This window comes from Phodopus roborovskii, unplaced genomic scaffold (assembly GCF_943737965.1).
Source record: "Phodopus roborovskii unplaced genomic scaffold, PHOROB, whole genome shotgun sequence".
Lineage (NCBI taxonomy): Eukaryota > Metazoa > Chordata > Mammalia > Rodentia > Cricetidae > Phodopus > Phodopus roborovskii.
In genome coordinates this window covers 66203-138291 of record NW_026125475.1, presented here as the reverse complement: position 1 = coordinate 138291, position 72089 = coordinate 66203, and the positions used below count along the sequence as shown (strand labels likewise).

Here is a 72089-nt window from a genome sequence, read left to right as displayed (position 1 = left end):
ATCTATTGGAAATGTCCCAAGAAAAGGGCAAAACAGGGTAGGAGTAATAAATGAAATTGGTAAATGGACTGAATGGTGTTAGCATTTTCATTATGATTTAAGTTATAGAATTGCAGTTTTGAAAGATTTGTTATTTGTTCTTGTGTGCATGTGTATGTCCATGCCCTGCCCCCCCTCCCACTGTGTGTGTGTGCGCGTGCGCGAGCGCGAGCGCGAGTGAGCCTGAAGAAGCCAGAAGAGGGCATGTTGGCTGGGATCTGGGAACTGATCAGGAAATCTGCAAGAGCAGGAAGTACTCTTAAATGCTACGCCATCTCTCCACTTCCTGTGTTTATTTCTTCATTATTTTATCTATGTTTTTATGTGTATGGCTATTTTGCCTGCATGTATGTCTATATACCACATGCATTTCTGGTGCCTACAGAAACTAGAGGAGGACATCTAATCTTAGGAAACTGAAGTTATAAACAATGTGAGCCACTCTGTGGGTTCTGGGAATTGAATCTGGGTTCTTCAAAGAACATTCAGTGCTCTCTCTAGCTGCCTGAGGTGAGGTCTTGGTCATGCTAGATAGGCACTGAACTCTTTCTGTATCTGAGAAGGATCTTGAGGTCCTGACTGTGGGTGCTGTACCCACAAATGGTGTACCACCATTTGTTTTATTATTGTTTTGTATCCTTGATAAGCCTGGAACTTGCTATGTAGACAAGGCTGGCCTTGAACTCACAGAGATCCCCCTGCTCTGATTCTCCAGGGCTGAGAGCAAAGGTATGCACCACTATGTCCAGCCTGTACCACCATTCCGTTTTATGTGGTGACAGGACTTGAACCCAGGGCCCTGTGCACAGTAGGCAAGTACTGTACCAACTAAGGTACATCTCCAGGCTAGCATATAAATTTTGTAAAGCTTTTTTGGAGAAAGAGTGGGTTAACAGATACTTTTGGGTAGGAGTCATCAAGACTGTTAGGAGGGATAGGAAGGAAGGGTGAGGTTGGTGCAGAAAATAGTATCAAATTCCTTGATAGGTTAGGCAAGTCTACTGAAAAAAAAAAAAAAAGGCTGTGGTTTTATCTCCCCTGGACACAAAGGTCTGATTAAAGCTGTTGCTGAAAGACATCCTGTTTTGCAAATTGTAAGTTATTTTCCATTTTTCAATGCTGAGAGATATGAAAAGAGATTGTGTTCTTAAAAGAATGGGAGGTTATTTTAGTAAAAAGATAAGCATCCAAAACAAACAAACAAAAATGAAAAAATATATACAACCAGAAATGTTCATTATTTTTTGTTTCTTTTGAAATAGGGTCTCCTATGCATTCATGGCTGGCTTCCAATTTACAGAAAACCTCTCTATCTATTCGGCCCAGCTAGACTTCTGTTCCACTCTAATCTTTCTTGTCTCTGAAAACAGGGTGTCTTCTTTAGATGGACCAGTTGAAATTGGCAGAATAGAAGATGTCTTCCAGAATGATGCTGTTTACTCTAACTTCACTATAATGAGTCCCTGTGCATGCTAAATGACAGACCAGTGCCATGACAGTTGACAATAGCCATGATGGCTACTGAAAAGGAGTAAAAAGAAGCATTTGAATCCCCATTAAATATCCTCTTGTTCCCCTACTCCCTGAAAATAGAAAAAAAGGAAATGTGTGCACACTCTTCCCATCTATCAGCTATTCCTTTAATCTCTTTTATTTAAGTCTATAACCTCTCCAGCTCCAGTGTATTGAGAAGTTGATTCATGAGAGTGTTTCCCATTTGTGTTACTGACCAAAGATAAAAATCTCCTTTACTGAACAATTAGTACTCAGTTTTGTTACTTTTTCTGTAAAGCAGAGGAAGGAAAACCGCCCAGGTAGAGGTCAAGACATAGCATAAATTCCTTGAAAGCAGAGATTATGTAGTGTTCAAATTTTGAACTCTAAAGGCTCCTGTAGTTCTTTCTCTCTTCCTTTTTTTTTTTTTTTTTTTTAGTTTTTTTTTTCGAGACAGGGTTTCTCTGTATTGCTTTGGAGGCTGTCCTAGAACTTCCTCTGTAGACCAGGCTGGCCTCAAACTCACACAGATCCCCCTGCCTCTGCCTTCTGAGTGCTGGGATTATAGGTGTGCACCACCAACACCCGGTTATTTCTACACAGCAAATATTCAATGAGCTCTGGATAAATGAATAGTGAGTGAGTGCGTGAGTGAAAAATGATCTTAAGATTACTTCCAATTACATGTCAAGAGCAAGAGCCATACTAATATAACTTTCTATTATAGTTTACTATCATAAGTGTTCTATTTTATTATTATTTTTATGTTGTTATCTTATTTCCATAATTTATAAATAAAACTTTATCACAGATATATATGCATAGAAACACAAAACAAATAGAGGACACAGTCTTTGCAGTAGCATGAACTCTGATTGGTATTAATAATAAACACCCAAAAACAGATATTGGGGTTAAAGCTGAAGATCAGAAAAGCAAAGGAGCCAAAGCCACTAGAGAGTTCTCACCTCTACCAATGCTCAGACCAAAAGGGTGATCCTGTCCTCAGATTGCATCTCCAGACTGCACTGAAATCCTGTCACCTCCCACCTTATATTCCTCCTAATGTGGGGATTAAAAGGGGGGGGGGGTATTCCATGTGCTGAGGTCACCTTTGTGTGAATTCTGTTTCTCTTTTACACTGGATAAACTTTGTGTAGCTCAGGGTAGCCTTGAACTAACAGAGATCCATCTGCCTCTGTCTCCTGAGTGCTGGGATTAAAAGTGTGTACCACTACTGCCTGGCCTCTATGGCTAACTAGTGTGGCTAGCTTTGTACTCTGATCTTCAGGCAAGCTTTATTATTATTATTATTATTAGATCATAAACAAAATATCACACTTTCTACAGTTTCTGGCACTCGTTGAGGGACTTGGCATGTGGCCAAATTTAATTACAGAAATCCTGTGTGTGTGTGTGTGTGTGTGTGTGTGTGTGTGTGTGTGTGTGTGTGTGTAGTAACACACATGTAGCAGTCAAAGGATAATCATCAGAGTAGATCCTCACCTTCCACTTTGTTTGAGACAGGTTCTATTTGTTGTTTTCCTTAACATACACCATGATAATTGGTTCCTGAGCTTCCTAATAATTTTCCTGTCTCTACTTCCCATTTCCCAGTAGGAGTATTGGAATATTTATACTAAATATCCACCTTTTATGTGTGTTCTAGAGATTTGAACTTAGGTCCTCATGCTTTTGCAGGAAGAATGTTAACCCACTAAGCCATCTGCCCAACCCATGGGAGGTGTGGTGGTTTGAAAGAAAATGGCCCCCAAAAGTATAGGCTTATAGAAGTAGGTGTGGTCTTATTGGAGGAAATATGTCACTGTGAGGGTAGGCTTTGAGGTCTCTTTTTCTCAAGTTCCCTCAGTAATCCATTTCCTGTTGCTTGCAAGTTGTGGTTCTCAGCTCCAGCCCCATGTCTACCTTCAAGCTGTCTTGCTCCCTGCCATTGTTGGAAGCCAGCCTTGAGTCACATCCTCTTGCAGAATTACTTACACCTTAAAACTCTAATTGAGCCTTATCTTGGAAAACAGAAAACTGCTTAAACAAGCAGTCTGTTCCACTCACCCCAGGAACTGAGATGAACCAGACGCCAGGAACTGTGATAAGCAGCCGTTTATGGTCTGATGTTTATGGCCTGGGGCATTACCAGAGCCCCCAGAGTCCGCACAGTTGCCCCTCCCTACTTCCTCCCCACTTTGCTTTAAAAACCCCTCTTTGTGCCTAATAAAATTGAGACCTTGACAACCACTGCTTGGTCTCCTTCCTTCTTTCTTGCCCATTTATTTTCAGGTTCTTGTCCACCTCCACCCATGAATAACTTGGTTCTGCTGGTTGGGGCATGCCATGATGATAATGGAATGAACCTCTGAAACTATAAGTGAGCCACCCTCAATTAAATGTTTCCTTTATAAGACTTGCCATGATCATGGTGTCTCTTCACAGTAATAAAACTAAGACAGGAGATGGTATCAAGGATTAGGGTATTGTTGTGATAGGCCTGACCATGCTTTTGTTTGGAGAAATTTGGATTTTGGTACTTTGGGTTAGGAAAGCAGTGGAATGCTTTCTTCTCCTCCTCCTCCTCTTCCTCCTCCTCCTCCTTCTTCTATTTTCCAGACAGGGCTTCTCTGTGTAACAGCTCTAGCTATCCTGGAACTAGTTCTATAGACCAGGCTAGCTTTGAACTCATAGAGATCCACCTGCCTCGACCTCCCAAGTACTGGGACTATAGGCATGCACCACTACTGCCAGCCTGCAGTGGAATGCTTTAAGCATTGTTTAATGGGTCATACTAGTAGGAGCATGGGAGACAGTGGTGCTGAACATGATTTGAAATGTTGGAAGCTTTTCAAAGTATATGTTACAGTTGGCAGGTATAAGCTTTTGTGGTCAGGTTGCTAAAGGCAATAACCTATTGATTTACCTACTTCTCTTTTCTACCTGTCTTAGAGCCCCTTTCCAGGTCATTCTGTTCCAGGGAACAAGGTAAAGTTATGATTGGCAATAAGCAGTATAAGTAGTGCTTATATAATAAATCGGTGTATTAGTCAGGGTTTTCTAGAAAAACAAATCTGATAGAAATATATATATACAATTACTATTATTATTATTAGAGTGGCTTACAGGTTATGGTTCCACTATTCCAAAAACAGCTGTCCCCTGATGGAAAATCCAAGAATCCAGTAGCTGTCCAGTCCACAGCTGTCTTATCTGGTCTTCAGTATACACCGGACTCTCAGAAAAGTAGCCTCTCATACAAGTCAGTAAAGGAATGAACTTGCCAGCTACAGTGAGGACAAGCAGGCAGACAAAGAGCAAATGCTTCCTTGTTCTAAGTCAGTGGCTCTTCCTACCTCAAGAGCTCCAGATTTAGGGTGGGTCTTCCCACTTCAAATAATTCAGTCAAGAAAAATCCCTCACAGGGATATACCCAGTAGCTTGGGTTTTAGTTCATTCCAGATGTAGTCAAGCTGACAAGCAAGGACAGCCATCACAATCGGCATCTAATAACTGGTCTTTTCTACATTATTCTACTACAGCTTTGTACATTCATCTAATGCTACCTTTGCTTCTGTTTATATGGCTTTGTCAAGGGTGGAATTACCATTCAGTGTCTGAAACTAAAAAGATGAGTTTGGAATTTGCTAAGTAAGAACTCAACTCATCAGGCACGGAATTCTAAAGGAAAGCAAACCGCTGTCTTGCAAGGTTTCAGGACTTGCTTGTTGAGTGGCTGTGCTGATTGTGGAGGTGCAAGTAGATCCACACGAGCTTTCAGATCGTGGCTGTATCTCTGACACGATTGTTTCCGGATGTTGACGTTCAGATACTGGGGGATCTAAGCAGTTTGTTTTAGAGGCTCTTTCTGTCTGTCTTCCTTCCTTCCTCTTTGTTTCTATCTTTTTCTTATGGCACCAAACTGGCCTTTAGTCTATAATCCTCATGCCTCAGTCTCATGAATATTGTGTTATAGATGCATACTACTATGCTTGTCTTAGACCTGAACTTTTAAACAAAACTAATTCTTTTGGGCAACAAATTTCTGTCACATTTTATTTGAATAATCCTCTACTTTTTTGGTATTAATTCAGTGAACTGGCAATACCTAAGTGTTTTGTTTTGTTTTTGTGAAATCATAGTAAGGTAAGATGGCTTAATTGCAAACTCGTCACATAAAAAGAGCCCCTAACAAGTGAACTTGATAAATCCCAGGGGAGGGTCAGAAACATGAGGACCCAGGTGTAGCTTTACTTAAAAAGTTATTGGTGAACTTAGCAGACAAAAGTAAATGTAATTAGTATGCTTATTCCAGGGGAGTTGCTACAGGTGCATAAATCCCCAAGATATATCTAGGATACCCTAGGGGTAATCAAATCAAAGCTGAGGATACCTGGGGTAGAAGCTAAGCAGGAACTGAAACAGAAGCCATGGAGGAATGCTACCTAATAGCTTGCTCTCACTGGCTTCCTCAGCTAGCTTTCTTTCACAACCCTCACAACCCAGGCCCACATGCCTAGGGATGACCCTGCCCCGACTAGGCTCTCCTCCATCAATTAGCAATTAAGAAAATGCCTCATAGGTGTCAATCAGAAGGAGGAAAGCAATTTAATCAAAGGTCTCCCTTCTTCGGTGTGTCAAGTTGACTCCCAAGATTAGCCAACACACAGGGCACATGTTAAAATGAGACAAATGGTAAGAAACACATGCTTGGAAGAGTGTCTTAGTGTTATATTGCTGTGAACAAACAGTCATAACTACAGCAACTATTTTTTGTTTTTGTTTTTCAAGACAGGGTTTGGAGCCTGTCCTGGAACTAACTTTGTAGACCACAGCAATGTATCTTTCTTTAGAAACAAAAGGCATGTTCAGGTCTTAGAATTCTATTTCCCAGTTCCAGCTGTTTTATTGTTTGTTTGTTTGTTTGTTTTTTCCCTAGAGAAAAGAACAAACAGTATCTCAAGGAGAAATACCCTCCTATGGTGGTCTGAATAAGAATGGTCCCATTGGCTCATATATTTGAATGGTTGTTCTTCAGGGAGTGACACCTGCTTGACAGGGATTAGGAAGTATGGTCTCACTGAAGGAGGTGTAAGCTTATTAGAGAAAGTGTGTCCCTGGGGGTTGGCTTTGGAGTTTTCAAAGCTCAAGCCAAGTCCAATGTCTCTCTCTTCCTGTTATCTGTGGATCTGGGTGTAGAACTCTCACCAGTTAAATGCTTTATTTTATGAGTTGCTGTAGTCAGCCAGGTGGTGGCTTTAATCCCAGTACTTGGGAGGCAGAGGCAGGCAGATCTCTGTGAGTTTGAGGCCAGCCTGGTCTACAAAGTTAGTTCCAGGACAGGCTCCAAAGATACAGACAAACCCTGGTGAATTTCTTCTTCCCCATAATTGTTACTGCTTATAGAACTTCAGGGAGGGCCTGGTGAATCTGGTAACTTTCAAAATCTTCCTGAACTTGTGTACATGCGTGCACTTTCATACCATGGTGCACATGCGGAGGTCAGAGGACAACTTGTAAGAGTCAGTTCTCTCCTTCTACCATATGGGTCCCCAGGATTGAACTCAGGTTGTCAGGCTTGGTAGCAAGCACCTTTTCCTGTTGAGCCCATATTATTGACCATAGCTAGTTTTATGACTTTTCTGAGTCTTATGGGCCTTTTTCTTTCCTTTGGAGGGAATGCTTCAGTTTGGAGGAAGGAGCTATACAACAGTAAGGAGACCCTGTCTCAATAAATTAATAAATGAAGAAAGAATATAGAACATCATGAACCAAAGGTGGTTGGTTAAAAGATTAAGGGGAAAAATGAGGAAGAAGACAAAAGTAACACTCTGCCCACTTTGCTGGACTTAGGTTTCATCAGTCTTTTAGAGCAGATCACAAAGCCCAGGGAAAGACCTAAATTCCGTTTTTCTGTTTTGTTTTGTTTTATTGTAAAGGATACATATAAAGAGGTACAGAGGGCAAGTTATACACCAATATACCATTACTAGACACACCACCTTCCAAGAACTTCCATGTGTACTGCCACTTAGTATTTCCTGGAATTCCAGTTGTTGTGTGTTTTTATGGAAACCTTATTATATAGATAATACTAATATACTGCATAGATAACACTAGTACTCTCTCTTCTTTTGGGAGGCTAAGAAGAAGATCAGAAAGATCCCTGTTTTAGTCTTTCTTGTGACCAGCTCATCCTGTGGCTCTGTGGGGTCTGTCAGCCATCAGCCCAATGAATAGCACTGTGGTGGCTATTTTCATACCAGACATCCATTTTAGTGGTCCTCTGACCTAAATCCCTGAAAGATAAGCTCCCAGCAACTGGACCCCCTCCCCAGAATGGTGTAACTGTTATGAAGTGATTAACTGCTTACTCTGGCTTTTGAAAACCTGTTTGTCACTGTGGGCAGTGGGAGTAAATCAGTCCTTCATATAGCTGTAAATTCCCCAGAAATGAAATAGTTGTGGATTTTGGTTTTAAAATCCCTCCCTCAGCATCTTCTGGGAAATGCCTTCAATTTCCCATAAGGCTGTTGTCCTGCTACCAATATTAATAAATTCATCTGATTATATTTGGATTTATATTGGTCTTTTTCCCCAATGCTCTTGAACACTTTATCAGCACACACACACAAAGATATGCATCATTGTGAAAAATTCAAAGATTTGGGGAATTACATGTGTGGAAACAGGGAGAAGGCCCAAATATATATTATACAAAACCACAGTAGACAAGTGTCTTAGTCAGTTTTCTATTGCTGTGAAGAAACACTATGACCCCAACAGCTCTTATAAAAGTAAGCACTTAAGCAGGGCTTGCTTACAGTTTCAGAGGTTTAGTTCATTCTCATCATGTCAGGGAGCATGGCAGAATACAGACAGACATGGTGCTGTAGAAATAGCTGAGATTTGTACATCCAAATCCACATGCAGCAGGAAGAGAGTAAAACTGGGCCTGGGTTGTGTTTGGATACCTCAAAGCCTACCCCCAGTGACACTTACTCCAACAAGGCCATACCTCATAATCCCTCTCAAGTAGTGCTGAAAGACAAAAAAGTAAAGTTAAAGAAACCACCCCCACGTGAAATGAAGGACAGATTAACCTGGAAAGCTAACCTAGACCCATATCTGTTCCTTGGAATTTGCTAACTTCCCCTCTCAAGGCCCTGAGATAACAAGATACCAAGAATTCACACTGCCCCTCCTTTCTTGTGAGTCAGCAGGTGGTGAATAGGGTCCTTAAGAAACAAAGAGATAACTGTACCTCCGGTTTGCCCAGACAAGATTAATTAGCACACCCTGAGGCCCTAAGGTCTGTCGACCCTAATAGTGAGACCATCCGGCCTCAAAGGGTCACATACTCAATGGACAGAGGGTCCCACCCCTTCCTAAGCTTGTGGGTTTTGCCTTTAAAAACACCTGTGGGGGGTGCTTCTCTCTAGCCTGTGTGCTGGAGGAGCCCGTTTGCACAAACGTTTCCTGTTCATTAAAGCCTCTTGTGTGTTGCAGCAACTGGACTGGACATTGAGTTCTTGGGGGTACCGACCGAAACTGGGAGACTCCTCATTCTGAGGGTCTTACAGTGCCACTCACTGATGACCAAACATTCAAATATATGACCCTATGGGGACCATTCTTATCCAAACCACCACAACATGTGTGGAGTCTACGCAAGAAAGCTATGAACGTATGAACTATGGATGGGGCAGAGTGCAAAATGTTCTTCCTTTTTCTAGAAAGAATTGCATCAACTATGACAATTAAATGCACTTGAAAGCAAGGAAATGAAAGGGAATGACCCGACAGACTCACATTATTTCAATGGGAAAGGTAAAGTCTTGGGAAGAGTGTTATTAGCTCTTTCACATGACCGAAGATAATATCATAAGGCATAATACCAGGTGTATTCCTTCACTGTGCTTGTATTCCCTAAGCTAACTGTAAATATCACCTCACATACTGTTTGCCTTAATAAAAAAAAAATGAGAATTGTTCTATTTGAGCTTCTTTTGTGTTCAAATGCCTTAGGCACACTGATACCCTGTTCCTGTTCAGATCATAGATTCCGTGGCAGGGTGGGTAGACAGACAAGGAATTAAAAAAAAGAAGGAACAAAGAGTTTAGCCAAGGGTGGGGCCATATAATTTCAGTCTCAACACTCAAGAGTGCAGAAGGATGCCACAAATTCCATCTTAGCCTGGACTGTTAGGTGAGACCCTGTCCTATATCCCACCTCCAAACATAGAACCAGACACACTGAGCCTGATAGAAGAGGAAGCAAGGGATAGCCTTGAACTTACTGACACAGGAGACAACTTCCTAAATGAAACCCTGATAGTTCCGGCACTACAATAGATAGTAATAGGGCCTCGTGAGACTGAAAAGTTTCTGTAAGGCAAAGGACACTGTCAAAAGGACAAAATGACAGCCTACAGAATGGGGAAAGATTTTTACCAACTCTACATCTGACAGAGGGCTAATATCAAAATACATAAAGATTTCAAGGAACTAGACATCAACAAAACAAATAATACTATTTAAAAATGGGGTACAGATTTAAACAGAATTTTCTATAGAGGAATCTCAAATGGCTAAGAAGCACTTAAAGAAATATTCAACACCTTAGTCATCAGGGAAATGCATATCAAAACCACTCTGACATTCCATCTAACACCTGTCCGATGGCCAAGATCAATAACACAAGTGACAGCTCATAGTTGCTGTTCTACAAGAAGCTACATTTCTTTCTCTCCCAACCCTGCCCTCTCAGAGAATCTCCATTGGAAAAGGGCTGCCAAAAACCCCAGCGCCAGATTCTTGGTAGCTAGCAGCTCCTCCCCTGAAGTTACCAGCACCCCAAGACACCACCTAAAAGCGTATCATACTTGGACACAAACCCAACTCATCACTCCTTGCCTACAGGGTACATAGCATCCCAACTTAGATGGTGCATTTGATTTTTCCTGTCCTCATCCCTGGGGGCTGGAGGGATCACCCAGGAGTTGCTTTGCTCAAACTATACTTGTTCTTTTACTTTTCCCATTCTGCTTTATCTGGCTTACTGTGTCACCTGAGAAACCTATTATTGGGGCACAAAAAAGCTATTGAAATTCAACTCAGGGTACATATCATTTCTTCCAAGAAGATGGTTTCTAGAGATAGGCTACCTATATTAGCTGAAGGGCCTAAGGTCCTAAGGGTCTGGTCTAGTCTCAGTCATACAGATAACACAGTGATCATTTGGGCTGTTAGCCACTCCTGGTCCTGGTTATGGGAGCTTGGGTGAGCCTCTGGTTATAAGTGTCATTTAGATTACTAGTTACCTCCAGTCTCGGTTGTAAGAGCTTGATATGGCCTGGCCAAAAGATAACACAGATCACCAAGCAGTCAATGATTCCCAATTCTCAGCTTTCTGGATGGAAGAACAGGTTTTTCTTCTTTCTCACTGGAAAGACTATGCTGTGTGTTTAACAGTCTTGGTTTCTCTGGAGATCTGTATGCACAAGCACCTTTGTGCTATGCTCCCAATACTTGCTCAAATATGTTCATGACAGTTTTATTCATAGTAGAGAGAATCTAGATATCCCTCAACCAAAGAATAGATAAAGAAAACATGGTACATTTTTCACATTGGATTATTACTCCACTATAACAAATAAATAAATAAATAAAATAGCCGGGCATCGGTGGCACATGCCTTTAATCCCAGCACTCAGGACACAGAGGCAAGTGGATCTCTGTGAGTTCGAGGCCAGCCTGGTCTACAGAGCAGGCTCCAAAGCAATACAGAGAAACCCTGTCTAGAAAAACAAAACAAACAAACAAATGACATCATGAAATTTGCAGGCAAATAGATGGAACTAGATAAAAAACAAATTATCCTGAGTAAGGTAACCCAGACCTAGAAAAACAAACATAATATGTACTCACTTATAAGTAGATATTAGCTGTGAAGTGAAGGATAATCAAGATACAGTTCCCAAACCAGAGAGGGTAAGTAACAAGGAGGGCTGGAAGGAGAGGGGGTGCATCTCCCTGGGAAGGGGAAATAGTATAGATTTTGTGGGTGGACAGGGACTCTGTGGGGATGGGAACAGGAGGGATCAAGTGGGGGATGGAGGGAGGGAGAAAGTATGGGGAGAGATGATTGGAATGGGAGAATCTAGGGGATGCTATGGAAACTTAGTGCAGAGGAAACTTCCTAGAACATACTAGAGTATGGACTAGCAAGAACTCCTACTCATGGAGTCTGTACCAGCCATCTTCTGTAACCAGGCAAGGTTTCCATTGGTATGACTGGAGCACCAATCCAGCCACAAAACCTTTGGTCCACAATCCGTCCTGCTCAGATTGTGGCTCAGAGGTTGTGGAAGTGGCCAACCAATAATTGGTCTAATGAGGCCCAAGCCACAAGGGGGAGCCCATGTCTGATCCTGCTCTGATGACCAGGAACCAGAGGGAAACTGGTTAGCCCAGAGGCCTATGCTAGAACCAAATAGGACTGACAAAAAACAAAAACAAAACAAACAAAAAAGACAAAAACCAACAACAACAACAAAAATGGGATGTCTCCTAATGATGCCCTGCTATACTCATAGGTCAGTGCCTCGCCCAATTGCTTCAGAAAGGCTTCCTCGAGCAGCTGATGGGAGCAGGTGTAGAGACCATAGCCTGTTAATCCTAAATTTTCCAGAGAAAAACAAATCCCACCATTTTTGAACCATATTTGAAGCAAGCTTTATTAAAATAATTAAAAATTGACCATGGACTCAGGACCACTCCCTGGAATTTCCCAGCTGAGTGGCCCTGAAACATGTGCTACAGAGTTACTTAAGGAAAAACCCACACAACCACTGTGCTTTGTAATTATTTTCCAAGAATTACAACTCCCAAAATCCCAGAAAGTTATCTGCTTCTTGGACAGGTGGGACTTACAGGTTAACTTGTGGTCTTACAAGTCAAACATTAGGCAGAGCTCAGGGAATCCCAAGAAAGGAAAGGAGGGAGGATTGTGGTGAAAGACCCCAGCAGACCCCAAGAGTTTGGAGCCTGTCAGGGGGGAAGGCCCCCAAGAGACGAGACCGGACCACTGGATGCAAGTGCAAGAGGTTATTTATTGTTTAGACACAGGTACCTATGGACACTTCAGTCTTTCGGGAGACTGAGTGAGCATGCCTGGTTAAAGCATATGCAGTTTATATAAGGTTGATGTGGCAAGAAGCAGGCTTACAGAAGCAGAAGCATGGTTACAGGGATTTCATTGTTTCATCTAAATGTAGCAGTTGTAGTTAACCAAGGACAGTTGGTTATTCGGGTTGGGCACAAAGAATACAAAGAATTCAGTTATGACTATCTCAGCATCCTGGATACTGTCCCGCTGACCTTGCTTTAGTCCAAGCTGCAGACCACAGACATCTGGTTGGCGTCGGATGAGAGCAGCACCTGGTTCCCTCCTGTACTTTTCTCATAAGTTGACCTTGGCAATTAGAGAGAGCAGCTCAAACAGGCAATAAGCATAGTGGGGGTCTTTCAGTGGGAGCCAGAGGGGTAAGGATGCCATGAGAGAACACAGCTGGTGGAATCAACTAAGTAGGGCTCATAGGGTTCCCAGAGACTTAGGCAATCAGAGCCTGCATGGGTTTGTTTAGCTTTTTGTATTATTTTGTGTGTGTGTGTGTGTGTGTGTGTGTGTGTGTGTGTGTGTGTTTGTGTGTGTGTGTGTGTCACTGTCTTTTCTGCTTGCTTTCAGGACCCTTTTCCTTCTGCTGGGTTGCCTTGCCCTGCCTTGATCTCAGGGTTTGTGTCTGGTCTGACTGCATCTTGTTATGCTGAGCTCCATTGATAACCCCAGGGAGGATTGCTCTTTTCTGAAGGGAAATGGAGGAGCAGTGAATCTGTGGCAAAGGGGTGGTAATGAGGGAGGTTAGGAGGGGTGGATGGAGGGGAGGCTGTGGCTGGCATGTATTAAATGAGAGAAGAATAAGAAAAAAGAAACCTAAGTGAAACTATTTTATGTAAAACTGTTCTGTGTTGCTTGAAATAATGTAATGCTTGCAAGATTATTAATGGGCCAGCGTCAAGGTGGCTCTGATATGTTTGATATGTTAATGAGCCAACCCCAACCCCTACACTGTGAACATAGAGATCACAAAACTAATGCCCACTGGACAACACAATAGGCAGGCTCTGCTGTGCTCCCAAGATATAGCATCTGAAGCCTCTTACTGAGTTCATACATGCCTTCCTGTCCGTACCAGCAGCTAGCTGCCTGATGCCCTCAAGAACCTTCTGGAACTCCCAAAGGAAACTCTTAATTCCCCACACTTCAAAAGGCACTGAATATGTCCAGAAATGACAGTGTTGGCATAGTTAAAGCTACACTGTAGTGTAGCACCCGCGCTACGATCTGTTCCACGAATTGGGCGAAGGCCTAGAGATTGAAATAAAGACAAGACAGCGGGTCATTCCTTCAATGGCAATGCCGGAACGTGGAACGTGGAATGCCGTTTATTGAGGGGATGAAACCGGCTTAAAGCACAGTGGAAAATTACAGGAATTTTTAGGCTTAGCTCCTCCTCATGAGGTAGGTGTGTGTGTGTGTATGTGTGTGTGTGTCGTCACGAGATGTGTTGTCATCAAAACGGGAAGAGCACCAACAACAGTTTAGGGCAAGGAGTTCAAGCCAACAGCTTCAGGCTTGCTCAAGGTGCCTCGGGGGTCCATGCAGGGTCCTACACTGTAGAAGGACTGCTAAAAGCCAACAGCCAGCATTTCTGCAAAATGGGCTTCTGCCTGGCAGAGGGAGCCACTTCCCTTGGCATTTATCTGTGGTTGCATATCAAAGCTCATGCCAGCCTCTAGGTCCCTTCAGGCCCTGTTCACACACATAATGGTCATACATTACAAAGTTCATGCTAGCTCCTGGCCCTTCTCTTCTCCGGAACTCACCTTGCACTATGCTAGCTCCAAGGCTGTTGCAGTTCACAGGCTCCCCCACCACACCCCCTCCTAGATGCCCTTTTATTCTCTATGTAACATCAAGGGTTTACCACCACCACCACCACACTCTGATATTTTCACTTCTCTCATAAGTAGTCCCAACCATGTCCAGTCTGCTTCCCCCCACCCCTTACTGGACTCTTCCAGATGCCTCTGGATATTCTCTCTCTTATCTACAATCAAAGCCCTTGGAGCTAGACCTCCATGATTTCTTACTGTACCCTCATTTACACCCCCAGCCTGCCACAGATGAAGACCTTATACTGGATGCACATTGCTCCCAAAGCATCACTACAGAGGGAAACCTGCACCATTTCCTGCTTCCCTGCTCTGGTGAGATGACTGTTTAGATGAGATTACCAAAACCTTTAGAATAGTATGGCATTGTAAGGAACTTTTTTGTGTGTGTGAATAAACCAAGAATATTCAGAAGGCAGATATCATGTGGACATCCTAGTTGCCAAGCCCCTCAAAGCCCACCAGCCAAGCTCACTAAATCTAACATATATAAAACCCAAAGTTGGATCCTTGGCAAGCATGGTGGTGAGGAACCAAGTAGCCTAGAAATAAAAAGGCATACTGCTTTAGGCACTGTTCTATTGCTATTAAAAGATACATGGCCATAGCAACTCAAAAAGAGAGCACTTAACTGGGGTTTGTTTATAGTTTCAGAAGTTTAGTCCCTTATCCCCATGGCAGAGAGCATGGCACACAGGCAGAGGTGGTGCTGGAGAAGCAGCCCAGAGTTCAACAGCCAGGCCCACAGGCAGCAGGAAGCGATACCGGGTCTGGCTTGGGCTTTTGAAACTTCAAAGCCCATCCCCAATGACATATTGCCTTCAATAAGACCACACCTCAAACCAGTGCCTCACCCTGATGACTAATCATTCAGATGTATGAACCTACGGAGGCTAAATTAGTCAGCATTCCCTTATAATTTTGGTTGTGAGCCTAGCCTTTTACGGCTGAGCCATCTCTCCAGCCCTGGTCAGCATTCTCTAGAGTCGCAGAATTTATGAAATAATTATCTCTATATGTACATATGAATTTATTGGAATGACCTACTGGGAACGGAAAATCCAAGAATCTAGTAGTCGCTCAGTTCCATGAGGCTGGTGTCTCAGCTGGTCTTCTGTATATGCTATTTCAAAGAAATAAACAAGGTGAGGGCAAAGAACCCTTCCTTCTTCCACGTAGGCTTCCAGCAGAAGGTGTGGCCCAGATTAAAGGTGTGCCTTTCTGCCTCAAGATCTGGGTCACAGATGTGTCCTCCATCTCTGGATTGTAGTTCGCTCCAGATACAGCCAGCTTGACAACCAAGAAGACCCCTCACAGGGGCCTTTCTTATTCAAACCACCACACATATCAAGTGACTTGACAGTAGAAAAGAAGATAGGAGTCTGTGTCTCCTTTGAATTTTTAAAATTAACTATATAATGCTATGGTTTTTCTTACTGAACTTGGGGTCATAGTCTGTACCCCAAGAAGCCACATTAGGTATTTTTTTTTCTGGAGAAAAAAAAATCAATTAAATTAAAAAAAAAAAGAATCTGAAAAAGTAGACAGTGCCCACATGTTAAGAGAGACAAAGAGATCTAATAAGCCCTTCCAGTCCATCTTCAGGGTCTTGAAGTGAGATTAAAGTTAAATAGGGGCTTGGAACAGGTCTATCTAAGATGTTCTGGTCAATGTGTGGTTCTGCCCACCATGAACCCATCAATTTCTTGGCTCCCATCTCTCCAGCAAGTTTGACAAGTTTTCATTCTTGTGTGAAACCTCTTTCTGAAAGAAAAGTTTCTACTCTGGCTCTATGCTGCAACATTTTCCTCCTCCAAGCATGAGATTCTTGGGAAAAATGAGGCTACTGGTGGCATAACCCCATCCATAAAATGGATACACCTACATTGAATGTATTCTTCCTCCCAAAATCCTCTAAATCACGTAGAACCACATGTTAGATTATTTTTTAAAAAGCAGCTATAGAGAAAGAGAGGAGAGAAAGAAAGAGCTTGGTCTGACCTTATGAGGACGATGTTTATTCAGGCCAAGGGAGCGTCTGTTGCTCACATGTGAGGATGCTCAAGATGGCTACAGTGGAAGATGGGATGCTGTCTCTTATTGGAGTGGAGAGTAGTCTGCAAGGTAAGCTGGGAAGTGTAGTCCTCCAGCGGGAAATTATCCAGGACTACACAGAGAAACTCTTTCAACGCTTTCCCTCCAGAGAGAGGGTGGGGGACCACAAAGAGGAAAACGGCTCTTCTCTCCCTGCTTCCCTTTTACATTAAAAAAAAAAAAGTCCTTCTTTACTCACCCCACTCACCTGGAGACTTGTACTTACCAGGAAGGATGCACTCTATCATTGAGTTCTGTTCCCAGGCTTTTTGTTTTGTTTGTGAAAGCATCTCACTATGTAGCTTATTGATGAAAACACACACACACACACACACACACACACAGCTCTCATCTTTAAGGATGGAAAAATACAGCCTAACTCTCCAGTGACCCCCGGAAGCTAGAAGTTTAAAAATACTAAATTAAATTCCAGACCCTGTCCTCAGCCAGTAAACAGGCGAAAGGTCACACTCCTTGCCACTTATCTGACTTCGTAAACTGCTTGTGAAACCCCCGCCCCAGTGAACTAACCTTACTGCCATTTGTCACCCCACGTAGGAGCCGCACATGCAGACCTCCAGGGCTATAGAAAACGGATTGATCTATAAAGTGCGGGCTTGGATGATTTAAACTGATTGGCCTGCATCGCAAAGGCTCTTGATGCTATGAGATGATTGGTTTGCGAAGCTCGGGCTTTGTTGTAAACCCTATAAAAACTGTCTCAATTCTGTACTCGGGGTCCTCAGTCCTCTACCCCTGCTCGGCGTATGACTGTGAACCCCAGTGTGCACTTGTAATAAACAAGACCTCAAGCATTTTGCATCAAGACCGCTTCTCGTGAGTGATTTGGGGTGTTGCCTTTCCTGAGTCAGAGCGTGAATGTCCACGCTCTTCGGGTCTTTCCATCTTAGAAAAGAATAAGAAATTGAAAGGCATAATCTAATAAAGGGGCCAGACAGACTCTCACTCAGCCCCCTGCTTTAGCAGCCATGGCAGGCTACAGAAAAGTCATGTAGGGCTCTGACTCAGCACATGACACAAAGAAACTCCAGATCCCCCGGCATCCCTGAGCCTAGGGCCAAAACTGAACACAAAGAAAGTCCAGATCCCCTCTAGCCTCCTAGATGCTTGGTTCCTGGGAACTGTTTGACCACAAAAGAAACTCCAGGGAAGACCAAATCCTCCCCTGTAGTGTCCAGGACGCAGTTCTAAAAATTATTGGTATCTATGAACAAAAGGCCACCTGCAAGTAACAAGACAAAGTCATAGAAACCACAGAACATTCCCTCTCAGCACTGACCATTGAGAATAATTGGTACACAAGTGTTTCATGCCAAAATATGACTTTGAGAAATTCCCCTGATTGTTCCCCAAATGTCAACCATTCAGACGCATACCGACTGATGTAATCCTGTGATTTTTGCCTTTAAAAACCTGACAGTAGACAGGGAACTTGCTTCCTCTGGTGGCTGCTGTGTCAGCCAGCTAGATGAGGTCCCTGTCATGGTTGGATGAACAATATAAACAATAAACCTTATGCATTTGCATCAATGGGTCTGTCTCTCCCTGGGGGTCTTTGGGGATCTTCGTGACTTGGGCACAACAGAAATAGTTTATTCTGGAACCATTTTTGAATGGCCATGATTCAGGAACACATATTAGGTTACCCCAAACTCTATGTTCCAATGTGGAAGCAGTTTTACAAAGTTTTTATAGTTTAACAGAACGAAGGCAGTTATAAAGCAAGGTGTGGGATTCCCTTACAAGGAATCCTTTACAGCAGGCAAAGGGTAAAAGCTGATACACAAAGAGAGAAGAATGAAACTCAGCTCAGCCCAATTTTATTGTAATTGGTGCTGGACCAGACTTCTAGAGTCTGGCTCAGATCATTTTACTTTAGCCATGTTTAAACACAGCACAGTTTTGGGAAAGGTATTCAGATAACAATTAACTCAGTCCCAAGTAGTTTACCACATGTTCACATTGAGATTCTTTACAAAACACATCTGGTTTCTTTCATAAGAATGGGTACTGTTGACTAAAAGACAGTCCCAAGATTTAGGGTCTAGGGAGGTTGACTGAGGTATACATAATGCCAGTGAGTGTTAGGATTGGTCTGGCCCTAAGATAACGTAGAAGTCACTTAGTCACAAGGGACCTGTCGGTGCCCATAAAGATGGCTGCACTCCATCTTGGCAGAAGGACAGAAAGTTCAAAACTGTCCTCAGCAAGTCAGAAGACCTAAAGGTCAAAGGTGTGGCTACAGTAGGGTGTTTGTCTGTCTTAGTCTAAATAACAACAGACCTGATCTGAGATGTGGCTACTCCTGACCCTCAAAGCTGGGAACAAGAAATTCAATCTAAAGTGTGATTACTGAACCCTTAGAATAAACGAGGAAGAAAAATCTGTTTGTTCCGTAAACATGATACCATGTTCCCCTTTTTGGTTAAGGTATGTAAGAGTGGTGAAAAATAAACTCATGGCAATTCAGTATTAACTGAATCTGCCCCCTGTTTTATTCTGTGTATCCGTCTTTCCTTTATTGTCTATAGCTAGCCTTTTCCTCACCCACACACCTCCACTCAGGTACGAACTTGGGGCCACTCGGCTGGTTCCGATTGCAGCCCCACAAAGACAGCTTCTGACAGTGACCTCACTCATAAGAGTGGGTTTTATTGTCTAAAAGCAATCTCAAGATTTAGGGAAAAGGCTCTTGGATAAGTAAAAACATAAATTCTGGAAGATAAGGCAGAGCCTGTCTCATCAGACACAAGGATCACCAGGCTGTAAAACGACATCATTCCTGGCACCTCGGGAAGAGCAGCTTCCTTACCTCATTCCATTGAAAAGGTAAACTGTGTGCTAAACTTACGTAGCTTCTCCGGTGTGCACAAGGCTCTTTGTTCTCTACATAAATGCAATTTTAAAATAAATTGGTGGGTATACCAGAAAGGCATGTATAACAAGATGGGGGGGGAGGTATTTTATAGCCCTAAAAAGATATCTGATGATGGCTTAGTGTGATGGCTAAAGAACTTCATTTTATGCTAAGCATCCATTTTGGTACCCATTAACCATCTGCCTTTGACTCCAATCCCTAGAAGATAAGTTTCCAGTAACCCTGACTCAGTGACCCCCACCCAAAAGTGTACAGCTGTGACAATCTACTTATGATATGACTAATTACTTTTTGACTTCTGTAACCTGCTAATGCAGACAGTCAAGGACTGTTTTGAGATTGCCCAACTACCTAATCTTAATAGAGCAGAATATCTCTTGGTTTTGAAAGACCCCCCACTATGCATATTGCCTGTTTGAGCTGCTCTTGCCAACTTGTCAAGGTCAAGTTATGGGAAAGTACAGGAGGGAACCAGGTGTTGCTCTCATCTGACACCAGATATCTGTGGTCTGCAGCTTGGACCAAAGCAAGGTCAGCAGGATGATATCCGGGAACAGAAGGTCCTGGGAACATTCTATCGAGAACACCAGAATGCTGAGATAGTCATAACTGAATTCTTTGTATTCTTTGTGCCCAACCCGAATAAACAACTCTGTCCTTGGTTAACCACAATCACTTTATTTAGATGGAACAATGAAATCCCTGTAACCATGCTTCTGCTTTCTGTAAGCCTGCTTCTTGCCACCCCAACCCTATATAAACTGCATATGTTTTAACCACGGCACACTCAGTCTCCCGAAAGACTGAAGCATCCACAGGTACCTGTATGAGCAATAAGCATCCTCTTGTGATTGCATCCAGTGGTGTGGTCTCATCTCTTGGGGCAAGAGCCTCTCCCTGACAGACTCTGAACTCCTAGGGTCTTTCAGTTTTCTTATGCAGATACTCAAGGTCTTCTTGTAGTTTTTTTTTTTTTTTTTTTTTCCCCTTTAAAAATCCTTCCCTTATCTCAAGTTTTGCTCAGAGACTCTTGACCTGATAGCAGTACTCAATAGAAACTTTAATTGTAATTGAATTGAGTCTATGGTCTTTTTCCCAAGGGTCAGGAACTCCATAACATCAGGTTTGGGATGGTAAATGCTAAATGCTTGCTAAATCAACAGATGCTAAAAAGGTCTTTATCTATCGTCACAGGATGTTAGTTCTGATACAAAGATAGGAAAGGAATTACTGTTTTGGAGAGCTTAAATTTAGACAAGGTAATTACTAACATTCCAATCTCTCCACAGTACTGAAATTCTAATCAGCCAAAGTTTCTGCACACAGATACCTTTCAGTTTTTGTTCAAACCAAACGCAGCTTCTTTCCAGAAGTTTTCCTCAAACCCAAGCTAGTCTTGAACTTTCGTCAATAATCTTTCCTGAGTATTGGAATCACAGGTATATTTTGTCATGTCACAAAGTCAGAAAGCTATCCCTCCTAGAAATAGGCACAGCCAGCCAGCCTTTTCTAAGTGAAGAGGGCTACAGGCAAGACAATTTAACCATTGTCTTGCCACAAACTTGTTCTGGTGGGAGCACACCCAAGCCCCTGGCACCCATATACCCAAAGGTTCTGGGATGACCAGGAGGAAGTCCCATCTCTTTCTCTTCCCAGACCCTGCCCCCCTCAGAAAGCCTGCAAAGAGTTAGCCCCTTCACCAGGGCTGCTCAAGATCACACTGCTTGGGACTTTTCAAACGCCTGCCTTGGTCCAAACAACACACAGAAAATAAAATAGCTGGGCATTGGTAGTGCATACCTTTAGTCCCAGCATCTGGGAGGCAGAAGCAGGCAAGTTCCAGGACAAGCTCCAAAACAACACTGAGAAACCCGGTCTCAAAAAAAAAAAAAAAAAAAAAAAAAAAAAACCAATAATATAAAATAAATAATATTTCTGGTATGCCCACTGGGAGACCCCAAAACCAACCTCCAACGAGCTGACCACCAACTGCAAAAGTAAAGGTTTTTATTGCTAAGATCCAAACCAGTTGGGAACTCCCTCTATCAGAAGAGTAAGGTTCCTGCTTACAACTGTGAAGTGTTTTTAAAGGGGAAAAGGGTAAAGGGGGGCATGAGACTGCTGGTCTCAGTTCACAAGGTTTCCATGGTTACAGAGATTTTACAGCATACACCGTTTCCATACAAGGTTATCATGGACCAAAGAGAACACTAATGGCCATCCATTTAGGCAAGATTGATTAGCACACCTGTGGGCAGGGGTAGGTAAAGAGGCCATCTCGTTCTCTGTTCTCTCAAGACAGTGGGCAAGGGGTTTATGTTGACACAGCTGGTGGGCTCAGGCTTTTTCCTTTTTCTCCTGGGAACTGCATGTGGGCTCTTGTCACATACTCCGCAGTCAAGGAGTCATCTACTGGCTGGAATTCCTACTTTCTCTAGTTTTCCTCTTTTTCTTCTCTTGCTATAAGCCTTAATTTTTTTTACATCTCTTAATTATTAATTTTCCATCACAGTCTCTTAGTTTAGTTTAGATGTCAGCCACTTTTGGACCTACTATTTTTGTTTTTAAGGGTGAATCAGGATGGCTGCCCATTTATTGGGTGGAATGGCTATACCTTTTTATACTCTATAACTTCACAAAAAAAAAAAGAATTAAAAAGGGGGCTTGTGAACTGGAATGGTATTTGTGAGCAAGGGTTGAGGGTGCTAGCATTGACCTTGACAAGGTAATAGGCATCATAGTCACAAGTTAATGGAAGAGCCTCAGTTCCTCTTCCCCGAGATAAGGAGGACTCCCTTTGCAACAAGCAGGAACTTTCTTCCAGCCCTGAGGAAATGGAAGCTTTTGTTTACATGCCTGACCTTGGGAAAAGGGCTTTCTTGGGCGATGAGACACTCCATTGTAGAATATTGTAGTTTCTTGTATGGCTTAGTTTATCCAAATAACTAAAGCTTAAAGAGAGCAAAGACAAAGCTGGACAAACACTACTATAAACCTGAGGAACCTTAAGAATTTATAAATCTTGATTATCAAATATCAAGTATACGTTACTTATATAAATTTTCTAGCAGTCTGGTGTTAACTTGGATGGAAGTAGGCAGAATTATCACACTATATTGTTCCAAGGTAGGGAGATTTTTTTTTCCAAAGAATTATTTTGTTTAAAGAGGCTGCCATTTTATACTTTTTTTATCCTTCAAAGCCCACAGAAAACTTCCCAAAGGGAAAGGCATAAGGGAACTCTCATAACACATAGTGAGAATCATTAAAAATGAAAGTAAAAGGGTGCTGGAGAATTGTGATCTGCAAAATATGTGTCAACTACTATGTCTTTGCTACCTGCTTAAAAAAATGGACAAATAACAACATGTTTGCTGAATAATATGTATTTGATAATCAAGATTTATAAACCCCAAAGGTTTACTCAGGTTCACAGTAATATTTGCCCTAGCTTCTAATAGTAAACCATAAAATGATTAGGAAAGTTGTCAGTCTCTCTACGTATCTGTGATTAAAGGTTTTATTTAGATACTAGAAAAACTTCAGTCAAAAACTGTTATTTTTAAAGATGAAATATAGCAGGGATGACGTTATAATACGGTGCAAGACAGACCTTGGCAGGTTGGGTCCAAGAAGCTCCACAGTGGGTAAAAGACACAGACACGCCATGCAGACAGCACTGATGAAGGAGTTTTTATTGAGAGAAGGGAATGGGAAAGGAGGGGAGGAGAAAGGGTGAAGGGCCCAGATCCTCACCCAGCCCCCTGCTTTGGCCATCATGACAGGCTGCAGAAAAGACTCAGCAGCATATGCTGAGCCTGGGACCTTGCCCAACCTTGCTCTAATCACTAGTAAGCAACTAGTAAGGCTACCCTCCATATTGTAAGGAACCAATCAGAAGTTAGCTGGCGGGCTCTGGATGTGCTTTACTGATAATAGTGGAATGCAGAGCATAGTAACTGTCCTGGGATGGCCTCTAGGTATAGCAATCTTTCTGCAGCTGCAGCTGACCAATCAGCTCAGGACAGGTTGCCCAAGCCCAGAGGTGCTCCAATCCTGAGATTGTTGCCATACAACTAGCAGGACCCCAAACACTCTCCTTGCTCTACCCCAACGTATGCTCAGCCCACATGCTGCTCAGGATCCCTCCTACTCCACCCGTTGTGTCGGACTGAAGGATGGAGGATCAAGTTAACTTGTAAATTCAAAAGACTCCTTGCTTTTGTATCGGATGTGTTCTCTTAGTGGTTTGGGGGGGTTCAAAGTCTCAGCAAACGGGGGAGAACAGTCTTTGGGGACAGGATTAGCATAAGAGAAGAAAGAAGCAGAGAGAGAGAGAGAGAGAGAGAGAGAGGGAGAGGGAGAGGGAGAGGGAGAGGGAGAGAGAGAGAGAGAGAGAGAGAGAGAGAGAGAGAGAGAGAGAGGCCTGTCTGGCTCTTCTGAGGAGCAGTCCAGAGAGGGAATGCGCGAGGCTTGTCTCTTAAAGGGGCTTTTTGTGAAAGCATACAGAGCCTTATGCAGCCATGCAGCACTGACATAGTGATGTTTGGCCACAAGGCCCTGTACTGAGTATTTGCCTGAATACTGACAAGTGCATGTGCTGCTGTAAGACTCTGGGGCTGGCTAGGTATTTGCCTGAATGCAGACAAGTGCATCTTGCCAGGTATCAGGGGGCTGGCCTGTGTTGGGAGGCGGCCTTGAGTCACAGCCAGCCTTGAGTCACATCCTCTTGCAGAGCTGTTTATGCCATAGCTCTAGTTGAGCCTTATCTTGGCAAAATAGGAAACTGCTCAACCGATAGTCTATTCCACTTACTTCAGGAACTGATATAACAGATGCCAGCAACTGAGATAAGCAGATGAGACCACAATGGTCTGAGATAACTGCCAGAGCCCCAGAGTCCCCACAGTTACCGCTCCCTACTTCCTCCCCGCTTTGCTTTAAAAACCCCTCTTTGTGCCTAATAAAGTGAGACCTTGACAACCACTGCTTGGTCTCCTTCCTTCTTTCTTGCCCATTATTTTCAGGTTCTTGTCCACCTCCACCCACGCAGGTTTGGTTGAGTCCTGCGAAATCAAGTCCTTGTCTAGGGGGATCAGAATTGGCATTGTCATCATCCTCAACAGGTTCCTCAAAGGCCTGCATAATGCCTGAATGCTAACAGAAGGAAAATGAAATGTAAAGTCCTATTCTTACAAAACCTACTAACTTATTGTAAACTATTAAGGATAATGAAGACATGCAAATTAATGATCAGTCACCTTATAAATGATGAAATTCTTTGATGTGTTCAGAACTATAGTTATAGTCACTCCAAGTACTTATATAATTAATTGTAGGAATAAGCCTTATTTAGCCTCCTATATGTTTTCAAAATTAAGCCTAAAACAAGTAACTACAAGGAAGCAGTTGTCTAGTTTAGATATACTCAATATATAATGGTTGGGCCCACTTCTTAAAAGAATATACTTTGTTCTCCACGGGAGGGCTGAAGCTTTATTCAGACCTTACCCCATCAGCTCTACTTGACCTCTGTCTAAAGGATGCTCAATCTCCATGGCTCTCTAGAATCTCCTTCCCTCCATAAAGCTAAGGTGAGCATCATACTGGGTCCAAAATAGTTTTTAATCTCTAGTTGATAGAAACTGAAGGTGTGGATACTTATACAATCTAAACTGTTAATTTTCATCTAAACTATAAACAAGTAATTCAATTTGATGAACTACTTCTGAGAAATTTTCTGGAAGTGCTAGCAAAAATGTTTCCTTAAGTGAACCAGTGGAATTGTATCAAAGACCCTGATATCAATCCACACACCTATGGACACCTGATTTTTGACAAAGAAGCTAAAACTATAAAATGAAAAAAACAAAGCACCTTCAACAAATGGTGTTTGATGGGAGATGTCATTCTATATATGTTTCTCATACTGGTTAATAATAAAGCACTGTTGGCCAATAGGAAAGGAAGATAGGAGGGACTAGGAGACAAGGAGGAAATAGGAAGTAGTAAGGAGGAGTCAAGATGGAGGAGTCAAGATGGAGAGTCTGGAGAGAGCTGGACGCCAGCCGCCTCCCCGGTAAGAGAAGGCCATGTGAAGATACATAGAAATGGGTTAATAATTAAAGGCAGAGCTAGCCGATAAGTAACAAGTAACCGGGCCAACAGTATTGTATCAAATACAGAGTCTCTGTGCATTATTTGGGCCTGGCGGCGTGGTGGCGGAACAAGACCGGGCGGCGGGAGGAAAAAACCATATACGTTACAGATGGCGCCCACGTGGCTAGTAAGAACTTCCACTTAAAATTTAACAAAAGGTTAAAAAAGGGTTTTAGAAACAAAAGAACAGAGATAAGCAAGGTTTCTTGGTAACAGCAGTTTTCTCGGTTGGACTCTGTTTTGCGAGAGACAAGCAGATATTTGCGCGGCTCCTTAAAGGGAAGGTTCCTGACTCAGCTTAAGCGGCAAAAAACCGCACAGCTTTTAAATAACTCTGCTAACAATTTATTGGTGTGTATGAGAGATGGCAATGGCAGTGACCACATCTCCAAGCCGGCAGCATGCTTTCTGGGTGGCAGCGCAGACCAAGGCGGTGAGCACAGCTTTCCGTGCTGGCGCTAAAAGTACCCGCCACCATCTTTGGTAAACCGCGGCTGACACAGCTATGACTTTAATTTTAACAATGTTGTTGTTTAACAGATAAAGACTCATGGCCAGAAAAAGATATAGATTTACAGTAGAGACAGATTCACATTAAGAAAAGGTGCTAAAAGTTTACAGTGTGTTAAAAAAAAAATACATAGGCTTGGGAGATAAAAATAAAATGGTTTTAAATAGACAAAGAGGAACTGGGTGTTGTAGCACACGCCTTTAATCCCAGCACTCAGGAGACAGAGGCAAGCAGATCTCTGTGGCAAAGTAAACCTGGTATGCAGAGTAAATTCCAGGACAGATAAGAGTTACACAGTGAAACCCTATGTCAAAAAATAAAAAAATAAAAGTAAAATAGAGTAATAATAAAGGCACGTAAAGATGAAAAGCTCAGAGAGAATCTGGTTACTGTATGCTATTGTGTTGTCTCTACATTGTTTGACTGCTGAGAAAATAACAACTGATAAAGGAAATGCTGCTGGATTAATTAAATTTATATATTTTAAAAATGCTTTGACTCCAACATTTAAGTTTAAGGACAAGTTACTGGGGGAAAGGATTTCTATTTTTGTTTCCACAGAAAATAAAAAGCTGTGGATTCCTTCCAGACTTGTGTGGTTTGATCAAGCCAGACCCCCTGAAACAGAGGACCAGGTGATCCTACATTCAAAATAGCTGAACAAAGCAGCCTTGCAGACTACAGCCAAGATTTCTGTGTCTTCTCATGATCCCCCATGACAGCGCCCCCCTGTCAGCAGGAAGTAGTTTGGAAAGAACGACGCCCAAATTCCCAAACATTGTTTATAAATGTTTGTTTTCATGTAAATGGACTTGGTTATAAATGGGTAATGATCACAGCCAATTATTTTTAAAGGTAAAAAGGGAATTATGGTATTGATATGATTACTTTGTTTTGGAATCGATTTTCATTTATTGATACAATTTAATGTCAATTTTGTGAGATGTGTATTTCTCCTCTTGTTTAGGTATTGTGTTTATATAGAAATATAATGTAGTACAGATTATAGATAATTACCTATGATAGTCAAAGCTTAGAGTTAAGTTAGTTAGGTTTTTCAAGATACACAGAGATGTATTTGAGATGGATAGGAATTCTTCAAACCTTTCAAAGACCTACAGAATATGGCATTTAAAGTGGTTTAGGGTTTTCGTGACAGTGAGACATAATTGCTCTTGGCAATACCACCTGCACCAGAAAGGAAGATGGACATCGAAGAAATGCATTATGAAGTTTACTTCCAATATGGCAAGACTAGCCATTTGGACAAGATACTCCTCTTGTCTGGACTGTTTGACTTTGTGATGTATAAACTGGACATGCAGGACCCACAGGAAAGTGACTCCTGATTCAAGATGGACATTGCTACAGAGATCCTGCTTCATGGAAGAGTCTTCGAGACAGTATGCAGGACACGGAGAAAAGTGACTGACAAACTGCCAATAAAGAAGACAGTTTAAAGTTATCTGCTTTACTGGAGAGTCTGTCAGACATACTATGGCCTATGGGCTGAAGATGGAAGATTACAGAAGAACTTCGGGTGACTGAAAAGGCAAGATGTCTCTGTCATTTCTAGAGCTTATATATTATCCTTCTGTGGTCTTTGAAGGAGTTGAAGACAGATAGTTATAGTTATAGTTTTCCCTTAGTATTAAAGATAAGTTACTTTAGACACACAAAGATAGGATAGATGATGGAATATTTTCTTCAAATCTTGCTAAATGTTAATGGACTAAATAGTGTTAACTGTGATTATTTGATAACTGTTATGTGATATATTTTGCTATGTTAAGGTTAAAACCCTTCATGTTATTTTAGACAGAAAAGAGGAGATGATGGGAGATGTCATTCTATATATGTTTCTCATACTGGTTAATAATAAAGCACTGTTGGCCAATAGGAAAGGAAGATAGGAGGGACTAGGAGACAAGGAGGAAATAGGAAGTAGTAAGGAGGAGTCAAGATGGAGAGTCTGGAGAGAGCTGGACGCCAGCCGCCTCCCGGTAAGAGAAGGCCATGTGAAGATACATAGAAATGGGTTAATAATTAAAGGCAGAGCTAGCCGATAAGTAACAAGTAACCGGGCCAACAGTATTGTATCAAATACAGAGTCTCTGTGCATTATTTGGGCCTGGCGGCGTGGTGGCGGAACAAGACCGGGCGGCGGGAGGAAAAAACCATATACCTTACAGGTGTTGGCTGTAGTGCCCACGCTACCATCTGTTTCACAAATAGGGCGAAGGCTTAGAGATTGAAATAAAGACAAGACGGCGGGTCATTCATTCAATGGCAAAGTCGGAACACCAAATGCCGAATGCCATTTATTGAGGGGAAAGAACGGGCTTAAATAAAGAACAGTGGAAAATTACAGGAATTTTAGGTTTAGCTCCTCCTTACGAGGTGTGTGTTGTCATGAAGTGTGTGTAGTCACGAGGTGTGTTGTCAAGAGGTGTGTGTTATCAAAACGGGAAGAGTACCGACAACAGCCTTGGGGAAAGGAGTTCCAGCCAACAGCTTCAGGCTTGCTCAAGGTGACTCGGGGTCCTACAGCTGGCTTAACTAGAGGTCAACATATAGAAGAATCAGATAGAGCCACATCTATCGCCATGCACAAAACTCAAGTCCAAATGGATCAAAGACCTCAGCATAAACCCAACCACGCTGAACCTCATAGAAAAGAAAGGGGGAGTAGTCTTGCATGCATAGACTACTTCCTAAATATGACACCAGTAGCACAGACACTGAGAGCAACAATGAATAAATGGGACCTCCTGAAACTGAGAAGCTACTGTAAAACAAAGGGCACGGTCAACAAGACAAAATGACAGCCCACAGAGTGGGAAAAGATCTTCACCAACCCACATCTGACAGAGGGCTGATCTCCAAAATATACAAAGAACTCAAGAAACTAGTCACCAAAAGACCAAATAATCCAATTTAAGAATGAGATACAGATCTAAACTGAAAGCTCTGATCAACAGAGGAATCTCAAGTGGCCTAAAGACACTTAAGGAAACATTCAGCATCCTTAGCCATCAGGGAAGTGCAAATCAAAACATCTCTGAGATGTCCTCTTACACCAGTCAGAATAGCCAAGATCAAAAACAATGATAACAGCTTATGCTGGATAGGATGTACACTCCATTGCTGGTGGGAGTGCAAACTTGCGCAGCTGCTTTGGAAATCAGTATGGCGATTTCTCAAAAAATTGGGAACCAATCTACCACAAGACCAAAAAATACTATTTTGGGGCATATACCCAAAGGAGGCATACTCGCACCACAAAGACATTTGCCCCATTACGTTCATAGCAGCATTATTCTGAACTCTATACCGGTACACACAGGATTGGTGCTCCCATTGAAGTAGTTCCTCCTGGGGTCTAATTCTAATTGTCCTTTTCCCTGTCTAAGGGAAATGTGCTCGCAACCCAATCCTGTGCCCTCGTTCAGTTTTTAATAAACATGTTGGCTAGTCTGCATTGTGCACTGGATTCAAGCCCCAATATCACAATATTATATATATATATGTATGTATGTATGTATGTATATATGTATATATATGTATATATATATATATATTTATAGTTTTCCTTGTTTACCAGACTCAAAAAAGAAACATACTATAGAGTCTCGGTGTCTATCATGTAGCCCGGCATCCCACTAGCAAAAGCAGTGAGTGAGTTGCCAACAGCCTTTGCCTGGACAGCAGGAGGAGCAAGACCAAGCAACCGCGGGCAGGAAGAACTACAAGTCCCAGGGGACGTTTCGCGCAGCTCTCAGAAGCTCCGCCCCTGCTCCGAGTGTGGCCAACCCCCAGGCCCGACTCCATGTGATGTCATTCGGGCTTCCGCGTCCTGCGCGGCCGGAAGCCGGCTGTGGAGCCCCGCCGCTGCGGTTCAAGCTTCCGACGGCGGCCGCGATGCCTTCGTCGCTGCTGGTCGGTCAACTCCTGGAACTGTGAGTCCGCCCCGGCCCGCCCCCCTCGCGTCTGCCCGGCACCTCCGTCCGGCCGCGCCAGCTCCCAGCCCCTTCCCTCCGCGGGTTCCCATCACCGCGGAGCGGCGGCGGCTGCTCCCGATGGCCGGGCCCCGAGGGAGGCAGAACAAAAGCGCTAGCCGGGCTGGACAGACCTCAGGAAGTGCGGGCGCGGCTCGCCATCTTGGGGCCGTGGGCAGTAACATACTCGCTCTCAGGGCAGCAGCGCTTCCTAAAATTCAGTAGTTGACGCCTTCGATCCCAGCCCTCTGGAAACGGAAACAAGACGGTCCCCTCGAATTCGGGGATAGCGGGGGCTATGATGTGAGACACTGCCCCCCCTAAAGCAAATAAATAAACATTTGAAAATTCGTGTAATAGTAGTGCCAGTCTCAGGGAATCTTTGTGAGAATCAGCTTAACTTTTGTAAAGCCCTCAGGAACACACTGGGCCTGCTGGTGGCGAACACCACTTGAGAGATGAAGGGGATCAAAAGTTCAAGGCCCGCCACAGTTATCTAGCGTGTTAGAGGCAGGCTTCAGTGTTATTGTCCCTATTTATTAAAAAAAAAAAAAAAAAAAAAAAAAGGAAAGGAAAAGAAAAGAAATCTAAGAAAAAACAGTAATGGTTTAATAGTGGAAGTTACACCTTTAATCCCAGCACTAGGGAGGCAGAGGCAGGTTGGTCTCTGTGAGTTAGAGGCCAACCTGGTCTGTAGGGCTAGTTCCAGAACAGCTAGCTGTTACACAGAGAAACCCTGTCAAAACAAAACAAAAAATGGAAGCTGCAAAGACAGACTACTTTGGTTCCACTGATGGATCTAACATTTCATGAGCAAATGTTATTTACTGCCTAGTTTCCAGTGTTCTTTCTGAATTTCTTTGTTGCTATCCCCCTTACCCCCCCCCACACACACACACACAATCTCATGTAGCCCATGCTGGCCTCGAGCACACTGTACCCAAAGATAACTTTAAACTTTTGGTAATTCTTCTTCCGTTTCCTGAATGCTGAGATTAAAGGCATGCACTACTCTACCTGGTTTACCTAGGCCTCCTGGGTACTAGATAAGGGGAATACCAAATCAATTACCCAACCCTTTTGTTTTGAGACAAGATCTCATGTAGGCCAGTATGGCCTACACATATGAAGCTGACTTTGAATTTTGTTTTGTATTGTTTTTTTTGAGACAGGGATTCTCTGTGGCTTTGGAGCCTGCCCTGGAACTAGCTCTTGTAGACCAGGCTGGCCTCGAACTCACAGAGATCTGCTTGCCTCTGCCTCCCGAGTTCTGGGATGGAAAGTGTGAACCACCACCTTCTGTCATAGCCTCTCAAATACTGAGATTACAGGCTTCAGTTATTACCACCAGCTTGTGCTTTTTGCTTATGGCTTTTTGAGGACAGGGTCACATGTAGCCCAGCCTGGCCTCAGACTCACTATGTAGCAGAGGATGACCCTGAACTTCAGATCCTTCCTGCCTGTTCCCTCAGAGTGTTGGGATTACAAATATGCATTGACACACTTGACTATGTGGAACAGAACTTCAAACACTAGTGGAAAGGAGATAAAGTAACATTCCAGAAAAATTACTAGAAACTTGGAACTAAAACAAAAGGATGAGCACATGATTTGCATTGTGATTACTGGATATTGTTCCTTATGTAAAATAAAGGTCTATTATTTTGTCATTAGGTCATTAGTTTGTAACCCTTTGGGAAGGAGCTACAGCCTGGAACTAGTTGTTTCTGACTTGTAACAAAGTGAGGATCTCATGTCAGAGTAGCATTCAGCTATGCCAAAAAAGCACAGAAGTCCAGCAGTTGAGACTGCCTATGCAAGAAACAGCTTGGTTCACATCCTGCCTTCTGCTCCTTTCTTTAACTAGCACTACCTAAGAGAACCCTTTAGATCTGGCATCTAGCAATGGTCTTTAAATAGAGGCACTGTGGAAAGAGAAGAATTAAGTCACCATGCCTTCTGCTTATAGCATATATAAAGGGCATGGAAGAAGGAAGCTGGGTCTCTTTTTGCCTGCTGATTGCTCTTGTGCTTGCTCTTGCTAGCAAGTCTGTTCCTTCACTGGCATTAGAGCCTTCTTCAGGATTCCAGCATGTACTGAAGACCAGCTGAAACATCCACCCTCATGGAATGAACAACTACTGATTCGTGGATTTCTCTTGATAGACAATCATTGTTGGTCTCGCTGAACCACACCCTATAGCCATTCTAATAAATTCCATGTATAAGTTCTGTTCCTTTAGAGAACCCTTACTGTACTGGGTAAATTTTGTTTCTCAACTTGACACAAACTTGAGTCACCAGAGGAAGGAGCTTCAGCTGAGGAAATACCTCCTATAAAGCATTTTCTCATTTATTGATCAATGGCAGGCGGTCCAGCTCATGATAGGTGGTGCCATCCCTGGGCTGCTGGTCCAGGGTTGTATAAGAACGTGGCTTGAGCAAGCTGCTCCTGCCTCAAGGATCCTGCCCTGTTTGAGTTCCTATCCTGACTTCTTTCAGTGTTGCACAGCAATGCTGCAGTGTAAGCCAATAAACCCTTTCCTCCCCAACTTGCTTTTTGGTCATGATATTTTACCACTGCAATAGACACTGACTAATAAAAATTTTGGTGTCAGAGAGTGGGGTATTACCAGACAGGCCTGGCTATGCTGTTTCTTGCAGAAATACGGAAGACTTTGGGATTTTGAGCTAAAAAAAGTGATTGGACGTGTTAAGTGGTGCTTACTGGGCTTACTCCTAGTGGAACATTGAGGGTAGTTTGAACTGTGGGGTGCCCAGTAAGACGTTTTGGAGGGAAAGGACATTAGTAAGTGGTCTAGAGATCATTCTTAGGATACTTCGGCAAAGAATGTGGCCCTTGTCTAGAAAAAAATCTGTCTGAGGCTAAATTGAATCGTTTTGACAGAAGAGATTTCAAGACAGCCTAGTAGTATTGACTATGTTATGTGGTTATTAGTAATCATTTTATATGCACATCTATAATGAAAAAGGACCAAGCAGAACACAGTGTTCAAGCAGATAAGAAAGTATAAAGAAAAGCCTGGTGCTAAATAGGATAAAGAGAATGCTAAAAGAGAATGCTGACCCCACCCAGTCAAGCATCCCAACTTATGAAAAAGAATTAAAGGAACGCTTAAGCAGTGAAGAAAGCATCAACAACAGAAAGCCCATGCAAATGTCAGTGAAGTAGCCATGTTCTAGCCCTAGCAAGCAGAAGAACTTGGCAGCTTCGAGCACTTGCTTCCAACTTTAGAGTCAAGGATACAAGAAAGAGGTTATGGAATCTCCCTCTGTGGCTAAGGCAAGCCACTAATGCCAGGGGTGTCCCTCTATAGAGGCCCAGAAAGGTCATTGTGTGAAACTGAAGACGAAGCCTGGATTGTCTTGGAGACCCCAGTATGTTATGGGACAAATGACAGATTTGTGGGATACCTGCCAAGGAAACCTGTGTACCGAGAAACAAATATGCTGCAGTCAATGAAGCTGAATTTGGAGTTTGCCCTGCTGGTTTTGGTCTTGAGTTGTTCCAGTATTTCCTTGCTATGCTCTCTTTCCTCCCTTTTGGAATGGTAATGTATGTTTTGTGCCATTGTTGGAGGTTTCTGATCTGCCTTTTGATTTTGATTTTACAGAGGAGTTAACAGTTAAGAGACTGCCATGCGTCTCAGAAGATACTTTGAACTTGGGACTTTTAAACAGTGTTGAAACTGTGATAAACTATGGGGACTTGTGAAGTTAGACTGAATGCATTTTTACATTATGATATAGCTACAAGCCTTTAGGGGCTGGGAGTAGAATGTGGTAGTGTGAATAAGATTAGGATGAGAAGTTGTGATCTTGTTGGAGGAAGTGTGTCACTGAGGGCTGGACTTTGAGATTTCAAAAGCCCAAGCCAGGCCTAGTGACACTCTCTCATTCTACCTATGGGTCAGGATGTAGCTCCCAGCTACCGCTCCAGCAACTGCCTGCATGCCACCATGATAATGAATTAAACCTCTAAAACTGTACGCAAGTCCCTATTAAATGCTTTCTTTAGAAGAGTTGCTTTGGTCATGGTATGTCTTCACAGTAATAGAACATTGACTAACACAGTGCCAAATATATACATTAGAAAAAAAAAAAAAAAGATAGTCTTTTTGGCAGCTGATTCTGGGAAAGCATTTAGAAAAATAAAACTATACCCCTATCTTCCCGTATAAGAATCAACTTAGAGTGGATCAGAGAGGCCTTAATATAAGACCCAAAACTCTGAAACTGCTAGAGGAAAGCATAGACATATGAATAGACCATCTGAATATGAGTGCAATAACTCAGAGAAATAGATCCAGGAATTGTCATGTAGGACTGCATGAAATTTACAAAAGAACAAAAGCAAAAAAATACCTTTGCAAAGTAAAGCAAATAGGAAGAAATATTTTGGGGGGAGGTGTGTGTGTGTGTGTGTGTGTGTGTATGTATGTTTGTATGTATGTATAATTTAGATTAATATCACAACTCAAAAGAAAAAAATGAAAATATCAAGGACTGGAGAGATGGCTGGGTGAATAAAGATGCATGTCTCCAAGCCAATTCAATTCCTAGGAGCCACACAGTGAAACAAGAGAGTGATTGTGGTAGCATGGTCTCGGATTTCACCTGTGTACCATGACACACATATATTCATGCTGACACTTACACATAAATTACTGTGTTAAACATTTTTGAGAATGCATATTTTACATATTAACCAAGCAATAGTGATTCAGGCCTTTAACACCAGTACTTAGGAGGCAGAGGAAGGCAGATCTCTGAGTTTGAGGCCAGCCTGGTCTACAGAGTGAGTTCCAGAACAAACTCCAGAGCTACACAGAAAAAAACCCTGTCTCCAAAAACCAGTATCAAGGAGATATTGAGAAGTAAATATACTGGGATGCTGTTCTAGGAAATGATCCTACCTTCTCTCACATACCCCTTTTATATGTTCGTGTGGGATTGTGTGTACAAGCATGGGGGAGAAAGGCCATGTCTGTACACACATAGATTAATATATGACACTAACAGGGGTTGGATAACGGCAGAAAGGGGAGGATGGAAATATCCAAAAGAAGAATGAAAAAAAATAGTGCACTAAAAAATGATAACAGGTATATGATCATTATCACTCGTGAATTAAAATTCTGTATATATAGTGGTATTTGTAGGAAGATTTTGTGATCACTTGAAACAGGTATGAGTTTATCAGCTGGAATTTGAAGCTACAAGACATGTTGGTCACATTGTTTTAAAAGAGGCTAAAGAAATCCTCCACCCATTCTAAAGATTCTTTATTCTTTCAGAGAAATAGCCAAAGTAAAAGGCTTTAGCACATTTCTGACAAAGAGCAATATTGTGTGAAGGAATAGCAGGACAGAGAGGTCTGAGCTAGGCATAAACTCTAGAGCTGACAGTGGCAACTATTAAGGAGGGGTATGAAGTTTGTATGGCCTTTGGCAACTATACTGTCCAGTCTCTAGGGTTAAGGTTCAGGAAAGGCATCCTGCTTGAAGAGATTTATGTGGTTTGCTAGTGTAGGGAAAGATAGGTCAGAGAGCCCTTCCTGCAAGCTGTATTTATCAAGTGCATTCATCCTGAAATAGTCAATGTGCCATTATGAAATCTTGGTTACCTTGTCCTCAACTGCATCAGGGTCTCTTAGCGGTTACCTGGTTTCATAATTGAATATGCAGGTAACTGATTTGTACTCTCCACAGGATCTTTGTAATTATAGTTTTTTCTCTAGTTATTCATTGCCCACATACATTTATTGAAAATTGTTCTATTTTATATGTATGGGTTGGGTGCTCTGTATGTATGTATGTATGTATGTCAGTACACCACATGCATAGCTGATGTCTATGGTTGCCAGAAGATGGCATAACATTGTTGTGATATAGTGTTTATGACTTAATAAAGCTTGCCTGGGGATCAGAATACAAAGTTAGCCAAACAAGCTAGCCATAGAGGCCAGGCAGTGGTGGTGCACATCTTTAATCCTAGGACTCAGGAGACAGAGGCAGATGGATCTCCGTGAGTCCAAGACCACCCAGGGCTACACGAGAGTGAATCAGTCTGAAAGATTAACAGAGCTCATGCCTTTAACCCCAGCATTAGAGCAGTATATAAGAAGAAACAAAGGGTCTCATGTGAGATTCAGTTCTGAGTCACAGGGAGACAGGGTCTCTCCATTTTCAGACTTGGTAGAGGTAGGAGCTATTGACAGACTACTTTGCTTTTCTGATCTTCACTGGGTTTTTAGTATTCATGCTACAGAAGATCCCTCCCAGAACTATAATTACAATAAGCTGTCATATGCATTCTGGGACTCAAACCCAGGTCCTCTGGAAAAGCAGCCAGTGCTTTTAAAGGATGAACTATCTCTCCAGTCCTGGTTTTGCTTTTTTGAGCCAGAGTCTGATGTAGCTCAGGTTAGTCTCCAACTCACTGAGGACAGCTGTGAATCTTGATCTCCTCCCACTTCCCAGTTGCTATATTACAGGCATACACTACCATGCTCTCCTTAAAATGTGTTTTAGTAAAGGCAAGTATGGTGGCAGCATGCCTGTTATCTTAGAATTCTAATTGTAAGGCAGGAGGACCAGGAGTTCCAGGTCATCCTGTGCTACAGAATAGTGGGTTAGAGGCACGCATAGGCTACTTGAGACTCTGTTTCAAAGCAAAAATTTAAAATGCATATTGACAACGGGTATACAGAGGGTAAGTGGTAAAGGAAAATGCCATAACATATATAACTTTAAATAGGCAGTGATTATAAATCTTGTCAAGCTAAAATTGTAACTGTTAATAAAAATACTGTTTTATGAAAGGACTAACTGCTGACAAGCAAATTGGTGTCAGTTACCAGTTCAGATACAGTGTAATCTACTATATTGTGTTTGTATTTCAGATGTCTTCGGTGCCTAATAGTCAATATTTCCAGATATATCTCAGATATTAAATATTTGCCTCCCAACATCAAAGATAGATTGATTAAAATAATGAGCACTCGGGGCCGGATAACAGATTCCAATATAAATGAGGTAAGAATGTGTAACTATAAAATTATGCTTCATTGTTTAGATTTAATTTCAGACTTTTTGAACAACAACAACAACAAAGAGCATATAGTTAAGATTGTTAGTCATTTTAAAATAGGACTCTGACTTGAGAAGCCAGTACCCACCCTTGGATGTATACTATCTTCTATCATCCTCTCCTTGCTTTTCTTCTTCTCCCATCCCCATCCTTCCTACACTTAAGTATATATGAAAACCTTTTTAATTGTTGTTGCTGCTTCTGAGACAGGGTCTCACTGTCCTGGATGGCCTTGAACTCATAGAGATCTGCCTGCTTAGAAATTGGGCCATTATTTATTGGCCTCAAGGAAACGCTGAACAGTAGCTCCCCAAAACAATGGGCATGTACTAACTACTCCAAACAATGAAAGACAGTTGGACATAGTAGATTATGTGTGTAATCCCAATACTCGGGAGTCAGAAACAGGAGATTTGCCATGAGTTTCCAGTCAGCCTGGGCTACATAGTGGATTCTAGGCCAGTATGTCTCAAAAAGAAGGAGGAGGAGGAAACAAGGGAATGGAGAGATGGCTCAGTAATTAAAAGTGCTTTCTACTTTTGTAGAGGTCCAGAGTTAAGTACCCAACATCCACAGCAGAAGCCTTGTAAACTACCTGTAACTCTAGTTCCTAGGGATCCAATGCCATGCCTCCTTATTCACCTTTATTCAACTTAAAAAGGCATGGTGAGCATGGTGAGGAGAGACATGATGGCTTGCACCTTTAATACCAGCATGCAGGCAGATCTCTGTGATTTTTCAGGTCTGTCTGGTCTAGATAATGAGTTCCAGGATAGCCAGGGCTATATAGAGACCCTGCCTCAAAACAATGAAAAGGCATGGTGGTGTTTACTTATAATCCCAGTATTTGGGAGGCTGAGGCAAGAAGATCAGTAATTCAAGGCCAGTCTTGTCTAAATAGTGACTTTGAGGTTAGCCTGAGTTACATAAGAGTGTTTCAGAAAATCAAAAAAGAGGCTGGGGTTCAGTGGGGAAAATACTTGACTGGTAAGCCCAATGACCTGAATTCAGGACTGAGTTCAACCTACAGTTGAAAGAGAGAATTGACTCTCCAGAGTTGTCCTCTGACCTCTACACATGTACTGTGACATACACACACAAAACACACACACTAATAATAATAATAATAATAATAATAATAATAATAGTAATAATTATTTTTAAACAAAAGACTGAAAAACATCTTAAAAGAAGTAATACTAGGCCCAGTCATGGTGGTACAGGCCTTTAATCCCAGCATTAAGAAGGCAGAAGCAGATGGTTCAAGATGAGCTCAAGGCCTGCCTGTCTATGTAGAGAGCAACAGGCCAGCCAGGGCTAGTACCCTGTAACTAAATACCTTGTCTGTAATATCTAGTATCTGAGATACAAATGTTAGAACACAAAAATGTGTTCAGTGGCTAGAGAATGAAGAAGTGGGAGCTTTGCTCACAAATCAACTTCTCACCTGCAAGGGATAATGAGAGGGTAGAGGGGCTGATAAATATATTTTCCGGGAATAGACAAAGATCTTCCAGGATCTCAGGTATCACCTCTTTCTATTCCTTTTGTGATCTTGGATTTCTAATCATGGTGCCTGGTAGGCATCTTTAACCCTAAGTGGATCTGAGAAAAGACTAGACAACTCTTAAGTCAAGTTAACCCTGCATTTCTGGTGTTCAGAATGTGTACATATAGTAAGATTTAACCCAAAGATGAAGATAATAAAGGAGACAGACATAATCTGGAGACAGATGTCAAGTGTTGCTTTCTATTCCACTCACCCATCAGACATTTGTTAGCGGCAATACTTGAGGAGTCCCTGCATTGTAGTCTAGGTGACTGTTAATACAACCCATAGGCAGAGGTGTTATTTTTCTCAAAGTTAGTGGTGTTGTCTACCTTATATTGCTCAGCTATGTGACCTCCAAAATTGGGATTTTTTTCACTCAACTAAGAGCTCGCAATGCTAGAGCAATTGTTTAGGTTTCTCAATGACAGTAAAGGAGAGGTATGTATCCTAAAGGGATTGGTTATACTCCAGGTACAAACTGCCTAGCATTAGGTCATCTGACTGAGAATGTTTCAAAGGATCTGGTCTTAGAAGCACAGGTCCATTTGAGTGAGTCAGAGATGCCAGTAGAAGATAACCAATACTGTGGTCTTCAGGGACCTTTCTCTGCATCAGCTATTTCAGTGTTGAAGCCTTTAAGCACTGAATGTTGCAATTACAGCTAGAAATAACTTGTTTTTGTTGTTTGTTTGTTTTTCCTGTTTCATCTTCTCTACATGGATTAACATCTACATTCTTGGCTATATTTCTCATCAACCACCTGTTAAAACCACCAAATCAGTAACTATGGAATACATGCTTACAGAAAACTTAATTTGGGGGCTAGAGAGATAGCTTAGAGTTGCAAAAGTCTTTTTTTTTTTTAATTAATTTTTTTTTTCAAAATCATGTATTTGTTACAGGTGTTACATCCTGAAGTCCAAAGACTAGATCTGAGGAGCTGTGACATCTCAGACTTGGCTCTCCAGCACCTGTGTAAATGCAGAAAACTGAAGGCACTAAATCTAAAATCCTCCAGAGAACATAGAAATAGCATAACTTCAGAAGGTATGTTTATGATCACTGAGTACATGAGCAGGCCTCTACTTAGTACCTGATATAACTTTGGAGCAAAGAAGAAAAATACCTTAGAAAAGAATATAAGGGCAGAGGAGAAGTTAGAGAAGAATGTGAGCGAGGTACGCGGGTATATGTGTATAAAAACGTTAAAATGAAACATTATTTTGTATGTTAATTAATTTTTTTAAAAAAAGAGAGATAGAGAATATGAGCTCAGAAAGGCAGAGAAAAGAAGATCATTGCAAATTTGAGGGTCTACATAGTGTGTTTCAGGCTAGTCTGTGCCTACACAGCAAGAGCATATGAAGTTAAAATATGTATGTATGTATGTATAAATTATCAGTAAAGCTATTCAGACTAAAAAAAGAAATCAGAGTAAGAAGGAAAAAATGCAAATAGAATTCTTGTTGATAACCATTTAAGAAACATGTTAAGTCCCTGCCTTATATTTTAAACATATTTGAAATAATACTGCAATATTTTAAACATTTGCCTGTATAGTAAGACATGGGCAGGTGATATTTGGTTAAGATTTAGGTTTAGGTTTTTGTTGTTAGCCAGGTGTGATAACAAAAGCCTGTGGGGTATATTATATTGGGAGGTAGAAGCAGGAGGATCAAGAATTTAAGGCCGGCCTGAGCTACATAGCCAGTTTGAGGTCAACCTGGAATACAATGAAACTGTCACAAAATGAAAACGAAAACCATTGTTTTGGTTTTTAGGGTTGGGTCTTAGTATGTTTCTGTTGGCCAGCTTGGTATTCACTTTGTAGACCAGTTTAACCTGGAACTCTTACTAATCCTCTTGCCTCAACCTCCATCGTGGTAAAGGCACTTTGCTTGTTATTTGTTTGTTTATTGCTTGTTATGGTAGGATCTCACTACATATCCCTGACTGGCTAGGGGGGTGACTCTGCAGTTAAGAGCACTTGCTGCTCTTATAAAGGAACCAGGTTCAGTTCCAGCACCCACATGGCTGTAGCATCAGCTCCATAGGATCCGATACCTTCTTCTCCACTCTTTGGGTACCACATACACATGCTGCACAGACAAACATTCAGGAAAAACACCTGTACTTATAAAATTTAAAAATGACTGTGCAGTACATGTTTTATATCCAAACTATTTTCTCAGAGTAATTATATGAAATAGTGGATTTTTATATTTGGTTAATTTTTGTTGTTGTTGTTGATTTTTTTTTTTTTTTTCCTTTTCTAGTATAGATAATTTTTCAGTTCAGGATTTGAACTTTTTTCTCTTTTAGTATAATAAAGAAGTACTTAGCTGGATATGGTAGTACACACCTGTAATCCCAACACTCAGAAGTCTGAGGCAGGAGGACCTGAAGTTCCTGGCTACTTGGGCTCTGTTATGAGACTGTCTCAACGGAAAGGAAGGAAGGAAGGCAGGCAGGCAGGCAGGCTAGTTGATTGTATTTCCCAATCATTTTGGTTTCCCTCTTGGGATACTTACAATCCTTTAAACAAATGTTTTTAAATGTTTAAAAAAAACACACACACACACACTAAAAAAGAGCCCTGGAAAAAAGCACAGCCATTCTGATATAAATAAGTATGTTTCTGTATAGGAAGCAATTATCTTACTCTCCATATACCAGCTGGGTCGTTCTAGCATCGTTATTTCCTGGCTGTGTACCTCCCTGTGGAGGTCAGAGCAGAGCTTTGGGGAGTTGGTTCTTTGTTCCCACCATGTGGATCCCAGGGATTTGACAGCATGGACCTTTGCTTACTGAGCCATCTTGCTAGCCCCAGTTGTACTTCTTACCATTTCAGTTCTGCCATTATCTACTTGGAGTTAGTATCACAGCCCACAGCTAAGTCTGCTTTGCAAGACTGTCTCCAGTTCATATGCCGGACCTCAAGACCTGGCCTCCTGTTGGTACTTCTGACTAATCAGCTATACAGAATTTCTGCAACTTATTCCTTGTGACAGGGCGAAGGTTCCTCCATGTTGTCTCAGCTGGAGCCATGTTTGGTTTAACTGACTCTACCCTTTCCTGTCCCTGCAGTGGAAAGTCCCAAGGGAAAGTAAACAGCCCTGTTCTAGAAACTCAGAATCAAAAGCCCCAGCTAATTGCATGTTTTTGGCTTCTGTTAAACTGCTTGCTTTCATGCTTTACTCCCCCTGCAGCTGGCAACTAGAATTTTGTTTTTCTGTGATTTTTTTTTTTCTACTTTAAAAGCTCCCCCTAAAATGCATTTGAGGCTGCTCTGCTCTGTGGGACTATTTCTCTCCAGCTAAATAAAGACTCTCAAATTCACACTTTGGTGGTTTCTAGGTCTCAACCCATCAACTTTCCTCAGGATTCAATAATTTGTCACTGTGGCTCACAAAACTCAGGAATATGTGAAAACGTTACAAACCATCACTAGTAGAAGGCCAAATAAGAGTCCTCTATTTAAGCCAGAGCTGTCTCTTGTCACAAAGAATTCTCAACCAGATGTTCAGAGATGCAGTATTTATAAAGATAAAAACCACAATAGTGTCATTGTTAGGTGTAGGTTAGGGGACCTTGAAACATTTGTTTTGACAGAACACAGTAGTTGCTTTGGTTATACATTTAGCAGTTATTTTGGTAATACAACTTTTACCCCAATACATTTGGAATTTGAGGTCAGTAGCCCAGCTCTAGCAGCCCCAGAAATCTAGACTCTGCCACCCAAGCCAAATTACCAATGAAGGAAATGAGTAATGATGACAACCAGAGAAAGTAGATTTGATCACTGTACATTGGAAAGAGGAGCAAATAAAGAGGTCCAGTGATCCCAAGTTCATCTTTGGGGGTTCTGACACAAGCTTTGGGCTTAAGTAGAGAAAGATGTAGGGTAAGATAGCAAGACATATGCCTAATTAAGTAGTCCTGATCAAGATAAGGTTTCACCTGTTACTGGCCAGTTCTGCTCTGGTACCACAAGGTAACAAAGGGAACCAATCTGTTTCCTACAACATGATACTCCTACTACAGAGTGAAGCCTCACCTTCATGAGTAATTCTCCTATTCTCAAATAGTTTGCCCTCTGAGATTTGACTCTGCTTTAAATCAAAGATGGCTACAGGTTTAGGGCAATTATCATGTACTTTCAGTCACTGCTTTAAGTATGTCAGAGCCAAGTGTTTCTAGTTCTTGGCCTCTTAGTCAAAGAAGTAAAGGGGGGGATGACTCACACAGACTTGCAAAAGAAGTATGATAATTTTATTAATAATGGGGCCAAAGTGCAGATTATAGAAAGATATAATCTCAGGGTTGACTATGGACCACTCAAGAGTATTTAAGGGACCCAAGCTACAGCCTGGAGTTTCTTTTTATAAAGTTGTAAGGGAAAGTTCTGGAAAGAGCCACACCTTGCACTGAACCTTCTGAAACACTTATGAACTGATTAGAACTTCAGTGATTGTCCAAAGTTGTAATGTTGTATGTCCAGAGTCAAATTACAATTACTTTTAGCCCTCTTAACAGACATGTATGGCCCTCCTCCGTGTGTAAAGATAAATCCTTTGGAATGTAAAAACAAACTCCTTGTTTCCACCAATCCAAAAGCTGAGAGTGCCAACAGGCAGCATCTGAGGCTAGGTATGATTTCCATGTTTTGGTGCCCCCGTTCCATAACCCACCTGCGTAATGTGTCCACCGATGCACTTTAAAAGTGCCCTAATTCAGGATTTTCTTAGTTATGTTACTATTAAAAAAAAATACCATGAAACTGTTAATTTGGAATGTGAAGCTGAGGATAACCTGAAGCAGTGTTAAGGGCCATGATCATTCATATCAGGCTCTAGAATAAACGATCTCTTACCCATTTCAGATAAGAGTAGTGTTTTTTGCATCAGTTGAATCTGAACAAGGGCTGATTACCAAGAGGTGTCGTTTAGGCGGTTTTCTGTTTTGATTGCTAGATTAAGTCATATGTTGATTTTTTTCTACTGTGCATGTCCCTTCCCATAATTTCCCTTCTGTGCCCAATTATGCATAGGCACAAAATGGTAAGTAGGGTATTCTCCATGAAAGTTTACTGAAGGACACAATTTTGCCTTATGGTGATGTACAGCAAACCACTGCATCCTGAATTAACCCCTCTATTCTTTGTACCTGGATACACTGGAAACACACTTGTTACAGGGGTCTTGGAGAGGGTCTGTAGTATTTTTCAGAGTTGAGCCCCACGGAGGTGAGAGTCTTAAAATTTTCTGAGGTTGCTAGACACATTTGTGCACAGAATGTAGGTGAAGGAGCTGAGCTGCCAAGTGCATTATTGTACGGGGAAGATGCGTATGCAATCAAAACCAGATAGAGTCCCTGGCTGAACTATATCACCCATGTTATCTCCCTCAAAAGTAAAAGTTATAGATATAAAACAAGGGCAAAGATGTCAGGCTTGCATCCTGCTTTTAGTTGCCTTGTCAGTCGGAGTGAATATATATTTTTTAAGATTTATTTATTTATTCTGCATACATGTATCTCTACAGGCCAGAAGAGGGCACCAAATCTCATTACAGATGGTTGTGAGCCACCATATGGTTGCTGGGAATTGAACTCAGGACCTCTGGAAGAGCAGACAGTGCTTTTTACCTCTGAACCATCTCTCCAGCCTTAGGTAGTCCTTAATAAAAGTAGTTTTAACAAAAGCCTATTTCAATATCACTAGAAAAATAAGTATATCTTCATAGGCGATGGGGTATGTTTCTCTTATTGGTTGATGAATAGCCATTTTGGCCAACGGACAGGCAGGATGTAGCCAAGCAAGAAATATAGGTAGAGCTACTAGACTAGGAGAATTCTGAGAAGAGAAACAGAGTGAGTCTCTAGAAAGACACTCTACCTTGGCAGAGCAACAGGCCTGGCCATCACCAGGAAACCAAGGCCATGTGAAGATACACAGATTAATAGAAATGGGTTAATAATTAAGAGAGAGCTAGACAGTAAGAAGTCTGAGCCATCGGTCGAACAGTTTATTTGGGACTAAAACAACTGCGGGACCAGGTGGAACAGAAACTTCAGTCCACAATAAGTATCTAACAGGGCTAATCCTTTGGATTTGTCCTGTTCCTTTCCCTTTGCCTCTCCATTCCTTTTATCCTTTTGCTGAAAAGATGTTAATTGCCAAATCTTCTTTAGAGCCATAGAACCCAGAGTATCTAGCCTTTATAATGCCCTTCCTTAGTTTTAGTTAACATGCAGAACATGTCTAAGACAGGAAGCCAGCCAGTCTTGGTGACTCACATTTGTAATTCCAGCATTCTAGAAGCTAAGGCGGGGTGATTGTTGTGAGTTCAAGGCCAGCCTGGAATGCCCAGTGAGTCCCTGTCTGAAAAGAAAGAGGAAGAGGGGGTAGATGAATATATAAATAAAAGAAATAGCTACAGAAGGTCTACATCCATTGTGCTGTTCAGGCCAGAGAAAAAGAAAGGAACACAGGATGATGCATGATGGCAAACTCTTTATCCCTCCCCATAGCCCTTGCCTACCAAGAAAAGCCTCTAAGTTAGTAGAACTAATTTCTTACTTGGTCTCTGAACTTGGAAATACCTAATAGAAGACTTCATCTAGGCTTTTTACCCCTAAGAATTCACCCACTAACCCTCACCACTAACAAAACTGCTTCCTCCGTAAATCTACTTTCCTTGCTTCTACACCTTGTCCTGGATGTACTCGGCCTGTTGTAGAATGGACTACTTTGAAAATGACTAGCATACAGTTGCAGTTTGTTAAAATGAAAATCTTTCTGCCAGGCAGTGGTGGCATACCCCTTTAATCCCAGTCAGTGCTCAGGAGGCAGAGGCAGGCAGATCTCTTGAGTTTAAGGCCACGCTGGTCTACATAGCTAGTTCCAGGAAAGATAAAGCTGTTACACAGAGAAACCCTGTCTGAAAAAAAAAAAAAGAAAGAAAGAAAAAAAAAGAAACCCCTCTTAGTCACATTTAACACACACACACACACACACACACACACACACACACACACACACACACACACACTATAGCCCAGTGGTAAAGCATTTGCCAATTTTTCTTTTGTTTTCTGTTTGTTTGTTTTTCTGAGACAGAGTTTCTCTGTGGCTTTGGAGGCTGACCTGGAACTAGCTCTTGTAGACCAGGCTGGTCTTGAACTCACAGAGATCTGCCTACCTCTACCTCCCAAGTGCTGGGATCAAAGGCATACGCCACCATCACCCGGCTCGAGCATTTGCCAATTTTATAATGATGCAAAACAATGACCTTATTTGAAGGAAATAAGAAGTTGTTTATTCTGAACCAAATATAAGTAACCTAGAATACTGATTCTAGTTTTCCAGGAAAAAAAAAAAAAAAAAACTAATGATTTTTAAAATACAAAAGTACTGTAAAGCATTGCATCACATGACTACATTTGTTGGGCATAAATCATATTGCTGGTTTAAAATAAAGCAAGGAAACTCTGATCATTGGACTTAGATAGCATCTTACTGTGTTCCTGTGTTCCTAGTATGGTAATTATTAGAGCCAAGTCTGGAGTCTATTTTTTGTCAAGTTAGGTATGTCTAACATGCATCCACAGAGGTTACCTAACAACATTAGATCAGGAACAAAAGGGCTTAGGACTGAAGTTGCCTTTATAAAGTCAGCCTCTGTGTCTGTTCCTACAGGCTTCCAGTAAGCCTGCCTGTATGTATATCTCAGAGAGGAAGTCTTTGTCCAACTGATGCTTGAAGAAATTCTATCCTGATAATTTTGGGGCGTTTTTAATTTTGTAATGCAGATTTATAACCATATAGTTCACTGATCGTAATTGTGTTTTTCCCTAGGAATAAAAGCTGTAGCTTCATCCTGTTCTGACCTTCATGAAATTTCTTTGAAAGGGTGCTGCAATGTCACTGATGAAGGAGTCCTTGCTCTTGCGCTCAATTGCCAGCTGCTAAAGATCATTGATTTGGGTGGCTGCTTAAGTATTACTGATAAGTCCTTACATGCATTAGGAAAAAACTGCCCAGTTTTGCAGTGTGTTGACTTTTCAGCTACTCAGGTAAATGAGATATAAACTTGACACAAATTATGTGCTGTCTCAGTTATTTTCTATGGCTAATCAGAATATCATAATTAGTTCTATTGTTATTATTGAAATTTTTTTTACCGTCTCTTGGTACAAGTGGTATGAGAATGATTTTTTTCTGGAATTCCTCTTGTAGCTTGCCTTCAGAAATAGAACATTTGCCCAACCTTGTAACCAGCTTAATCATATGCTATACCTGTATATTCAGGTATAGCATATACCTGTATATTCAGCTTGTTTGAATATAATTTACCTTTAAGAAAAACAACATAATCTTTGTATTCTCCATGTAAATCAACTTCTAAAAGCTAAGGTGAACACATAGCTTTGATCTCAACCTACAATCCTTACTTCTTACTCATAACCACTCTATGCCGTGACTCAGGATAAGGTATATCTCTCCCTTGTAATCCTTCCATGTCCCTAACTCAAAACAATGTGTGTCTGTGTATAACGTATGACAACATGTGTTGTGCTTTTGCTTGCTGTTCTTAGGACTATGGGGTCAGAGAAATTACTTCTTCCCTTGTAAAATCCTGTAAAGGATTAAACAAAATTCACTCCTATGTCATGTTTGATGTGTTTTCAGTAAACAGAAAGTGTAGTCCTTTGTTAGGAGGCATCAAGCTCACTTGGTTAAACAACTCCAGGAGTCAATTTCTTTCATGCTACATGGACACAGGTGGTTAATAATTGTACTAGAAATTACATATTTCTGTTAACTATTGTAAGTAACAAAGATGGGAAGAATATATGACTGAAATTCATGTTTGCTGAATGGGAGGCAATTATTTTTCATTATCAATGCACTTTAGAAATTCTCTTTCTCCATCACAGGGTATTCCTTTTCTCTTTTGCTCAGGTGTCTGACAGTGGTGTGCTTGCGCTTGTTAGTGGACCATGTGCCAAACAATTAGAGGTAATCTTTAAATATCTATGAAAAGACTAAACTTTATTTTATCCTCAAGGAAAAAAAATATGATTATTGGCAGGCAGGGTGTCAGGGAATGTTTGGTTCTTTCCTTCCACGTTTACATTGATTCTGAAGAATTCACTTCTTCAGGTTCTCATGGCATGCCTCTGTCTGCTGAGACATCTTTCCTCTCTGGCCCTCTTATCTTTTAGAGGTTTTTGTTTGTTTGTTTGTTTGTTTGAATTTTTGTTTTTCCTTTATATTTTGAGCCTGGACTGGCCTAGAATTTGCAGCAGTCTTCCTGCCTCAATCTCCCCATAATTCTATACCCAGATTTTCATCCTACTTTTTTTTTTCTCCTTTTTAAAAAAAAAAAAAAATTATGTTCCAAGGCTGGAGAGATGGCTCAGTGGTTAAGAGCATTGGTTGCTCTTCCAGAGGACCCAGGTTCAATCCCCAGCACCTACACGGCAGCCCACAATTGTCTGTAATTCAAGTTCCAGTAGATCCAACTTCATACAGACATACAGCAAGCCAAACACACCAAATGGACATTTGTCTTTTGTTGTTGTTGTTGTTGCTTTAAGGTGTGTTTGTGGTAGCTCATGTGCTTTAATCCCAGCACTGGGAGGCAGAGGCAGGACAAGATGGTGTTACCATGGTCACTTTAGTTTTGTTTTGTTTTTTTGTTGTTTTTTTTATATATATATAAAATTATTTTCCAAACTTTTTCGTGCTGTTATTGTAGATCTAGTTTTAAAATTCTTTTCTTTCATTTTGTTTTCTACATAGGAGGTTAACATGGGATATTGTATAAATCTAACTGATAAGGCTGTAGAAGCTGTCCTGACTGCCTGTCCTCAGATATGTATACTTCTTTTCCACGGCTGCCCCCTAATAACAGGTCAGTCTGACAGGTTGCTTGTATTTAAATCTTGTAGACCCTTGAGAAAATCCCTTAGCCCTTCAGTTCCATTATTCATTGTACTAATCAGTAAAATGATGCAGTGCTGTGCCTCCTTCATAGGCTTTTACTGGTGATTATCTGACCTGTTGCGATCTCAAAGCAGGAACTGGTGGATTAAGGTTCAGTGTTACCTACATAAGGACTACGATGCCAACAATGGTCATGATCATAGTGTTAAGATGATACTTTATGCCGACAATAAAAATGTCAAGTTTATTACATCTGTAAAATACGGTAAATGACCAGTTGACTGTTGCTTACTCAAGGTGTAGAAATAGAGATCAAGAACAATTTAATACCCAGGTGTTGTTTTGTCGTCAGCACAGTGGCTGCACTTGAATACTACTGTTTCAGCTACTGACTGCAGCTTCAGGGTCACTGCCCTGCTGCTCAGGCTCAGGCCTGGCAGAACCATCTCTTAAGTTTACATCATTCTATTTTACCAATGAAGACTTGGGAGTTATCAACAGAGCAAGAGATTGTCTCTTCCACAGTCCCAAACCACTCAAAGAGACTGCCACTCAAAGTCCCTCCCTACTATTTCCTATGCATTTGTGTATTTCCCAGATTCCTCAAACTGTCTATGAGTACTTCCTGTCAACTAGTTGTTGGCTCCACCTCTTGACCCAGGGTTTTATTTAATTAACTCAAACTTGGGGTTCACAGAATAATCAAATAATCCTGCAACACCAGGGTGGGTGTGGTGGTAGCTGTGGAGCACACCTTTAACCCCAGGACTTGGAAGGCAGAGGCAGCTGGATCTTGTGAGTTCCAGGATAGCCAGTGCTACATAGAGAAGCCCTGTCTAGGTGTGCTGGGGGAGCGAGAAGCAATTTAACTCAGGCATCATCCTGTAATCCCAACACTCATAAAGTTGACGTAGGATGGATGGCTTCTTACTCAAGGTTAACCTGAGCTATGTAGTAAATTCTAGGCTATCCTAGGCTAAAAACACCCTATCTTAAATATCACTATGTCAAAAAGTGTATCCATTGAAAGCTGAGGAGATAAGCTCAGCAGGTAAAGCTCTTGCTGCACAAGAATGAGGCCCAGAGTTGGTTCCCCAGATTACACCTGTAGTCCTTATGCACACACAGGAGGCAAAGACAGGGAATCCCTGGAAGAAACTGACTGGCCAAACTGGCTAAAATGGCGACCTCCAGGATCAGATATGTAAGGTGGAGAGCAGTCAGGAAGACACCCAATGTCAACCTTAGGCTTCTACACACATGTCCACCTATACACATGTACTACATATACAACAGCAACAAAAAATCAGTCTAGCCATTGAGTTATGTATGTACTTAGCTTATATATTAAATAAGTAGAGGTGCTTATAAAGTAACTCTTACTTTTCTTGTGTATTATTATTATCATTGTTATGATTATCGTTAAGCCTAGGCTAGTCCAGAACTCTAGACCTGGGGGCAAAGGAGCAGATTGCATTCTTGAAGCCATCAAAGATTAAGGATTTGCTACCTAGGTTTACTATGTGATGTTACAACTCCACAGCAGTTCCCTTCTGTCTAAGGGAAAAATCTGTGCTTAAATAGTAAGAATAGGTATTTCTCAACCTTGGTCCTCTCTTCATCTTCCTGGACAGCATACAGTGCTCTCAAGCTCCAAGGACATACTACACTCTTCAAGGGGACTTAAGAGTCATTCTTAATAGGCGAGGTGAAATAAAAAACACCTTCAGAATTCTTACTGATACTCCAGTCATAGCTATCTCAAAAGAAATGCTTTGATTTCTAAATTTCTAACTCTTTCCCACTTTAATACTTTTTTTTAAAAAAAGACTGTGTGTGTGTGTGTGTGTGTGTGTGTGTGTGTGTGTGTGTGTGTGTGTGTAAATGTATGTCAGTGCCCTCAGAACCAGGAGAGGGCACTGGATCCCCTGGAACTGGAGGTACAGGCAGTTGTAAACTCAAGTTTTCTGTAAGAGTAGTGAAAGACTTGAGTGACTCAGGAAAGGTGTGACACCCAAATCACTCACGAGAAGCATTCTTGATGCAATTAGCAAGAGGATTTTATGATTTTATTCCAGTAAGTTGGGATCCACTGCCATACGCCACGCAAGGATAGAGGACTGAGGACCCCTAGTGCAGAATTGAGACAGATTTTATAGGATTTACATCAAAGCTAGCAAGGCTAGGTTTTTGTTTGATTTTGTTTTCAAAGCTAGAATAGCAGTTCCTGTTATTTTCAGTAGGCCTAAAAACAAGGGAAGCAAGGTTGTAGGACAGTTCAAAACTTAGATGGTTAATAAGGCTTCCAAGGTTACAGAAATTTCATAGACTATACAGTTTTTACAAGGTGGGATTGTTTAGCGCACCTGCAAGATTAGGGGGTTTTCTTTCTCTAGGACCAGTGGGCTCAGTGGCCTTGTCCTTAAGATAATGTGGGGGGGGGGGCAGGGAGAATGTCCTCTCCAGTCAGGGAGCTATCTATATCTATTGGCAGAAGCACTCATTCTTTCTGGTTTTCCCTTCTTGTCATGAGTCCCGTATCTTTTAGTTATTAATTTTCTTTGTGGACAGGATGGTCCATAACCATGTCCAGAAACCAGACTGTTGTTGTGGATAACAACATTTCTCAGAAATCGGTCATGGTCATCATGACTGGACCATTTCATGTTTTCCCTTTTCTCTGAGTTTTACATATGGCTAGGATAGTTTTCAAATACATGCTGGTGGGTGTTTTTAAACTTCTAATTTCCAGTGGTCATGGGAAAGCTAGGTTGTATATTTTCTATCCTTTCAGTAGCAAATACTCTTAACCACTGAGCTATCTCTCCAGCTTCCTGTTTTAATGCTTTCTTATTTTATAATTGATAAGGTTCTATGGATTCTAAAATCTGAAAGTCATGAGCAAGTAGGCTGGCATCAAACTTTGAAATGAACAGTCTGTGGACCAGAGGTTTCTTGTTTTCAGCTATTAGCAGAAGTAGCTCTGTCTTGATATGCTTTTCTGTTTGTCTAGGGATAGCTTGCATATACAACATGTTATAAATTTATCTCTGCTAATTTTACCTTAAATATCGTTCTGGTTATCATCTGGGAATAATCAAACTGGTATTTCTATTTTTAATAGAAACCGAGTCAGGAAAAAATTATAGTCAATGAGAAAAATGACTCTCAGGCAAAAGCTTAATATTTGTTTGTATATGTGTCCACTTGCCATGGTAGACGTGAAGTCAGAAGGTAACTTGCTGGAGTCAGTTCTCTCCCTCTTCCATATGAGCTTTGGAATCAAACTTCCAGTCTCAGTGACAAGCAAATTTACTCATGGAGCCATCTCACTGGCCCCAAACAGCTTAAAATAAATACCATAGCAAGTAGAGAAGTATCCAATTATGTGACAACCTTTGTGTAATAAAATTTTGTTCAATGCTTAAAAATGAAATAAATACCATAACACTTAAAGATAATGAAAATTTAAGAAAAAAAATACAACCCAGGGGATGGGGGGTATGCATACATATGGAGGCAAAATAAAGGACTATCCCCAAAAAAACTGAGTTTAGAGGCAAAAAAAAAAAAAAAAAAAAAAAAAGTACTAGCCTCCATTTTGTGAAGTAGAAGTTAAGCCTGGATTATATTGTTGAACCCAAGATGTTAAAGGTGCTAGAGCCTGAGACATCTGCAAAGGAGAGCTGCAGACAGGGAGTGGAGCCAGCCCTAGAGAGAGAAGTAAGTTCTAGGCAATAATGCCAGACAGATTGAGCCGTCTAAGTCCTGACATCTGACATGGAGCTACAACATTTGGAATTTGTCCCTATTTAGTGTAGTATTTCCTCACAATGTCACTGTTCCTCCCTTCTTAGAATGGCAAGTATATCCTGTGCTCTTATAAGCTGAAAGTATATACTTTGCTTTTTTTATCTTACAAGGCTTACAATTAAGAGAGTACACTGGGTGCACACACCTTTAATTCTGAAACTTCAGAGGCAGAACCAAGCAGTTTGAATTTGAGGCCAGCCAGGTCTGTATAGGAAGTTCAAAGACTACAGGGCTATGTAGAGATTACATTTATTTGTTTGTGTGCAGAGGAGTGCATGTCATCTAGTGTGAGTTTAAAGGAGGTCAGGCTATTCATTCACCAGCCCCATTGTGCTTTATATTTCATGTTGTTTTTAATTCTTCCAGTAACCTTGTAATAGCCATCATCACACCTAGATTTTGCTTTTTCTTTATGCTAAGACAGCATCTCATGAGGTGGGTCTCCTTAAATTCCTGACTCTCTTACCTATACTTCCCAAGTACTATTATTACAAGCATGCATTATCACACCCAGCTTATATTGATTTACATATGAAATATTAAATATCTTTTGTCATTATAAATTAATATATTGATTGTTCTCTTTTATAGATCATTCACGAGAAGTCTTGGAGCAGTTAGTAGGATCAAGAAAACTAAAACAAGTAACTTGGTCTGTTTATTGATCTTTACCGAGGCTGATCTGAGGAACCTGTTCAGGATACGCTCTATAAATAATTTGTTTTTCACTTATTTAACACTAATTTATTATTTTGTCTTAGTTAAGCTGTAACTCCCAGAGAATGAGTTCAATCTGTATGTGTTTGTGCTTTTAAATTAACCAGCCTCAGCATTTTGACACTTCTATTATTCCCTGCTTGTCTGATGAGCCATCTATTTATTTTAATAGTGATCCTGGTGTGTGTGAACTGTACCTGATGGAGAGGAGGCTGGGTTTGTTTCTTTAATAACAAAAGTTCAAATGACTAATTTTCCCTTTATAGTCCTTTCTCTGGTGTAGGTATTTGAGCTGTTGTAAGAGACATTGTGGGTAGAATTCTAAATAAAGATGCTCTTAAAAGCATAATTACCTTCTGAGTTGATTTCTGGCTTTTACCTTTGTGAAATGTTCATCCAAAAGCAAAGTGAAACATAAAGCCTGTTACGTCTTCACAGAAACAGATATACTTGTTTCGCTGAAATCTGTGGTAATAATTTTCCCAATAAAAATGATAACATTCAGCTGCAAAAGTGGCTCCGTGGTAGAGCACTTGCCTCACTTTAGTGATGCTAGGGTTGGATTCTTGTTAGAGTAAGGTTTTTCCCTGCCGGTCTTGTCCCGCCGCCATGTCAGCCCCAATTAACACACAGAGACTGTGTATTTGATATAAATGCTGTTGGCCAGGTACTAATTTCTTATCGGCTAGCTCTGTCTTAATTATTAACCCATTTCTATTAATCTAAGTACTTCCACGTGGTTTTATCTTGCCAGAGAGATGGGGCTGGCGGTTCTGCTCTCTCCACTCTCTCCATGTTGACTCCTCCTTACTCCTTCCTCTCTCCTCCTTGTCTCCTAGTTCCTCCTGTCTTGCTTTCCTATTGGCCAACAGTGCTTTATTCATTAACCAGTAAGAGAAACATATTTATAGAATGACATCTCCCATCAGATTCTCAACACCAAAAAAATTAAAATTTACAAAAAGGGATGGGCAGACATTCAACATATTCACATTACTGAGGCTTTTGCTCAGACACTCATTTCATTGATTCTTACCCTGCTCAGTTCTAGGGCTTGACCTCAGTATCTCACACATACTAGGCAGACATGCTACCACCACTGAGCTGTATCCCAAGGCAATTTCGTTGAGTTTTATGGCTGCTCTTTTCATCTATTCCCCCTACCTGCAGGACAGTCAGTGAGGAGAGAATGGGGGACAAGAAAGAAGGACTGGACAGAAAGACAGTATTCTGATCAAGCTGACAAATTTTATTTTCTCGGGGGAAGTTTATATAGGACCGTAGGCAGGATGTGAGCAGGGTATGGCACGTAGCCAGGGTGAAAAGGTCAGTAGGAGGAATGCCCTGAGCTATTTAGCTATTCTTTTTTTTTTTTTCTTTTATTTTCTTATTTTACATATTGATCCCCACTCTCCCTCTCTCCCATGCTCCCCCCTCCCCCGGCCACCCTCCCTTCCCATCCCCACCACCACCACCACCACTCCACAGGGAGGGTGATGCCTTTTAGGAGGGATCAACAAAATCTGTCAAGTCATTTGGAGTAGGGACTAGGCCCTCCCTCCTGCCTCTAGGTTAAAGGAGTATCCCTCTATGGGGAATGTGCTCCCCAAAGTCCTTTTGTGAACCAGGAATACATCCTGGTTCCACTGTCAGATGTCCCTTAGACTGCCCAGGACTTCTGACCGAGACCCATGTTCAGGGGGTCTGAGTCGGACCAATGCTGGTTTAGACATAGAGCAAAGGATCACCAGCCTATAATTCACACCACCAGAGAAACTAGGATACAAGAAGGAACCTAAGAGATTCATACAAGGTCCCTCACAGAAGGGGAAAGGGACAAGATCTGAGCATATTAGGAGGGGACAGTGAGTGGAGAGGGAGCTAGGAGAAAGAGAAGGGGAGGAGAGGAGAGTCAGGGGAGGAATAGATGAGAGAAAAAAAAGGGAGAGAGACACACCATAAAAGAGGGAGCCATTATAGGTTTGAAGAGAAAACTGACTCTAGAGAAATGTCCAGAGACCTACAAGGATGACCCCAACTAACAATCTGAGCAACAGTGAAAAGGCTAATGCCCTTCCCTGATAATGAGACTGATGACTAACTTATCCACCATCATGGAGCCCTCATCTATTAGCTGACACCCACAGCTAGACACTAAGCCAAACTGGAATCCAGATGCAGAGAGGGAGGAGTAATAAGAAAATGGGGATAAGACCCCCACAGAAACCCACAGAGACAGCTGACCGGAACAAAGGGGAGCTAATGGACCCCCAGACTGTTTAGCTATTCTTTAACTGGCTGTAAAATCGCAAGCCTGTATCTCGGAATGCTCTGCTGAACATTCTGCTTATTTCTTAAGAGACAGTAATTTTCTATCTGAGGTTGTGAGAATGGTGATGGTCCCCAACAATCTATGAGCTTCTTTCTTGACAAAATTGGATTCAAATTGTGTGGTGTTTTACTGGGTTCCATGGATGCTAGGTAGATGCTGTACCATTAGACTATCTCCAATCCCAGAAGCGTATAAAAATTAAATATGAAATGCTATTATAGAGCTGGGTATGGGGGGGGGGGTACACATCTTTAATTCTACCTCGCAGGAGACAGAGGCAGAAGCAGGCAGATATCTGTGAGTTTGAGGCCAGCTAGAGCTACAAAGTAAGACCCTGTCTCAAAAAAAGGAAAAAGGACCATTATAGTGAAAGATTTTAGTGGGCAGGAGAATAATTCTTGCAAGCAGAATATAGAAAATCATAAAGCATGGACGTTGACATGGGAGGAGAGAACAGAAATTATGAAAACAAGAAAGTTACTATGGTGATGGGGCTAGTGGTCATGCTAGGCTGATCCTGTTAAATAGGGCTAGTAACTGAATCATCAATCTCCTGTGAAATAACTAAAGTCTCTCCCAGGTCATGGCCCGCATCAAGGAAATGGGCCCCAACCCTGGAACAGATGGTTCCAGATGATCGGTAGGTCCTGGCCAGGTTATGCCCGACCAAGGGACAGTCTGGGGTCTCTCCCTGTCATTATGTTCTTTAAAGAAGAATAGGTCACACCTGGGTGATCTCTCAAACATGACATTATACTTTGTACTTTGTAATTATGCTTTGTAATCAATCACCTGGCACCCTATGCAGGTATGCTGCTTTGCACTCTTTAAAAAGGGCCTGGGCCCTCTGAGGGCTGTGCAGCTTTCCCCGAGATTGCTGTCACCCAAGTGCACGCGTTCAATAAACACCTCTTGCTTGTTGCATCTCCTAGTTTTGGTGTTTGTGTGGCGGGGCTCTCCCACCGGCCCATCAGGACCCTGGAATTAGGGTCCAACAATAGAGATTGTTTACTGAAGCTCTACAGATTTCACAGCAAGTTCATTCCTAGCAAGTACTTTAGTAGACAATAACCAGATCATCTTTTTTTTTTTTTTTAACCAGTTAAGAGTAGCAATCTGCAATAACTGCCCAAAACTTGTATTGAAAGCTAGTCCATCCCCATGCAGTAATGTTCATAAGTGAGGTCTCTTACCTCACTAATGGATTAGTTCATTAATGGATTAATAACTCAATGGACTTTGGGAAAGACAGCGTTCAAGAGAACAGCCCTGAGCCAATTTTTCATACCTCTTTTTTAGGGTAAAACTGCTGAGTGGGGATTTTGCAAGCAAGCACGGTTACAGAAGTGAGACAAGGTAGTCAAGCAAATCTTCCTGGAACATCAGCTCTGGTAAACACAAACTTATGTTTAACCGTAGATGGAAATCTAACTAGAGTTGGTTTCCTGATTACAAGATGGAGTTGGGTTGATACCTTACTGATGGGAACTCTAGGAGGTGGGGCTTTATTGGAATAAAAAGTCAGTCCAGTTATGTCCTATGAGGGTTTATCTTATTCCTGGTCCCTTGCTCTGTCTGCTTCCTGGCCATCATAATGCGAGAAGCCGCTTCTACTGCATACTGTTGTTGCCATATCCCACCTTTCCTCTGCAGGAAACAATGGAGCCAGCAGGCCAAGGATGGAAGCCTCTGAAACTGAGCCAGAATAAACCACTCCCTTTTAAAGTTGATCTTATCAGTCATTTTGTTACAGTAACAGAAAGATAACACTCCAGCTCCTTGTCTTTCCAAAGATATTTTATTAATACTGCAGCAAATTGTGCATATTATATCCATACATATAGTGATATGCTTTCTACATAATCAGTTGTATGTGATACATATTATTAACATTATTTTTGTTTAGAGTACAGAGTTTTGCTGTTATAAAATCCTGACAAGTTGGTATATGAAATGGGAGCATAATCATTACTAACTTTAGTAAACCATATAGAGTTATCCAAGGTGTTAAAAAAACAAAGGAAGGAGGAAATTTCTTTCTTTCTTTCTTTCTTTCTTTTTTTTTTTTTTTTGAGACAGGGTCTCATTGAGTAGATCTGGCTGTCCTGGAACTAACTCACTTTGTAAACCATTCTACCTTCAGACTCAGAGATCAGCCTACCTCAGCCTCCCAAGTAGTGGTATTCAAGTCTCAAGTCACCACACCCCACTGAATTGCATTCTTTAAACTGTACCTCCAACAGGAAATTTTTAGAGTTCAATACAAACAGAAGTACACTCATACTTAAAAGCACTCTGACAAATCAGGGCTGAAAATCCCACACTGCGCTTGTGGTCAGTCCATTGTTATCCTGCTGAGTTGGCTCTGGAAGAGTGTATTCTTCTAGTTGGTGCAGCTGATGCCGAATGCTGTGTCCACTGAACTGGGGCCTCCCAGGGTCACCAATCAATACTCGGGTTCTATGGGTCCAAAAGCAGTTCTCCAGCCACAGATGCAGGCTGTCTGCAAGGTCTTCATCATAAAACATATCTCCAAGAACAATGAGATCAAACTTACCTTGTTGGGTATTCAAAATGTTTTTGGTCAAAACGGGAAAAGGTCTCAATCCATTTAATTTGCAATTTAGTGTAATCGCCATTCCTGCAACTTTACAAAACATGATAAATTAGTCTATAAGCATATATCAGTAGGCTACTTTCATTTCTTATTAAGGTATTTAAAAACACCTTTCTCCCACATGAACTCCATATTTCATTTACCATATCAGCCCAAGGTTCCTCAAAACATAAGTATTTACCAACAATGATTAATATGAACTCTACATAAAGAGTTCTTTAACATATAAACAATTTTATTCTCTTTGAGTAAGATAAAAACTTTGAAAATATGCCTCTTTCTCTACTCTTGGGAAATATTATTTAGGAAACTTTCAAATTTAGTAGTTATTAATGTATTGATTACTAAAAATTCACAAAAACATCCTGTAAATCCACAACATATAAGCCTTGTATATATAGTCTGTATCATTTGCTATTTAGATCTCCTAACCAAGATCTTAAAGAGGAAAGTAATTTGTCACCTTTTTGGGAAAGAGAATGCCTATCATATCATGCCCACAAATCTTGCATAAATATTTGTCTTCCTAGAAACTACCATTTTTACAAATTTCAAGAGTCAATGGGGGATAGTCTGAGTTTCTATGGTTAAACTTTTTAATCTCACAGTAGGGGCCAGTGAGATGCAGGTTAAGATGCTTGCCACTAAATCTTACAAGAGTTCAACACCTGAAGTTCAGGCATGGTGACACACAACTTTAATCCCAGCACTCAGGAGACAGTGATAGGCAGATCTCTGTATATTAGAGGCTAACCTGGTCTATATAGGGAGTTCTAGGACAGCCAGGATTACACAGAAAGAACCTATCTCAACAAACCAAACAATAAACACCTTAATGCCTAAAACAAACATGGTGGAAAGAGGAAACCAAATCCCACAAGCTGTCCCCATCTCCCTATGGGATGTACACTATGCCACACACAAACAGATGAATAAATAGTTGTAAAAATAATCTAATTAATACATATCTCTTTTGTTAAAAGGGATTTTGTTGTTGAATTTAATTTAACTTTATGTGCATTGGTGTTTTGTCTGCATTAATGTCTGTGTGAGGGTGTCCAATCCCCTGGAACTGTAGTTACAGACAAATGTAAGCTGCCATATTAGCGCCGGGAATTTAACCTGGATTCTCTGGAATAGCAGCCCGTGCTCTTAACCACTAAACCGTCTTTCCAGTCCATGTCATTTTTTTAGGCAAAGAAGCTTAAAGTTTATGTCAGTATAAACTATATACTCGCTGGGCATGATGATATATACCTGTCACTCCAAGACTTAATAGTATACAGCAGGAGGATTCCTGCAAGTATTAGCCAACCTGGGCTACAAAGAGAAATGCCATGCCAGCTGGGTCTACAGCCTAAGACCCTTTCTCAAAAAAACAAAACAAAGAGACTGGGCATGGTGCATGCTTATAATCCCAGCACTTGAGACATGGAAACAGGAAGAAATTCAAGGTCATCCTTAGCTACATAGCTAAGTGAGGCCGTCCTGAGCTATATGAAACTCTGTCTCAAAAAAAAAAAAAAAAAAAAAAAAGAGAAAGAAAGAAAGAAAAAGAAAAGAGGGAGGAAGAGGGAAAGAAAGGGAGGAAAGGAAGAAGAGAAGGAAAGAAGAGGAACTGGTCTAGGAAAGATCAGGTCAACCCGACTGCATACCCATCTTCCAGAACTACATCCTGTTTGACAGAAGTTTCTCCCTTCTCAGAAACGATGCTTGTAAAATGTTTAACAGACCAGCATTCCTCCTTCTTGGTGGGAAATGATCCCTTGTTTAAAATAAAAACTGCCCTAGCCTGCACCTGATGTGATTTAATAGTGGTCTTTTACCTTTATAAATTCTGTGGTGTTTAATCTAGGGACCGAGAGTTCATTGTGACAAAGCCTGCTCTCAGTCTCTAGCTTAAATGAAAGGACTCTTATTTTCCCTTATAGTCATGGTGCTCTATAACTTTCTCGTGTGGACTATAACCAAAGAAGAAATTTTTAAAAAAACTATATATTGAATATAGAGCAGCAACAGTGGGATTTTTAGGAACATTTTCTGTTTTTTTTTTTTTTTTTTTTTTTTTGTATGTTTGTTTATTGTAGACAGAAAAACAATTGTTGGGCTTGATTAAGTTACAACTGAAATCTCTTAATAAAATAAGACCCCTGGAGGGCTCTACCCTAAATGAAGATAGGATCAGAAAAAGATCAGATGAACTCTACTGACCTCAGCCTCCTGAGTGCTGGAATTAAAGGTGTAGGCTGCCATACCCAATACAACTTTGGTCTTAGTGCAGTAAAAATATCCACTAAAGACACTAATTTATCTCTACTTGGATTTTGTGTCATATAAACATTACACATTTCAGGGAATTCTCAAACCAGAAGGTAACATGCAGGGCCCCAGGTGTGTATCCCTCTGGAATGTCTGGCAAACAAATCAGATCCTCTTGGGGAAATGTACTGTCAGTTCAGGCCCCAGATAACGTCCCACTGAACATACCTCACAGTATCAAATTACAAAACAAGGCAGTACGCTATTATAGTGCACCCTGAAAGGGGGGTGGTGATGGGAGATGTCATTCTGTATATGTTTCTCATACTGGTTAATAATAAAGCACTGTTGGCCAATAGGAAAGGAAGATAGGAGGGACTAGGAGACAAGGAGGAAATAGGAAGTAGGAAGGAGGAGCCAAGATGGAGAGTCTGGAGAAAGCAGTATGCCGCCGGCTCCCCGGTAAGAGAAATACATAGATCAGCAGAAATGGGTTAATAATTAAGGCAGAGCTAGCCGATAAGAAACAAGTAACCAGGCCAACAGTATTGTATCAAATACAGAGTCTCTGTGTATTATTTGGGGCTGGTGGCGTGGCGGCGGCGGCGGGACAAGACCAGCAGCAGCGGGCGGAAAAACAGTACACCCTACAAATGGCGCCCACGTGGCTAGTAAGAACTTCCACTTAAAATTTAACAAAAGGTTAAAAAAGGGTTGTAGAAACAAAAGAACAGAAAAAAGCAAGGTTTCTTGGTAACAGCATTTTTCTCGGTTGGACTCTGTTTTGCGAGAGACAAGCAGATATTTGCGCGGCTCCTTAAAGGGAAGGTTCCTGACTCAGCTTAAGCGGCAAAAAACCGCACAGCTTTTAAATAACTCTGCTAACAATTTATTGGTGTGTATGAGAGATGGCAATGGCAGTGACCACATCTCCAAGCCGGCAGCATGCTTTCTGGGTGGCAGCGCAGACCAAGGCGGTGAGCACAGCTTTCCGTGCTGGAGCTAAAAGTACCCGCCACCATCTTTGGTAAACCGCGGCTGACACAGCTATGACTTTCATTTTAGCAATGTTGTTGTTTACCAGATAAAAGACTTGTGGCCAGAAAAAGATAAAGATTTACAGTAGAGACAGATTCACATTAAGAAAAGGTGCTAAAAGTTTACAGTGTGTTTAAAAAAAAAAAAAACATAGGCTTGGGAGAGAAAAATAAAATGGTTTTAAATAGACAAAGAGGAACTGGGTGTGGTGGCACACGCCTTTAATCCCAGCACTCAGGAGACAGAGGCAAGCAGATCTCTGTGATTTCAAAGTAAACCTGGTATGCAGAGTGAATTCCAGGACAGATAAGAATTACACAGAGAAACCCTGTCTCAAAAAAATAAAAAATAAAAAGTAAAAGAAACAGAGTAATAATAAAGCCACATAAAGATGAAAAGCTCAGAGAGAATCTGGTTACTGTATGCTATTGTGTTGTCTCTACATTGTTTGACTGCTGAGAAAATAACAACTGATAAAGGAAATGCTGCTGGATTAATTCAATTTATATATTTTAAAAATGCTTTGACTCCAACATTTAAGTTCAAGGACAAGTTACTGGGGAAAAGGATTTCTATTTTTGTTTCCACAGAAAATGAAAAGCTGTGGATTCCTTGCAGACTAATGTGGTTTGAGCAAGCCAGGCCCCCTGAAACAGTTGCTGGTGATCCTACATTCAAAACAGCTGGACAAAGCAGCCTCGCAGACTTACAGCCAGGATTTCTGCATCTTCTTAGGATCCCCATGACAGCGCCCCCTATCAGCAGGAAGTAGTTTGGAAAGAACGACGCCCAAATTCCCAAATATCGTTTATAAATGTTTGTTTTCATTTAAATGGATTTGCTTATAAATGGTTAATGATCACAGCCAATTCTTTTTAAAGGTAAAAAGGGAATTATGGTATAGATATGAATACTTTGTTTTGGAATGGATTTTCATTTATTGATACAATTTAAGGTCAATAAGGTGATATGTATATTTCTCCTCTTGTTTAGGTATTGTGTTTATTGAGCTCAGTTAGAAATGTAATGTATAATGTAGTACAGATTATAGATAGTTACCTATGATAGTTAGAACTTATAGTTAAGTTAGTTAGTATTTCTAGATATACAGACATATATTTGAGATGGACAGGCATTCTTCAAACCTTTCAAAGACCTACAGAATATGGCATTTAAAATGATTTAGGGTTTTACTTGACAATGAGACATAATTGCTCCTGGTAATACCACCCGCACCAGAAAGGAAGATGGACATCGAAGAAATGCATTATGAAGTTTGCTTCCAATATGGCAAGACTAGCCATTTGGACAAGATACTGCTCTTGTCTGGACTGTTTGACTTTATGCTGTATATACTGGACATGCAGGACCCACAGAAAAGTGACTGCTGATTCAAGATGGACATTGCTACAGAGTTCCTGCTTCATGGAAGAGTCTGCGAGACAGTATGCAGGACACAGAGAAAAGTGACTGACAAACTGCAAATACAAGAAGACAGTTTAAAGTTTCCTACGTTGCTGAAGAGTCTGCCAGACATACAATGGCCTATGGGCTGAAGATGGAAGATTACAAAAAGAACTTCGGGTGACCAGGCAGTGAGTTGTCTCTGTCATTTCTAGAGTTTATATACTATCCTTCTGTGGTCTTTGAAGGAGTTGAAGACAGATAGTAATGCTTATAGTTTTCCTTAGTATTAAAGATAAGTTACATAGACTTTAGACACACAAAGATAGGATAGATGATGGAATATTTTCTTCAAATCTTGCTAAAGGTTAATGGACTAAATATTGTTAACTATGATTCTTCCTTGATAACTGTTGTATGATATATTTTACTATGTTAAGGTTAAAACCCTTCTTTTTATTTAGACAGAAAAGAGGAGATGATGGGAGATGTCATTCTGTATATGTTTCTCATACTGGTTAATAATAAAGCACTGTTGGCCAATAGGAAAGGAAGATAGGAGGGACTAGGAGACAAGGAGGAAATAGGAAGTAGGAAGGAGGAGCCAAGATGGAGAGTCTGGAGAAAGCAGTATGCCGCCGGCTCCCCGGTAAGAGAAATACATAGATCAGCAGAAATGGGTTAATAATTAAGGCAGAGCTAGCCGATAAGAAACAAGTAACCAGGCCAACAGTATTGTATCAAATACAGAGTCTCTGTGTATTATTTGGGGCTGGTGGCGTGGCGGCGGCGGCGGGACAAGACCAGCAGCAGCGGGCGGAAAAACAGTACACCTTACAGGGTGGTGACTTCAAATGTTCTAAAATATGCAGTCCTTACTGGGGTCTATGTCGTTGGCCAAAACCTTTGATGCTCCACTCATCTCAGCAGCAATTGCTGTAGCTCCACATCCGCTGCCAAGATCTAAGACAGACTTTCCTCTAACAACCTCAGGGTTATCCAAAAGATACCTAAATTAGAAAGAACAGAGAAAATGCCTGAGGTCTGGGAAAGTACAGTGAGAAATAGAAAACATAATTTAAAACATAAACCAAAACAAGCAAGACGGTTCAGCAGATAAAGGTGCTTGCTGTCAAGCCTGAGGACCCAAGTTCAACACAGAGCAAGGAAAGAAGAAATTCATGAAAGCCGTCCTCTAATCTTCACATGCACACCGTGGCATACCCGTGCTACCACACACAAGCATGCAAAGCAATTAATTAGAGGTAATTTCCCCCCCCCCATGGTATAGAACCTACCTGACCTAAACCATCGGTAATAATACTACTCCTGAGGCACAAGAATACCTTTTGTTTGACAACTGTATACCTTAAGATATAACCAGATGAAATCATGACCAATGCTAGAGCGAAGAGTAGATGGACATGCTAAAAGTACTTGCCTTATGTCAGGCAGTGGTGGCACACACCTTTAACCCCAACACTTAGGAGGCAGAGGCCAGCCTGGTCTACAGAGCTAGTTCTAGGACAGCCAAGGCCACACAAAGAAACCCTGTCTTTAAGAAAAAAAAAAAAAAAAAAAAAAAGTACTTGCCTTTGTTTCAGCTACTATTTCTTAACAAAAAGAATAGATGCAGCTATATGAAAAGAAAAAAAAAAAAACAAGATGGACAGGAGGGAGCTTATAAGTACAGAATCAAGAGGCTGGAGAGATGAATCAGAGGCTAAGAGTACTAGCTGCTCTTCCAGAGATCCTAAGGTCAATTCTCAGCAACCACATGGTGGCTCACAACCACCTGTAGTGATAATTGGATGCTCTCTTCTGTCAAGCAGGCATGCATGCAGCTAAAGCACTCATATACATAAAATAAATAAATAAATCTTTTAAAAAATATTTTTAAATGCAGAATCAAGGCAAATGCAGGGTCCACCTAAGATGTCCTGGAGCTGCCACAGAAGAGAAAATGTACTGAAAAGGCAATTCTAGGAGAGGGTGGAATTCACAGTATTAGAAGCAGGACTCTTTGATGGGTTGGGTCTTTATGATCCATCTGGGAACTCTGTACTGACTGTTGATACGCACATGAACCTGAACACAAAGTAAGACAGATGGATCCTTTTAACAGCTGACATTAGAGTTTCTTGTGGGGTAGAAGCTTTATTTATGGATATACCTTAAAAATCTTGTGTAACAGGGTGAAACTATGCACCAAAACACCAAAGGTATGACCAAACTGCTATCAAAACAAGACTTTGGGGGTGAGGAGTGTGATACAAAAGTTAGTATGAGGGCTGGAGAGTTGGCTCAGTGGTTAAGAGCAGTTGTTGCTCTTGTAGAAGATACAGGTTCAAGTCCCAGAACCCACCTGACAGCTCACAGCTGCCTATAACTCCAGCTGCAGGGGATCTGATGCCTTCTTCCAATCTTCATGGGCACTAGGCACACGAGGTATACAGACATACATTCAGGCAAAATAGATAAATCCAAAAGAAAGTTTAAAAGAAAAAGTTGCTTAGTGGCACACGCCTTTAATCCCAACACTAGGAGGCAGAGGCAGGTGAAACTCTGTGAGATCCAGGCCAGTCTGGTCTACATAATGAATTCCAGGACACACACACACACACACACACACACACACACACACACACACACACACACAAAGTTAATGTGACTCATTGCTATAACAAAATACCTGACAAGAAACTTAAGGGCGGAGTGTTTGCTTTGAAGGAACAGTTTGTAGATATAATCGATCACCGGAAAGGAAGGCCTGGCAGTAAGGGGCTGTGGAAGCAGATGTATGAGATTGCTTGCTCACATCAGTATAAATTATGAAGAAAAGAATTCAGCTGGCTTTCTTCCTTTTTCTCTTTGTATTCAGTGTACAACCCATTCCTAGGGGAACAGTGTCACCTGAATTCAAGTTAAGCTTCACTGGAAATGTCCTATCTTGGCTAGCGTTTGCTTGTTTTGGGCCTTTGTTTCTGTAGACTTGACACCAGCTAGAGGCAAGTAGGAAAGGGGACTCTCGACTGAGAAAATGTCTCCACCAGACTGATCTGTGAGCAAGCCTATGGGACATTTTCTTGTTTAATGATTTGCTGGAGTCCAACACCAGCGGGGTCCAGGTTGGAAAGAGGAGGTGAGGTGAAGGATCAGACCGAGAGGATCTGAGAGTGAATCTGGACAGCTGCTACTTCACTGAAAGGAAAGCTACACCTTCCATACTCTGTAGCTGCACAGATTAAATGGGAGAAAGGGCATGTATGAGCTGGGGTGTGGCTTATGACCAGGGACTGAGGAAGTTAGAATTGAGCTTGACAAGGTAATAGTCACCACAGTCATATGTTAATGAAAGGGTTATAAGTTCCTCTTGCCAGAGATAAAAATGACTCCCTGTTTAGCAAGGAGAAACTTTCTTCAAACCCCCTGAGGGAAAACAGGCTGTCTTATTTATTACTGTGAAGAGATACCATAACCATGGTAACCCTTATAAGGAAAACATCTGGTTGGGGTGGTTTACTTATAGTTCAGAGGTTCAGACCATTACCAACATGGTGGGGAGCTCAGCGGCACGCAGGCACATGTGGTGGTGGAGATGCAGTTGAGAATCCTACATATTACAAGCAACAGGAAGTCAACTGAGACACCAGGTGATACCCTAAGCATAGGAAACTTTAGTGACACTTCCTCCAACAAAGCCATACCCACTCCAACAAAGTCACATCTCCTAATAGTGCCATTCCCTATAAGATGGGGACCAATTACATTCAAACTACCGCATTCTACTCCCTGTTCCTATAAGTGTGCAGCCATTATCAGGATGCAAAATGCATTTAGTCCAACCTCAAAAGTCCCCATGGTCTATTATTACAGTCTCAACAATGTTTAAAAGTTCAAAGTCTCTTCTGAAAAATCATGCAATCTCTTATCTGTAACCACCTATAAAAAATCAAAATAAAAAAGCAGATCTTTTTTTATTTTCAACATTATACTTTCAACATACAATGGCATAGGATGAAGAACCCAGGCTCTTGCCTAGACCCCTGACTTGGCCATCCCCAGCCATGACAGACTGCAGAAAAGAACAGCAGGATGTAAACCCCCGACTCAGCAGGACACGGCAGGATGTGCTGCACACCTGACCTCGTACAGTGCCCCTATCCTCACTGCTAAAAAGAAACTCAGAAATATCCCATATATGGTAAGGAAGCAATTAGGAACTAATTGGTGCTGAATGTGCTTCACTGATAAAGGTGGAATGTAGTAACCACCGCAACTGCCCGAGAGATAGCAACCTCTCTGCAGCTGCAACTAACCAATTAACCAAAGTCAGGTGCCCCTAACCCCCTAACCCTCCCCTTGCCTTACCCCCAATATATACCCTACCCCACTGCTACTTAGGGTCTCTCCTACTGCACTGCTGTGACAGACAAATGAGAGACCAGGTACCAACTTGCAACCAAAAGATTCTTTGCTTTTGCATCAGATTTGGTCTTTTAGTGGTCTATGGGGGTCTAGACTTTGGGCATAACAAGGGCATACATTACCATTCCAAGATTAGGGAAGGGCCAATAGTGGGGAAATAATACTACACCAAACCAAGGCCCAAAATCAGCAGGTTCCCAACTCCTTTCAGCTTTGCTGACTGCAACATACTTTTTTTCTCTTGGGCTGGCTCCACTCCCTGTTAGCAGCTCTCCTCAGCAGGTGTCCCATGGCTCTGGCATCTCCAGTATTTTGGGACCTCTAAGGCAGTCAGGCTTTACCTTCACAGCTTCACACAATGGCCTCTCTAGGCCTCCATTAGGTGACACTCCTAACACATGCTTGGACTGAGAGGCTTTCCTTAGTCTCAGGGGCAAATCCCATAGCCCCTTATTCTATCCTTATCTCCCGGAAGCTGCCGAGTCCTGCTGCTTACGGGGGCTGGATATGGGCTCCTTGTTCCTTTACATCCTCACCAATTTTCTGCCATTCACTGTCTAAGCTTGGCCGTCTGGGAACTGGATCTCTAGACCAGACCTCAAACAGAGATCTGCATGCCTCGGTCTCCTGAGTACTGAGATTAAAGTACACCACCACACTTGGCTCTAAGCTTTTCTTTAATTGCTTTTCACAAGTTGGAAGATTGGATGGGTGGGGTCTTTCCCTGAGGTCACTACTCCCTTTATTTCACTTAATATTCTGTTCTTCTTTAATCTGTTGATCTCCCTGAACATTCCACTTCCTGGTGTCCCTTTTCCCCTTGAACTATTCATTTTGTGTTTTTCCTTGTTCTGCTTGCTCCTTTTCATTATAAATCACCACAGTTAACACTAATAACCACACAACAGACAAGTAGGCTGTGTTGAGATTCCCTCAGAATTCCAACAGAATTAATCCAAAGCTCTTCCTTCACGTTAGCCTCAGGCACTCTTCAGACACGGACAAAAAGCAGCTACGTTCTTCACCAAAATATCACAGGAACTATCTCTAGGTAACATACTAAAATCTCTGAAAGCTCTTGATCCGGCCATGGATAATTCAAATCATTATCAGCACCACTGTCTCCCATAACCCATTAAACAATGCTTAAAGCATTCCTCTGCTTTCCTAGCCCAAACTACCGAAGTCCAAATCCCTACAAACAAACCATGGTCAGGCCTATCACAACAATACCTCAATCCCTGGTGCCAACTTGTCTTCATTAGGGTTTCTGTTGCTGAGAAGAGACACCATGACCACGGCAATTCTTATAAAGGAAACGTTTAATTGAGATAGCAGCTTCCAGTTCAAAGATTCAGTCCATCATCATCACTGGTGGGGGGCATGGTGGTGTGCAGGCAGACATGGTGCTGCCTACATCTTGATCAGAAGGCAACAGGAAGTGGACTCTGACACCTCAAAGCCTGCCCTGACAGTGACACACTTCCTTCAAAAAAGCCATGCCACACTGCCAAAGCCACTTCAAATAGTGCCACTCCCTATGAGATTATAGGGGCCAACTACATTCAAATTACCACAGGGTCTTTTGTCTAAATGCCTGACCTTAGGAAAAGGACTTTCTTGGGGGAACCAGACACGCTATTACAGAATATTGCAGTTTTTTAAATATGGCTTAATTTATCCAATTAGCTAAAGCTTAAAGTAAGCAAAGACGAAGCTAGACAAATGTTACTGTGAACCTTAGGAATTTATAAATCTTGATTATCAAATATACCTTATTTATCAAGCATATTGTCTAAATTTTCTAGCAGCTTGGTGTTAACTTGTATGGGAGCAGGCAGAATTATCACACTATATGGTTCCACAGTGGTGGGTATTTTTTTTCCGTCCAAAGAATAATTTTGTTTAAAGAGGCTGCCATTTTATACACTTTCCTCCTTCAAAGCCCACACAAAATTTCCCAAAGGGAAAGGCATAAGGGAACTCTCATAACACATAGTGAGAATCATTAAAAATGCAAGTGAAAGGGTGCTGGAGAATTGTGATCCACAAAGTCAAATGCTGGAACTTGGTCACCGCAACAATGATCCCCATGTGGTCCACACTAATGACTGATATGGGCGGCCCAGATCTCTGGGGGCAAGGCACTGGACGGGTAATCCTGGATGGTATTAGAAAGCAAGCTGAGCAGGCCATGAGGAGCAAGCCAGTAAGCAGGGATTCTCCATGGCCTCTGCTTCAATTCCTCCCTCCAAATTCCTGACTTGAGTTCCTGCCCTGGTTTTCCAGATGATGGGCATGACCTGAAAATGTAAAATGAAGTAAAATCTTTCCTCCCCAAGTTGCTTTTGGTTGTGTTTTTGTTTGTTTGTTTGTTTGTTTTAATTATAGCAATGGAAACCCTAACAAATGTACACCCTCATAGGCATATCCAGCGGTGTGTCTTGTAGGTTATTCCAAGTTCAACAGAGCCAACAACAAAGGTTACCCATGACAGGTGTGAAGAGAACTACTTTGTCATTACAGAATTCACATCTATGACTGCTGTGAAGCCCAGCTAAAGTTAACAGTGACTAGTTAGTTCCACATGCAGCCACAGCCCTCTCTGGATTTTTTTTAGTTGACAATTCTTGTCTTCTCTTTTGGTTTCAGTTGAAAACCTACTCAAGAGGCCTCAGTACTCCCTGCCCCACCCCCACCCCCCATGGCAAGTGCCAAAGTCAAGTATGCAAGCACACAGAGACTATTTAAATATTTAAAGGAAGCATTGGTATATATTACAGGATAGCTTCAAACTCCCAACCCTCCTGGCTCAGCTTCCAAGTGCTAGGATCACAAGGGTGCACACACCATCATGGATAACTGTAGGAGGCATTTTTTGGAGATGACTTTGTCTTCCCATAGGACAAATCCTCTTCTATTTTATGAGGATAGCAACCCAAACCATATACAAGTTGGGACTTGTGTGTCCCAGTGACTTCCTTGCTTTGCTCTTAGCTACAGGGCCAGAAAGAATGGAATGGAGGGGAGGGTGGGTGCTAAAAGGAGAACATCAGTTCAACAACCATTGGCTGTAAAGATTCACATTTCAACGAGACATACCTAGACAGGGCCTGGCCACCTGGCCAGTAAATTGCCCAGTAGGGATCACTGAAGGGCCACAGGTCTGCTCTTTCCCACCAGAACTTGCACCTGGGGGTCAAAAGCCGTAACTGGATTTCAGGAGTAAGGCTACCACTGCTGGTGACTTCAGTATTCTCCTCCAGGTAGGCTTTCATCTCAGGGTCCAAACAGTTCCCTGCTGTCCTCCAAGGAAACAGGGGGAACCCACCGCTCACAGCTTGCAGGAAACTCCAATGGCTCCTTGAAGTTTTCCAACCCAGGCTGAAGGCCATTAGTACTTCTCCAAATCTCAGGCTCTGTCAGTGGTGCTATTAAAAGGATTGTTCCCCAAGCAGATAGAATGAGGGTCTGCCTCTCCACTTAGTTGACACCGGGATTTTGGATCTCTACAACAAACAAACAAGTAATACTGAAAATTCTTAGTCTATATCCTTCAACATAACAAGAAAATACGCAGGTGTACGTTCTAACAACTCATAAGTGCAAGTTCATTTCAGAGGACAGTTTTGGCTTATCAATTTGGGTAAAGAAATTCAGTTGTTTTTTTAAAAAATGTGAAATCCTTTTAGTAATCCATAATGACAAAAACACACAGACACTTTATTTTACAACAGTCTTCAAGAAAATGAGATTAAGTATACCGTTTTGTTTTTAGGATAGACTTGTGTGGTGATATGTTTATGATTTGTTAAAACCACTGGAAATCAAAGTAGCAAAGCAGCCACACTAGTTACCTATAGAAGCTAGGCAGTGGTGGTACACACCTTAAGAGGTAGACAGATCTCTGTTAGTGCAAGGCCACACAGACTATACAAAATGGATCCAGTCCTAAAAGACACAGCTCACACAAAGGTGACCTCAGGGGGAGACAGGAGTGATATGGCTGGGTGGAGAAAGGAATATGAGGAGGAAGAGACAGGAATTCAGAGCCTTTTGCCTCTGAGGGTTTGTGGAGATGGGATAACCATTTCAGCTAGGTAGAGGTAAGATCTACTGGCTTAACTGCTTTGCTTCTCTGATCTTCATCTTGAAGCTTGAACCCCAATATCTGTCTCTGGGCCTTTCATTTTTCCTGTTACTGACTTGCTCTGGTGTTGAAGAGATAGCTCAGCAGGTAAGAGCACCTGATGTTCTTGCAGAGGACCCAGGTTCAGTTCTTGGCACCCACAATCATACCTTCAATTCCTGGGGATCTGGTGCCCTCTTCTGGCTTTGTTGTGCACCAGACACAGGCACACAGACAGACAGACAGACACACACACACATACACACACACACTGTACATTTATATACATTTAGGCAAAACATTCATATCCATCAATATAGACTTGTTCTGTAGCCCAGGCTGCACTGGAATTCACTTTGTAGACCAACCTGACATTAAACTTGCGGTTACCCCCTCCTGCTTCTGTCTCTTCAATGCTGAGACTACAGGTATGTCCCATCATACCCAGCATGGATTTCATTGTAAAAGAATACCAACTTCTAAGTTCCTGTCAACACTGACTCGACTTTACCAAACCTAAC

The 72089-nt window shown here is 41.6% G+C and overlaps 2 protein-coding genes across 3 annotated transcripts; one reads left to right on the top strand and one right to left on the bottom strand.

Moving 5' to 3' along the window:
* The first annotated feature begins 30050 nt into the window (after positions 1-30050).
* LOC127215560 (protein AMN1 homolog) lies at positions 30051-53710 on the top strand. The gene is made up of 7 exons (XM_051175968.1): positions 30051-30175; positions 37140-37272; positions 39782-39926; positions 46738-46955; positions 47845-47901; positions 48688-48799; positions 53236-53710. Exons 1-7 carry the CDS (start codon positions 30051-30053, stop codon positions 53307-53309), a joined length of 864 nt encoding a protein of 287 aa, XP_051031925.1. The 3' UTR covers positions 53310-53710.
* A 4059-nt stretch (positions 53711-57769) lies between these two features.
* Positions 57770-70935, bottom strand: LOC127215557 (electron transfer flavoprotein beta subunit lysine methyltransferase). 2 transcript variants are annotated; one of them, XM_051175967.1, is made up of 4 exons: positions 70542-70935; positions 63891-64021; positions 58251-58340; positions 58005-58153 (listed from the first exon to the last, which is right to left on the bottom strand). In XM_051175967.1, the coding sequence occupies exons 1-4, from the start codon at positions 70832-70834 to the stop codon at positions 58140-58142; spliced, it is 528 nt and encodes a 175-aa protein (XP_051031924.1). In that variant the 5' UTR covers positions 70835-70935; the 3' UTR covers positions 58005-58139. The 2 variants fall into 2 exon arrangements, with proteins under 2 accessions (XP_051031923.1, XP_051031924.1); XM_051175966.1 differs by having other exon boundaries at positions 57770-58340; positions 70542-70932.
* Positions 70936-72089: the final 1154 nt, after the last annotated feature.

Coding starts and splice junctions, on each gene's coding strand:
- LOC127215560 (XM_051175968.1), top strand. CDS start 30,051: ATGTCATTCGGGCTTCCGCGTCCTGCGCGGCCGGAAGCCGGCTGTGGA. Junction 30,176..37,139: donor GTCGGTCAACTCCTGGAACT/GTGAGTCCGCCC, acceptor TTTGTATTTCAG/ATGTCTTCGGTGCCTAATAG. Junction 37,273..39,781: donor CAGATTCCAATATAAATGAG/GTAAGAATGTGT, acceptor TATTTGTTACAG/GTGTTACATCCTGAAGTCCA.
- LOC127215557 (XM_051175966.1), bottom strand. CDS start 70,834: ATGGCCTTCAGCCTGGGTTGGAAAACTTCAAGGAGCCATTGGAGTTTC. Junction 64,022..70,541: donor GGTGGCCAGGCCCTGTCTAG/GTATGTCTCGTT, acceptor TTTCTAATTTAG/GTATCTTTTGGATAACCCTG. Junction 58,341..63,890: donor GGCCAACGACATAGACCCCA/GTAAGGACTGCA, acceptor TGTTTTGTAAAG/TTGCAGGAATGGCGATTACA.